The sequence below is a fragment of the Ambystoma mexicanum genome, chromosome 5q, assembly GCF_040938575.1.
Source record: "Ambystoma mexicanum isolate Mex_15411 chromosome 5q, UKY_AmexF1_1, whole genome shotgun sequence".
Lineage (NCBI taxonomy): Eukaryota > Metazoa > Chordata > Amphibia > Caudata > Ambystomatidae > Ambystoma > Ambystoma mexicanum.
In genome coordinates, this window is record NC_090933.1 from 913,882,744 (window position 1) to 913,954,832 (window position 72,089).

Genomic DNA, 72,089 nt, shown 5'->3' on the forward strand with positions numbered 1-72,089 from the left:
GGCCTGGTGGAGGCTGCCCCTGCACTGCTGGGGGGTGGGGGTGATGGGAGACATGAGTGGGGGCCTGGTGGAGGCTGCCCCTTGGGGCTGGGGGTGCAGGGAGACATGAGTGGGGGCCTGGTGGAGGCTGCCCCTGGTGGCTGGGGGTGGGGGTGGTGGGAGACATGAGTGGGGGCCTGGTGGAGGCTGCCCCTGGTGGCTGGGGGGTGGGGGTGCAGGGAGACATGAGTGGGGGCCTGGTGGAGGCTGCCCCTGCACTGCTGGGGGGTGGGGGTGATGGGAGACATGAGTGGGGGCCTGGTGGAGGCTGCCCCTGGTGGCTGGGGGGTGGGGGTGCAGGGAGACATGAGTGGGGGCCTGGTGGAGGCTGCCCCTGCACTGCTGGGGGGTGGGGGTGATAGGGGACATGAGTGGGGGCCTGGTGGAGGCTGCCCCTGGTGGCTGGGGGGTGGGGGTGCAGGGAGACATGAGTGGGGGCCTGGTGGAGGCTTCCCCTGCACTGCTGGGGGGTGGGGGCAATAGGGGACATGAGTTGGGGCCTGGTGGAGGCTGCCCCTGCACTGCTGAGGGGTGGGGGTGATAGGGGACATGAGTGGGGGCCTGGTGGAGGCTGCCCCTGGTGGCTGGGGGGTGGGGGTGCAGGGAGACATGAGTGGGGGCCTGGTGGAGGCTGCCCCTGCACTGCTGGGGGGTGGGGGTGATGGGAGACATGAGTGGGGGCCTGGTGGAGGCTGCCCCTTGGGGTTGGGGGTGCAGGGAGACATGAGTGGGGGCCTGGTGGAGGCTGCCCCTGCACTGCTGGGGGGTGGGGGTGATAGGGGACATGAGTGGGGGCCTGGTAGAGGCTGCCCCTGGTGGCTGGGGGTGCAGGGAGACATGAGTGGGGGCCTGGTGGAGGGTGCCCCTGCACTGCTAGGGGGTGGGGGTGATAGGGGACATGAGTGGGGGCCTGGTGGAGGCTGCCCCTGCACTGCTGGGGGGTGGGGGTGATAGGGGACATGAGTGGGGGCCTGGTGGAGGCTGCCCCTGCACTGCTGGGGGGCGGGGGTGATGGGAGACATGAGTGGGGGCCTGGTGGAGGCTGCCCCTGGTGGCTGGGGGTGGGGGTGCAGGGAGACATGAGTGGGGGCCTGGTGGAGGCTGCCCCTGCACTGCTGGGGGGTGGGGGTGATAGGGGACATGAGTGGGGGCCTGGTGGAGGCTGCCCCTGCACTGCAGGGGGGTGGGGGTGATAGGGGACATGAGTGGGGGCCTGGTGGAGGCTGCCCCTGGTGGCTGGGGGGTGGGGGTGCAGGGAGACATGAGTTGGACATGAGTGGGGGCCTGGTGGAGGCTGCCCCTGCACTGCTGGGGGGTGGGGGTGATGGGAGACATGAGTGGGGGCCTTGTGGAGGCTGCCCCTGGTGGCTGGGGGGTGGGGGTGCAGGGAGACATGGGTTGGACATGAGTGGGGGCCTGGTGGAGGCTGCCCCTTGTGGCTGGGGGGTGGGGGTGGTTGGAGACATGAGTGGGGGCCTGGTGGAGGCTGCCCCTGGTGGCTGGGGGTGGGGGTGCAGGGAGACATGAGTTGGACATGAGTGGGGGCCTGGTGGAGGCTGCCCCTGCACTGCTGGGGGTGGGGGTGATGGGAGACATGAGTGGGGGCCTGGTGGAGGCTGCCCCTGCACTGCTGGGGGGTGGGGGTGATAAGGGACATGAGTGGGGGCCTGGTGGAGGCTGCCCCTGCACTGCTGGGGGGTGGGGGTGATAGAGGACATGAGTGGGGGCCTGGTGGAGGCTGCCGCTGGTGGCTGGCGGGTGGGGGTGATGGGAGACATGAGTTGGACATGAGTGGGGCCCTGGTGGAGGCTGCCCCTTCACTGCTGGGGGGTGGGGGTGATGGGAGACATGAGTGGGGGCCTGGTGGAGGCTGCCCCTGCACTGCTGGGGGGTGGGGGTGATGGGAGACATGAGTGGGGGCCTGGTGGAGGCTGCCCCTGGTGGCTGGGGGGTGGGGCTGATGGGAGACATGGGTGGGGGCCTGGTGGAGGCTGCCTCTGGTCGCTGGGGTGCAGGGGGACATGCGTTGGTGGGCAGTACTGCAAGGTGACATGTGGGTTGGCTGGGGGGCATGGCCATGGTGGATGGGGTGCCTGCAGGGTAGGCCCCTGTGGTGTGGGCCACCTGCAGGGGCCGTGGAGGGTGTAGAGGGAACACCTGGGAGGACCCACACGTGCAATTCACATGTGGTGCTCCCCGCGCACCCCTGCAATTCACGTACCCTGATGGAATCGCGTGTGATACTTCCTGCGCACCCCTGAAATACACATACCCTGCAGCTTTTGCGTGTGATACTTCCTGCGCACCCCTGGAATACACGTACCCTGATGGAATCGTGTGTGATACTTCCCGCGCACCCCTGAAATACACGTACCCTGCTGATTTTGCGTGTGATACTTCCCGCGCACCCGTGAAATACACGTAGCCTGCTGCTTTTGCGTGTGATACTTCCCGCGCACCCCTGGAATACACGTACCCTGATGGAATCGCGTGTGATACTTCCCGCGCACCCCTGAAATACACGTACCCTGCTGATTTTGCGTGTGATACTTCCCGCGCACCCCTGAAATACACATAGCCTGCTGCTTTTGCGTGTGATACTTCCCGTGCACCCCTGAAATACACGTACTCTGCTGCTTTTGCGTGTGATACTTCCCGCGCACCCCTGAAATACACGTACCCTGCTGCTTTTGTGTGTGTTACTTCCCCACGCACCCCTGATGCACACGTACACAGGACAATCGTATCTGGAACTTCCCGCGAACCACTGAAATACACGTTCCCCGCTTGGCGTTTGCTGTTTGCCAGCCCTGTGAACTGGTCCAGGGTTAGCGCAGCCCTTTGCGATTATTTGGGGATTTTGAAGGCTTTTCCTTGCGCAAGGGCGTTCTTGGGGGCGTAACTGGCGCTGCTGCAGGGTCGCTGCGCCACGCTGCGCCACGGCTGGTTTTGGATGCGAAAATCCATGAATACGCTGTGCGCGGAAATCGATTTTAGCGCACGCGGCTGGCGCAGACATTCGCACGGGCACACTGTGCGCCAGCCGCGTGCGACACTTTTGTGCGAAATTCCATGAATTACCCTGAAAGTCTTTACCTGCGCTTGTGCAAGAACTAGAGGCTTTTGGTGCCGTCTCTGGCCTCAAAATAAATAAGAACAAGTCAGAGATCCTAAACATGACAGATGACCCATCTGTAATTGCAAAACTGGCCCAGACGCAAGGGATGCACATGGCACATAGAAGTATAACATATCTCGGAATTAGACTTACTTCTTCAGTAACACAGCTATACAAGGCACATTTCCCAAACCTACTTACCCAGTTGCAAAAACTCCTGGCAAGATGGTCCCCCCTCTCTACCTCGTGGTGGGGGCGGATTGCGGCAGTCAAAATGGCAATCCTTCCGAAGGTCCTCTACTATTTCCAGGCTCTTCCTATAGGGCCCCCCACGTCGTTCTTTAGATCTCTGAACAGGATGACTTCAGCCTATTTGTGGCAGCATAAGAAACCAAGGGTTGCAATGGCCACGATGACCGCTCAAACGGGTGAGGGCGGAATGGCTTTTCCACACTTCAAGAAGTATTACGAAGCTGCGCAACTGCGGGTGATCAAGGAGTGGGTGGCGGACACTCCCCAGCTCAAGTAGACGAAGCAGGATATAGCAGTAGCTGGTGCCCCGCTCTCAAACCTCCTCTGGTCCCATAAGAAACATAGACACGTGAACACTAAAATAAGTGAAATCATGAGTGCATCCCTTAACGCATGGGACTCCGCAGTCAAGAGGGGGAACCTGACAACGCACCCATCCCCTTTCACACCGCTATCTGGTAACCCTGGCTTTCCACCGGGGATGGACCCGAAGGCATAAACCTCCTGGAAGCAGGCAGGCTGCACAAAGATCTGCGATATGTATAAAGAACAGACACTTTGATTCTTTGGAGAATGTGTATGAGAATTTGGAATAGCAGGGCCGGAAAGTTACCAACATGCCCAACTAAACCATTGGCTCTCAACCCCGGTCAATAGGTAAGTAGGAACAAGGGCCCTCAAGAAATTCAAAATCTACCTGACAACAGATCCAGGTACTCGTAAATTGATATCAAATCTATATGCGCACCAGAACTCGCAAGGGGAGGAAGTCTGGTGGAGATATATGAAGAAGTGGGAGGCGACACTGGGGGAGACAATACCACGGCCCTACTGGGAGGAGGCTTGGTGAAATGTATCCAAACTGACAAGATCGACTCGCCTGAGGGAAATGTGGCAAAAAGTGTTACTGCAGTGGCACCTGACGCCAGAGAGGTTACGAACAATATTTCCTAGCACAGACAGGCAGTGCTGGCGGGGCTGCCACCAACAAGGAGACTGGAAGTACATATGGAGGTCATGTCCAGTCCTTGCAGGTTTTTGGACGGAAGTCAAGGCCCAAGTGGGCAAAATGTTCTTAGAGGTTGAAACTCTAGGGGAAGGAGTGTGGCTGGCAGGACTTTGGGACCCGAAACAAACAGCATACACTAAGCGCCAGCAGAAAGTGATCATGGTTTTGGTGATAGCTGCATGGCTAGCGATAGCTCAGTGCTGGAAACATCAGGCGCTGTTATATGACCCATAATAAGACTATGTGATGCAGTGGTGTCCTCACAGAATTTGTATCCTGAACTTGTTTTAAATCTCAGAACTGCACCGAGTACCAGTGACCATGTGCTTAATTACCGCCGTCCTGAGTTCTTAGGGAATAAGAGAGAGTGAGGGAGGGGGGAGGGGTTTAGGGTTTGTTTGATGTTGAACCTGGTTAATCAATAAAAATGACCTTTAAAAAAAAGATTGTAAAACGAGCGGCATGCCGAAAAGAAGTGTTATCTAAACCATTACACACACAACTCAGCAAGATATTTTAAGTGGCATTGAATTGACATTTCACAATTTATTATGAAGTAGAGAAATTGCAATTTATTTCTCATTTAAAATGATTCATTTTGATAACACCTCTCAAATCACCACCCCTTTCGGGATTTAGCAGGACAATATTTATAGACATCATATATCAATTATTTTGGGGAAATTTCAAACTAAATTCTGGTTATCATTTAGACTCTAAATGATAACCAGAAGTTAGTTTTAAATTTTAGATGCATGAAGCCAGGAGAAATCCTCATGAGTACCTCTGGGAGTCCCAGCCATCATCAGGTCCCTTTATGGAAAGGAGTCATCCCTTGGAGGAGAAGCCTTTCCTTCTGCAGCGCTTAAATTGACCTCCCTGTTTAATCCATCCAAAAGGAATTTAGTGGTGTTCTCTCCTATAGCTCTTTCCAGTGTCAGAATGCCCCTCCCCTGTACTCATACTATTTTAAAGTCTCCATAATTTCCACAGTTATATGTCATAATTATGTCCCACTATGTGATAGACCCAGTTCTTTCCTTGGTTTACTTCATAGTTAGACCCTCCGATTGAATACACTCTTCTGTCCCCCTTGGATAGTTATAATTTCTATATTTGTGGTCAGAAAAGGTGCGGGACAAAAATGACTATGGGGTAATTCATGGAATAATTGTGCGCCGAAATTTGTGGCGCAAGCGTGAAAAAGCTAGCGCACGTGTGCAATTCATGGACGGCCCTGCGCAAGGTTTTCACGGGATGTGCACCAAATCCGCGCTTACCTTACACGTCACTGCGACTTTCCAAACGCGTGCGTGACAGGAACGGGGAAAGCGCACAACTTCTCGCGCACACACCCAAAAAGGGGGCGGAACACAGGGAATGGGGAACAACGCGTGAAAATGTAGGCGTAACGTGGGAAGTACCGCTGGGAAACACACGCAACGCCCACACCCTAGTGAACAACACGTATTCATGGAATCGAATAGGGAAAACCTGTGCATGTCAAAACATGCGCACACGCACAAATACGTCCGCCACACGAAAGCAGGCTGAAGCGCCCCCGCGCAGCATGAAAGTCTGCGCAAACAACAAACAAGCATATACAGCTTCGATGAATGTCCCATTCCTCGCAGCAGTGATCGTGGGACACCGCAGGAGGAGGCGAATGGCCAGGACTTGCATTTTCTTTGCCCAGGACCAGCATTTTTGGGATGCCTGATGACAAGGTCTATGGCAGGTATAGGTCTCCACCTCATATCATCCTAGAGCTGGTCACTGAGTGGGAGGATGAACTCACATCACCCACCCTGTGCTCCCAAGCATTGAGCCCCTTGGAGAAGGTGCTCAATGTACTGCATTTTTTGGCCACTGGGTCATTTCAGCAGACAACTGCCATAGTGGGGGCGTCTCACAGCCCATGCAGTCACGTTTCCTACACCAGGTGTTGGCAATAATCACTGCGCGCCCCTCAGTCCGCAGGCACATATACATGCCCAGAACACACACAGAAAGGCAGGCCATGGTCCAGGACTTCTACAGCATGGCGCACTTCCCCAAAGTGCTCGGTACCATAGATTGCACCACCTATGTGGCCCTACGTCCTCCTAGGGCCACTGAAAACATCTACTGCAACCGCAAGCACAGGCATTCCATCAACGTGCAGGTTGTATGCAAGGCCAAGGGAATTATCACCTCTGTCTATGCAAACTATCCAGGGTCCACCCATGACATTTTCATATACAGAATGTCCGCCCTGAGCCGGGACCTGGAAGCTGGGAAGCATGGCGACACATGGCTCATAGGTGAGTACAAATGCCTGTGAACATGCATGCATGTCACACACAGACAAACACAAGCCCAACTAATGACAACCATTAATACCTTACCAGGGGAAAGTGCCTACCCTCTGAGCACCTACATGATGGCGCTAATACGGAACCCCACAACACCACCCCAGATAAGATACAACGCATCACATATTGCAACCAGGGGCGTAGTGGAGCGCACATTCGGAGTGCTCAAGTCACGCCTCCGCTCCCTTGACTGCTCAGACAGACAGCTACTATATGCACCCCCAGTAGTGTGCAGGATCATTGTGGCAGAATGTGTCCTGCACAACGTTGCAACATGGAGGGGTGTACTGGTGGACATGGTGGTGCCCCCACATCCCCAACCACACGCACGGCCGCTGCGCAATGGAGGGGAAAGGGCATGTGGCATGGCAGCCCATACCCAGCTTGTGGCCACATTTTTCACCTTAACTCCAACCCCTGCGGAGTGCACACAAGCCTGGCACATACCAGGTGACAATCGATGATGAGAAAGGGACAATTAACTGTCACAACCTTACCACCCTGAGAATGTGTCCACGGAAGTGCCACATTGTGTGCATCCCTAGCTACTTAAACACAACCAATCCCATGTGACCGAAAGGAACACATGCAAGGTGCATATCCCACCCACCCCCTGCAAAACAGGGCATGAAAGTACTGGTATGCCACCCAAACATTCCCAACCCCCATGACCCCTGTCTGCCACACCATGGTATGCAACGGCATAACAACAAACCATATGCACAACAAATGACACAATAGTCATGAAGTGCCACGTGAGAAATGTAAATAGGCACCAGACAATTACACCTGACATGGAATATGAAGAAATGATTGACCAAAACCTCATACCCTGAAAACTGTTGCACAAATGTATGCCACCAGTGGTGCAAGCAACACAAGTCAGAATACCTGTTGCCATGCACATTGGACAATAGCAAATTGGCATTACAAACACTGTGTGCTGCGTGTGTGTCCCCTGCAACACACTGCTCACCGGACAGCACAATGAGTGTGCATTGTGTTGGGGAAACCCATTGAGCATCATGAAAGATAAGTACAATCAACAAAATAATAGCCTGTGATGCATGTACACGATCAATGAATTGGAAGTGAACATGGATTGTAGGGACACAGCATGCCTGAGAAGGCAATCTGGGTGCACGTGTGTGCATGGTGTTGCCGTAGTTGGTGTGTGCGGGGCGTTGCCAAAGTGTTTGTGTCAGTAGGGACATGCATCGAATACATGCACGTGAAATGAAGTGAGCCTCAGTGTCCTGTACACAGCACAAGTGAACATTGCACTCAAGGACCCCCTGTGTTTATACCACACCAATGCCCTGACACCGCAAACTACAAACCCAACATAGGATCAGTCATTGACCAGCAGAACATATCATGTACAGAGTACCCCACATCGACAATGGCAGACAGTGAGCAATCACTGATTCATTGAAAATCCTTATAGGGCCTACACACAAAGTGCATCAAAGCGCCTCAAGGAGGGAGGGAACAAGGGAGAATAACAGTACCTTCCTACAAGTCCTTCAAACAGTCCAGAATGTGCCTGTAACAATAAAGGAGAGTCTAGGGAGGGAATGTGGGAAAACAAAACTAGCATCAACATTGTTATGCCTGACCGCAATAGTTGCAGTACCGGAGTCACATAAGGAGGGGGGTGAGGGAAGAGGTGAGAAGAGTAACAAAACAAGTGACAAACTATGGAAGGTTGATGAAGAATCAAGATAGTGCTGGGAAGGGGGAGAAAAAACTCAGAAGGGAAAGGGGGATCAGACGACTTGTAGTGGTGGAGGGACTGATGATAAAAGTAAGTGCCAAAATAAAACTCAAAAAGGTGAAGGTGGGGGGTGGATGGTCGGAGGCAGAGGGGGGAAGTGTCTGCAAAGAACAAGCGGCTATGTATCACCATGCCTACTGGCAATTGCGGTAGTGCCGGAAAAAGACAGAGGACAAGGAGGAGGGGAAAGGGTGGTGGAGAGGGAGAGGGAGGAGAGACGGGAGGAGGGGGCCAAGGTGTAAAGACAGGAAGGGGGAGAGGGGGAAAGAAAGCACACACAGGGGGCAGAGGGAAAGAAGACGGTGCAGAAGGGGAGGAGGTGTGATGGTGAAGGGGGAGAGAGAGGGAGACTGGCGGGGGCAGGTGGAGACTGGCGGGGCAAGGGAGACAGTTTGAGACTGGCAGGGGGCAGGTGGAGACAGGCGGGTGACAGAGGGAGACTGGCAGGGGGCAGGTGGAGACAGGCGGGGGCAGGAGAGTCAGTGGGATAATCAAGGGACCTTGAAGGGTGGTGGACAGGGGTGGACAGTGGTAGACGGGGCCTCCATTGTGGGCCTTTGGTAGTGCTGGCAGGCTCCAGCCTCCTGGTTGGCCGGATTGTCACAAGGGCCAAGTGCAACCAATGAGAGGAGGAGCAGGTCCAGGCCACAAACAGGACAGTCAAGTCAAAAGCAATGCGGCCATATTTCAAATGGCACAACAAAACACCAGGCAGGGCTGCAAGATGGCCAAAGCAGGGGAAGCAAGGAATTGGGGGTTGTTGAGCCAAGTGTCCCAATACAACATTGTCAGCACATGGACCCTTCCCACCATCAGTGTGTGTTACACAGCCAAAGGGTGCATGGTACCGCCTACAGCAGGAATTGCATGACCATAGACAGTCAATTCCTAAACAAATCATAAGCAACATGATGAAATGCACAGTCAACAGAATACTCACCAGAATGAAGTGCAGACATGCATTGGAGAAGCCATCCACAATACCCACTAGAGGTGTACACACGAGTAGGACTGCAGGCTGGCCAGAGATATGACGGAAGTACAATGCCCCTGTGTGAGATGCTTTCACACTGAGCCATCCTTGCAAGCCCATGGAAAGGGGAAGCAGGAGTAGCATCACCCCCCATCGCTGCCACCCCCTGCACTAAAGGCCACTACATTAAGCTTGATGAAGGGTTGGGTAGACTGAGATGTCCTCGTCAGCACCCTATCCCCTGCCCTACACCATTCCTTACCACACTACCCCCTTTTTCTACACCAATCACGACCGAACTACATCCAGCCTCCACTACACACAATAAGTTGCCCCCCGTGCCTATAGCCTCAACCGCCTCCCCTCCTGACATCTCTAAGCGCAACGAGAGACTAACCAGAGCCACGGCTCGCGGAGGTGGAATAGCCATAATCTTTAAAGCCAGTGTTAATATAAGACTAGCCACCCCTACATCGCTGGCATCATGCAAACTCCTCTCAGTTAAGTTCCAAACCTCACCTAAAACCACTATCACACTACACATCATTTACAGGCCTCCAGGACACCCTGGGTCCTTTGAGGAAGATATCATAGCCCTCGCAGCTTACACCACCAAACCCACGGCGCAAAATATTATTTTAGGAGTTTTCAACTTCGGTTACAAGGACACTAGCGACCCACACGCCATATCTGTAGCCTCTGCACTACTAGAACAAGGCTATACTCAAATCAGCACCAAACCTACAAACAAAAAAGGAAGGATACTTGCCTGGGTTGCGGTTCTCAACTGTACCATCACCATCACCTTTGAATTGCTTATCAACAACTTGGAAAAGAAAAAGCCCATTATTGCCCTCCCCGCCTCACAAGGAATAAACGTAACCTCACAGCAGATGCTCTAGTTCCTTTGGTAGCCCCCATGCTCAATGCCCTACCGGACTCCAATGATCCTAACACTCTAATTAACATCTACAATGAGACCATGACTAAAGCCATTGATGCTATTGCCCCGCTAAAACTACTAAATGGGAATCACGCTGGAAATCATCCCCTACACCTGAAAACAAAACTAACCTTGCCATTATCACTGCCACCTACAGAAAGAAGATAATCCAAGCTAAAAAAGAAACCTATAATGACAGAATAGCCAAGCCAGTTCCAGTACTAAAGAATTATTCAACATTCTAAGAGAACTAGAGAACCCCAACCCACCGCCAGATACATGCACTAAGGATAAAGCCTGGTGCACCAGCATTTAGAATGCCCTTTCCAATAAAATTAAAGGATTGCAGACCAAAATAGCTGACAAAAGATCCCAACTAACATTCATTACACCAGCACCTACCCCAACCCCCACATTAACTCAAGTTTCACGTTAAAAAAAGTCCCCATTCCTGAAGTCCACAAAATCATTGCATCTCTTAAACCATCTAACTGTAAGGGCGAGAGCTGCCCAGCCCAGATTATAAAAGATGCTGCCAGAGACCTTGCCCCATTCATTACTAAACCTGTAAACTCCTCCTTCTCTAACAACTCCGTCCCTAGTAACCTCAAACAGTCTTGGGTTCTACCACTATTAAAAAAAAAAGATCCTTGACCAGGCTATACCCACTAATTACAGACCAATTACGGCAGTCCCCTTTCTACTGAAAATCTTGGACAGAATAACCTACTTGCAAATACAAGACTATCTTGACGCTCACAAACTACTTGGTATCCGTCAATCTGGTTTCAGACCCCAGCATGGAACAGAAACCACACTCGTCGACCTCAAACGCCAGATCGATTAATTAAAAGACAAAGGAAAGATGGCCATCCTACTTCTACTCGACCTCTCTGCTGCCTTTGATCTGGTGGATCACTCCATACTTTGTAATCACCTATCCTCAGCGGCCCATTTCTCCAGTTCTGCAGTTGCCTGGATCCAATCTTTCCTTGCCAACAGAACTATGCGCATGTTCTCACCGCCAGCAGCTGCTGACCCCATCCCCATCACCTGCGGAGTCCCTCAAGGATCCTGCGTCTCGCCCACTTTGTACAACATTTTTACAAAGCCACTATTTGACAAACAGGACTGTCTGGGTGTCACCTACACAAATTATGCGGATGACACCCAGATAGTCCTACCCCTTTCAGGAACCTATGATATAGACGTTGCGCGGATTAACGAAGTCTACATCATCATTCAGGCATGGATGGCCACACATGGCCTTTGCCTGAATGATGATAAGACAGAATTACTCCTAGTCGGATCATCTAATAACCTTCTCAAACTAAGTCCTCACTACACAAATATCCTCATCGATGGAAACAGTATACCCATTGCCAAACATGTAAAAACTTTAGGTTTCTACCTTGATGCCCAGACTAACCTAATTAAGCAGATTAACATGACCTCATCGGCCACAGCCTACACAGGCAAGTTGATCAGAGCCTGTAGACCGTTACTATCCCCCACCAGCTGCCTTACTCTGGCGAAAGCGCTCATACAATCTAAATTGGATTATTGCAACAGCCTTTATCTAGGAGCAAACAAACCCATCTTAAATAAACTCCAGATCATGCAAAATAACGCGCTCAGAGCAGCGTTGAATATTTCCAAAAGAGAGCACATATCAGAAATTAGAAAGCACTACAGGTGGCTCTCTATACATGACAAAATTGACCTAAAAACTACCTGTCTCACTCAAAGCGCTTAACCACCAAGCTCCCCCTATCTCACACATACATTCACATGGAAGATCCCCAACAGAATCACTAGATCATCCAACATACCATGTCTGACGGTGCCCAGATACAATCTAAAAAGAGCCGGAGTCTCTAGCTTCCCAGTATTAGCCGCCCAGCTCTGGAACACACTCCCTCAGAATATTCAGACTATTCAAACCTTCAACAAATTCAGAAGCCATGTTATCACATGGATAAGCAACAAAACATAAAATGAAAGCTCTTGATACCACCGACCGTTAGGAGGTCTGCACAACTAGTATGTGTTATCCATCCTATACTACTGCTATGACCTATGTATAATATATTAATATATATATATATGTACTATTGTAATTTTTTCCCTTGAATACGCAAACTGTATTCAGATACATAACTGTATTTACTATGTCTTGTAACCATTACTATCCTCTAGCGCCCAATTACCTCCGGGTCAGGTGCGCGATATAAATAAAATAAACAAACAAAGCATATGTGTCAGGACCCCAAGCAAAACACATACACAAGACAAGCCTGAATGGGCCCTTCTGGAACACACAGTGGATGCCTTCAAATGCCACAAAGCACCACACTGTCACATGAATGCACAATAGACAAATAAAATAATAAAATAAAATGCAGGAAACAGAAAAAAAATAATCAAAAATGGCCACATATGACCGAGGGGTGTGGGGGGCACCCAGGAGGGGGGAGGTACAGGGTGCACCTCAACACCCACATGTGTAGATGTTGAGATTAAAAAAAACTCAATGGGCTCAGCGCCTGCACGGCCCGACCTATGTGGGAGATAGGTTGTCATCACTCTCTGGATGGAAATCAGAAGGTACACGCGGCACAGTTGCCTCACCACGCCTATCCGCGCCTTGCCCCTCAGCAGGAGCAAGCATGCAGGTCTGGTAAGCCAGGTCCTGCATGGCAATGACACGTAGATCTGCATGCATTACCTCACGTGTCATGCATGCTTCCTCCTGCAAGGACTCACGTATAAAATGGAGTTGAGCCTGCATGGCCTCACATGACATACGGAGTACCTCCTGGCTTGCATGGAGTTCAGCTTAGATGGTTCTTTCAAACCACTCCATCCTGTCTTCTGCCCGCCTACTGTCGTCCATCATGAGAGCACCCAGAGTAGATCGGGGGTTTGGTGTTCGACCCTCAGGGCCTCACGTTGTGCCTCTGCCTGACCAGAAATTGCTTGATGCAGAGCCACCGTTTCAGCCCAGTGCGCCCTGTCAGAGGCCGCCATGCCCACCCTGAGTGAGCGGCACGTGGACCGCGTAGCCTGCTGCTGGAGCTGCACTTGCCTTTCAGGGGGGGAGGATGGAACGGGCCACACTTTCCATACCTTGAGCCATCATCTCAACTGCTCCCCCCTGTTGCGGTGCTATGGCAATAACGGCATGCTCCCTCTCTGTTGACCCAGTAACGCACGGCCACTGTGTTGCCGGACATGACACCTGCCGGGCCAAAGGAGCCATAGTCCTTGCTGGGTTGGTGCCGCCCGTGGCTGTAGGACTGCATCCCTCCGTCGACCTGATGCCCCAGGAACAGGGCCAACCGGTGTGGAGTGTGACCCTGCATTCCAACCCCGCCTGGCCCCCTACTGCAGGTATCGCGGCCAGAAGATCATCCAACACAGGATAACTTACCGGCGACGACACGTCATGATGCAGATCCGGCTCAACATAGTGGTCAGAGGATACATCAGTCCGCTCTGGACACGATGACCTGGAGCACCAGTGGGTTCTCGTGGGCTGCCACCCCATGACCACCACTGGTGCCTGGATGGTCATGTGAGCTGACCACTGTGTCTGGGATGACATCTTCATCCTCTGCCTCCAGTGTTTCATCACCTGCAACATAAACAAAAGAAACAAGAACATGCATGTCAGTAGCACATACCACACACATACAGATCACAACATTGACAGCCAACACATTAAGCAGACATGTCACACGCAACTCAAAGCCCAACATGCATCCAGTGGCATTGCAATGCAAGGGTATCCCGAAAGCAGAAAAGGATGTGTGCAAAATGTGAAGCCAACACGTGTTGCATGTTGCCCATCACCTGCATCACATACAACCTCTAGCAGACACATATTCAAGGCAGAAATGAGAGATGGCAACAAAGAGATGGCACGTAGCATAAGCATGTGGGAACACACAAATAGCCACAGCTGGAAATCACATCAAACACACCATGACACATGTAACATGCATGTCATAGGCAGCACTCAACAGCCATTGACTATGCAGAGTACATGTGTCACAGGAGGCACCTACGCTACTGCGTTTTGATACAGTGAAAGAAGGGACATGGGTACATACATGGCAGGTCACTATCACACAGCAGCATTGTGTTGGCATGTTGAAGGGCTGAACTTGGCACAGGAGTGGGTGTGTGTGGTGCAGTGCATGTGTACCCACTCAACTTCCAACATCAACACGTACGTAGTGATGTCAATCTCCAAACGTGACGGCAGTGTAAGGGCAATTGCAGCTATCATGTACAAATGGCATGCACCATGTAGCATGGATACCGTGAAACACCCACCCTCTGGGCAATAGCAGGGAGGCACTGCATGGCAATGAAAGGTTCGCCACAGAACTGTGCATTGGCAGACAGTGTTGGCATGCGTCTATTGCATGTCTTCAGTCAAACGTCACTACAGCAGATGAGAAGTGGACATGATGCAGGACAGATGAGGAACCATCAGTAGTACACCCATGCATGCAGAAGACACAACATCAGTTGAAAAGAGGCAGTGGGCCTGTAACAGGGGGAGCCATGTGCACGACACAGATGTGGACACCATGAAGTTGTGCGTGATGACACACAGACCCACAGTGAGCATGAAATGGCTGTCCAAATAACATGACACTTGGATCATCCTGGAGATATACTACAATGAGCAGGCGATCAAGGACACCAAGGGGCATACATGGAATGCACATGGAGCATGAATGTGCACACATATGCACAGGGAGCCACTGCCATCAGCACAGTCAGAGTGAGACACACTGCACCAAGGACAAAGGATGTATATGACATGATATGACATCTCATCAAGATTGCCCCCATACACAAGTGGCTTAGAGTGCAACCAAGCAAAGGGAGGGGAACAAGGGAGAAAGGAAATTAAAACAACGATCATACTGGCAACAGTAACATTGAGAACACGCAAGTGCATGGAGAAGGGATAAAGGGTTGAAGTCCCTGGAAGGGGGAGAAGTCGAACGTGCCAAAGAATGAAAATGAAGTCCAATGATAGAATATGCATTGAAAAGGTGGTAGTGCAGCCAGCAAGTGGCAAGTGCAATATCATTTGGATAGGGCAAATCTGATAAGTGCAGAAGAAGAGTGGGGGACTGTATGGGTACACGTACAGGACCCATTGCAATGGGAGGCCTGGAGGCTGTACAGTAGGTAGGCAGTGTGAGAAGGTACCTGTGCCCGAAGGACAGAGGGTGTCCAGGTGCACAGTGCCAAGAGAGGAAACAGTTCAGCTGGGGAGAAGAGGGGCTAATGCAGGAGCAAATCGGAAGGTCTTGAGGTGCTTCCGGAAGCAGAGATGTTTCTCCTCAAGTTTCAACGTGGCAGGTGGGCTGTTCCAAAGGGAGGTCCCAGCCGTAGACACAGATCTTCCCCCAGCTTGTTTCTTCGATAAACGACTGACCCAGAGGGAGTGTGAGGTAGAGGAGCAAAGGACTCGAGAGGGGAGGCATTGGCAGAGGGATAGCTGAAGGTATTTTGGACCCAGGCCCCAGAAATCCGTGTGCACAATGCAGAGGTTCTAAAATTTCATCCTTGCATCCACTGGTAGCCAATGAAGGGATTTCAGAGCTGGAGAGATAGGATCCCAGGGCTTGAGGCCAAGGACAAGTCTTGCAGTCCTGTACTGGATTAGTGGTAGAGGGCGGAGTGTGGAGGCAGGTAGAATTTTGAAAGAGCCGCCTGTCACAGTAGTCCAACCTTGAGACAACCAGAGCTTGAGAGAAAGTGCTTGAGAGAAAGTGAGCTTGTAGGTGAACGAGAGGAAAGGCACAGTACCCCTGAGGAGGTTAAGCAAGAACTTAATATATCTCAAGAGACGTCAGAAATGTGCGCGGAGAAGGAATGTGTGGAGTCAAAGGTGACCCCGAGGTTGTTGGCCTTGGTGGGTGGGTGGAGGTCCAAGGGAGGCCGGCCAGAGAGTGAGAGGAAAGGATGGTGAAGGTGTACTGATGAGGAGGATGTCAGTATTGCTGGGATTCAGACAGAGATCGTTGGCAGTACACCAATTTCAAATGGCAATGAGCCTATCATAAATGAGGGAGGGAGAAGAGGTGGCCGAGGGCAGCCTGAAAATGAGTTGAGTGTCATCAGCATAGCACGGGAAGTTGTAGCAGACAATGAAAATGCCGTAGGCGAGAGCTGCCAGGTTCTGTTTGGAAAGACAGGCCGAGAGGTAAGACCCCTGGTGAACACCACAGGTAGATAGGGACATTCATGAAAGGAAGGACCCAAGTTGGAGCTGGGAGGGTCGCACACACCAAACACACATGTCATTGAGTAACAGGCATCTATGCTCACCGGACGATGCATCATAATCCATCCTCTCTCCCACTCCACGGATTTGGTCTTCCGGGATGAACTCTGCAGCGATCTCCTCATGCTGAGTGAGTTCTTCCTCCTCTGGTGCTGGCCCACCACTAGTCACCTGAGACATGGAATAATTGGAGGGACACTTTTGTTTTGCACAGCTTCGGAGGTCATTCCAACGCTTGTAGCAGTCCTGAGCCGTGCGCACCTGGAATCCCATGGCTGTCACACCATCCGCAACATGCTGCCAGCGGACCCAATGCTGGGGAGGCGTTGAATGGCACTGTGGGCCCACAAGCATATCGCGTCTGTGTGCCGACACATAGTCCACAAGGAAGTCCAGTTCCTGTATGCCAAAAGTCTTCTTCCTCGACGTGCTGGAGGCCGCAGCCGTGTCTGGGGTCTCAGCCTCTTGCGCAGGATCACGCTCTCTCCTTTTGGGCGGTGGTGCTGACCCGGAGTGCCCAATGTGGCCTTGATCTGTGGGGGCAGTGGCGCTGGTGGACTGGACCAATGGAGTGGGTGTTTGAATGAGGATGGAAGGTCTGGCTTGGGTCTGACTCACTGCTGGGGTGGTGTTGGCTGCATCTGCTCATGCAGTTACCACCACCGGGCTCCTTGGGGCAGCAGATGTTATAACTGCCCCAGATACGTGTGCCCCGGTCAAAGTTACACTGGACACAAGTGACCCGCACCTCCCGACAAGATGGCAGTCGTCCAGGGTGTCCTCATCAAGCAACGCAACATGCGCTGCCCGACCCCGAGCCCAAGTGGTGGTCCCCATAGCTGCACCTGCAGCTACCACCACCGGTGGGCCCATGACAGCAGATGCAAGTTGCTGTTGGGTCATATGGGCGCCAGGTTGGAGGCAACAGCTGCATCTCCCGGAGCCACAGGGGGTGGTGGCATGTCTGCACCAGCACGTGGCTGGGCATCCTGCCCCAGTGGGGCACCCCTGCCTCTTCCCCCTCTGTAGCCACCCTGGCCACCCTACACTCCCTGTCCCCCCTGGTCTCCGTGCCCACGTACCTGTCCACGCCCAGCCCTGGGAGGACACCCAGCTTTGCCGCCCTTAGCCTTTGGTGGCCTCCCAAACATGGCACAGATGGTAAATAGCCGATGGGAGGTCCACTCACCAAATGTCCTCGGCAATTGGGTTGAAGGGGGCAGGGTACTGGATGGAATAGGTACCCCTGTGCTCCTGCAAGCCTGTCTGTGAACCCTGAAAAAACGGGTCATGCAATGCTCAGGCCCCCACCAAAAAAAAAAAAAATCTTAAAAAAAAGACCAAAAAAGTAATTATTAAAAAAATAGTACAATTTCAAAAGAAAAACATGCACACGACCCCGGTAGCCCACGTGCGTGGACACAAAAAACACATACGTGTGGAACACGCGGGCTACTATGACCTCAAATGGTACGCGATGCACAGGAGGAAAAACAGTGGGAAAAAAAGCGTGCGCGACTCACTGCCTGCCTTACGTGGAAAAGAAAAAGAAAAACACACGCGCTTGTGCGCATAGGCAACACCCCGACAAAAGAACAGGTACATACTTGAAAGGCTGTGAAGTGATCGCGTGTGAATCCAGAAGAGTAAACAGACGTGTCAGTCTCCACGAACAGCACATACAGTGGACTGCTTCCCTGCTGGACCTTTAACCCATGCTGAAGGCAACTTCTGCACCATAACGTCACTGGTGCGCTTACGCCCTAAGGCCCTTTCCTCGAATTACACACATTCACCCGCGGACGTGCTGTTTTTGCACGTGCGGATTCACTATGCACCTGCGCACATCACGTCACTCACGCGCTAAGGCCCCTTCCTCGGATTACACATTGACCTGCTGTTTTTTCACGTGCCAATTCACTCTGCATCAAACTGGCCACGCAACAACACATGGAAGACCACACTCGTGCCCAGAAGGCCATTTTCCTGCCGTCCAGAACCCCGAGCCGCCTCCCACGAGCTATCTGCTGCTGCCTTCCTGCTGGCCACATGCCCTGCAATTTGGTGCCAGTACGTCAGCCATCTGCAGGGGTCCAGTTGCTGCGACCACCCCTGCTGGAACAGAAGACTCCCGATTGCAGTTCCATTGCTCCACAGCCCAGCACCAGGACCCAGTTGCCCACCCACACCTGCCTCGGGGGTTGCCATGTCAGGCCAAAATCCATCTGGGACCAGTGGCGACCCCCCCGGCAGAGAGGCAGAGGGCTGCCAGCTTCACTGCAGGAGAAGTTGGCATCCTGGTGGAGCAAGTCCTGGTGCATTATGATGCCCTCTTCGGACGACGATGCGCCGACAAGGATGGACGGAAGAGGATCTGGATGGACATCGTGGTTGCCATCAACGCGGAGGGGGTGGCAACCCGCAACACGTCCATAAGCCCTGGGAGGACTTTAGGTTCAGGACCCTCAGGAAGGCCTGGCGCCTCTTGGACGCAACGGATACAGTGGGGTGCCGGGTCTGCCTTACCACCGACCAGATGAGGGTCCTGGAACGCATTCGCCCAGCGCTTCACCTCCAGGTCCTCGAGAGGCAGACCCGTCTGGAGTCGAGCGGTAAGTTTCCATGCGTCATCATTGGATGCAGTGCATAATGAGGTGTGCCAGGAGTGTGCAGCTTGGACATATGTCTGAAATGGCCCATGTACAGATGTGTATGTGCAGGGACATGACCGTGCTGCATGTGAGTCCAGTCATGTGTTATGCACATCAATGGTGTATGTGTTCCAAAGCATGATGCACAACTGCATGTGGAGATGCACACATGTTGGCATTTCTGTGTATGTACTATGCCATGGTTGGGGTGTGATACATGGATGCTGGTTCCACCTTCATGTACGTGCACAGCGTACATGTGCGTGTGTGTGTTTGACATGTGTGCGACTATGTTATGCCATGGATGCATGTGACAGACATGTAGGAACCCCATTGGCAGATGTGACATATTTGCCGATGATTGCACTGTGACAGGTGGTGGAGATGTACAGATTCACGTTTGTCTGGTGGCGTGTGTGCATGTGTTTGGCACTCCCCATGTTGCTTGTGAAGTCATGCCAACCTTCGGATGTTCATGCTGTTGTGTGTGTATGGATGCTGCTACCTGCTGCACGATTCATGTGAATTTGTGCAAGTGTGTGGGTTCAAATGATATGAGTGTTGGGGAGTGTGATGCCATCTGTGAAGTTTGACACTGCCACTCATGTGCAACTGTCATGTGTGTATCAGACCATTGTACAGTGCCCTGATGCCTGTGTTCTGGCTCCCTCTGTCTGCAGCATCAACTGATGAAGAGGGGGGAGACGGTGCTGTGGAGCACAGCGGCAGGGATCCCACCACCAGCAGGAGACGCAAGTCCCAGCTCCCCTCTCAGGTACTGATATCTTCCGGGAATGAGGAGTCTGGTGCCGCGTCCATGGCCGCAGCTGCCGAGGGAAGGTCCAAGAGGCGGAGGTTGGAGGTGGACTCCTCGGCAGCAGTAGGGGCAGCTGAGCCCCCACAGGGGCCTACGGAGGAAGATGGCACAGAGTCATCCAGGTTGGTGGGGGGTTTGGTTGAGGAGGAGGCCGTGGAAGCCCCACGCACGGGGCCTGGAAGGGGGGTTTCCACTGGTGCTAGTGGTGCAGTCCAGGGGCAGGGACAAGAGGCATCACAGGCCACCGCAGAGGTGCCTGTGTGTAATCCTGTCCCCGATCCCGTGACTGTATCATCCAGCACCAACAGGGATGCCTCTGTCCAGACCCGTTTTCAAGGAGTGGATGCGCATACAACAACTGCCCTTCCTCTCCCTGCGGATGTGGCAATCTGTGACCGGATTGAGCCTGTCCTAGCTGGTGTGGCGTTGCGCCAACGTGGTATTCGGGATGGCATGCAGGGTTCTCGTGAGGACAATGCACGTCATTTCGAATACCTGTTTGGCCGTGTCGACCTACTAGGACAGGTCGCCGGCACTGGGTTCCTCCGTGTGCTGGATCTTCTTGTGGGCCCCTCCTCAACGGAACCCCCTATGCGCCAGTCATCCTCCGTGCCATCTTCCCACCCAAGTATCACCTGGGCCCCCTGTGGCCAGCGGCCAGGCTGGTAGAGGACGCATCCCTGCCACAGTCGGGAGCCGGAGGTCCAGCAGGGGTGGCCACCCCACCAACTGGACCACAGCAAATGGAGGACGTGCAGGCATCAACAAGCCGGGCACGTGCACGGCAGCAGCAGGCTCAGGGTGGGAGCGATCATGGCTCGGGGCCATCAACATCCCAGGGGCAGGCATCGGCGGGTGGGAGGACCCAGGATTGGGAGTGTCTTCCGTGTGGCAGCGGTTGGGCCAGCGAATAGATGCGGAGCGGCGGCAGCCGGAGAGGGCACGGCTCACAATGGTCAGGGCAGAGAACTCCATGCACTGGTCAGGGCAGAGAACTCCATGCACTGGTCGTTGAGGTGGGCTGAGTGCCTCGAGGCAACTCGCAGGGAGTTGGAGGAGGCCATGGCTGCATCCCTGCGAGACCTTGAGGCCAGGGAACGGGCCCGCCTCTGGAACATCAACATGGAGTTCGATGATGCCCTGGCCCGGGACATCAATGAGTGAGCCGTCGGACTAGCCCGCCGCCTTTGTATATAGTTATTTAGGTTTAGGTTTAATTTGGTTTTTATTATGATTTATAGTCCATGGATTTAGCTCCACTTTTTGTATATAGTTTTATTTTAGATAGGGTTTTTGGTAGGTTTCATTTTGTTTTGGGATAATGGACCCTTCAGAGTTTCGTTTTCAAAATTCTGGACATGTACATACTTCATTTTTTTGATATTCACATGGAGTAATGTTTTGTTATGCTTTTCATCTTAGTATTTATTTGTATGGACTTTGGGAATGGGCCACTTATTTTTTCATTTTTTGGATTTTTATTTTTCCTTGGATTTCACTTTCTTTTTCATATTGCAATCATTATTTCTTCATTTGCATGTGTGCTTTTCAGTTTGTCATTTGTTTTTATTTTTAATACATTTCATTATTCTTCCTTCTTGGTGTGGTCTACTATGATTTCTTTTGTGCATGTCTCCATGAGCATTGGCTCAGTCATGTGCTGCCACTGTGTGGATCTGTAGGACATTTGTTGATGGGCATGCTGGTTATTTTCGGACTCTCATGGCATGGATAATTTACTATGGAGTGGGTGCAGTGGATCGGTGGGTGTTTGGAAAATCTATTTCCATGGAATGTTAGATTATGTTTCTAACACTGTCCTCTAGAAGACTTCCAAAATTGGGAGGGGTTTTGCTCCAAGATGAATTGCAGGACAACTTGCAATCAACACAATTTCATGCTGAATTGAATATGGTGTTATCCAAATCAAAAGAAGTATCGATTCTTTAGTTTCTTCCTTTATAGATGTATTATTTTACATTCAATATTTTATCACATGATTTAAATGAAATACATTGCAGAATGCAATCCACTCATAAACCAGCTGCAATCTATTTGAAAGCAAATAACAAGTTAGTTTAGAAAATCATAGGTGAAGACATGGGGGTGGGGGTAGGATTTGGCTTGGCATTAGGGCCATGGGTCTGTATAGTTATGACGCAGTGTTTGGGGGGGACACGAGTCGGGGCCTGTTGGCAGGTTGCCGTCAATGGGGGTGGGGTGAGGGGACATGAGTCAGGGCCTGCTGGCAGGTGCCCGTCACTGTTGGGGTGACTTATGTTGGGGCTCACAATGCATAGTGCCATGTGGCACTATGGGGCTCACGTATGGATGTAAGTATCCATGAATACGCTGTGCGTCAAAATGGGTTTTGGCGCACACGGCTGGCGCAAGCTGGCACTCGCTCACTCTGTGCGCCAGCCGCGTGCGCCACTTCTGCACTTGATTCAATGAATTACCCCTATATATTTTTGACAGCAATTTCATTTATCTTCCTTCATGTATGACAGTAATATGCTGATGTAATGAAACCAAAATAATTGGACTCTACATTTGTAGATGCACATGTGAAAATGCAGCACAATTATGTGGCATTTTGCTGCATATTAATATTCATTTTAAAGATGTTATCAATTATTAAAAACTATAGACACGCCAAATTTTATGTCAAAATGAAGAGGAGTCCTTGATCTTTAAAACCCACTTGGCCACTCGGCATTCAAGACGTATGAGTAACAGTCACTCTCTGCATGAAAAGTCAATGGTAATTATTTGCTGCTTTAAATCAAGGGAATAATAAATGTCTCAACTTGCCCTGAAATTCACGCAATACACTTGTGATCAGCATATAACTTTTGGGAAACTGATCCATATCACGAGTTCAGTTCGGCCTTCACTGGAGATTAATGGAAGTAACTTGACAGGGCCCTTTGTGTTCTGCACAGAAATTTTGTATTTTATGGTGATGGGTGCCTTATTCTGTCACACTAATTGTCACTAAACTCTTTGATGCTAGCTCGAAAATATGAATAGTTTTTCAAGAAGATATTAATCTCTGCATTCCCTGCAAAATCTATTTCCATGGAATGTTAGATTATGTTTCTAACACTGTCCTCTAGAAGACTTCCAAAATTGGGAGGGGTTTTGCTCCAAGATGAATTGCAGGACAACTTGCAATCAACACAATTTCATGCTGAATTGAATATGGTGTTATCCAAATCAAAAGAAGTATCGATTCTTTAGTTTCTTCCTTTATAGATGTATTATTTTACATTCAATATTTTATCACATGATTTAAATGAAATACATTGCAGAATGCAATCCACTCATAAACCAGCTGCAATCTATTTGAAAGCAAATAACAAGTTAGTTTAGAAAATCATAGGTGAAGACATGGGCTAGTGTATTCTTTGAACTAGATCTGTCCACCTTTTGCCAAGTCCCTTGGGCTCAATATCGATAGACACCTCTCCTTCAAAAAGCACATAGCAAGGAAGACATAAACCACTTGTTACCAACTTTCTCTCCGGTGGAGAATCAAGCCCTTCATCCCAGAAATCAACTTCAGATCTGCTGTCCAAGCCTTGTCCTCTCCCACCTGATGGCAATGCCCTTTTGGAATGCCTTCCTGTGCAGCATGACTCCATATCATCTTCAAATCCTGCTGCATCATCTACATGGCTGTCACCCTGAAGTCCCCAAGCTACCTCACTCAGAAGCTCAGTATCTCTGGAGCCCTACGATCTACCAGAAGAACATGTGAAGACTTGAACTCTGCTGGTGCAGGAAAGAAATAACCAGAAAACAGGCCTTCTCTGTCTACACCCCAATCAATCTCCAAAAAAGAATGTAATCTTCTGCCCTGATGAAGGCCGATGCAAGAAGAGCACCATTCAACCGCTCAATATGCTGAAACAACGGTGTGTCAACAATCTGTTAATATGGCAGTGAAACATAAACACTGCATAATTAACCGAGTGAGGAAAGTAGACAGACTGTTATGTACATGTAATGTACTATATTTGCATACCTGTGGACCATTGACTAATGTATTGATTTGTTTGAACGTTTTAAATATCACCTGTCTTGATAGATGCACCTTTGACAAAGTGCCTACCATCTTCATTTTGGAATGCATTAGACTAGCTCTTATGGAAAATGTCTTTCTGTATAATGGCTCGTTCTATCGTCAAACACATGGAACGAGCATGGGAGCCACTTTCGCCCCTGACCTAGCAAACCTCTCCATTGATTAATTTGAGACATCGCCAGTGTACCACGAAACTAATCCATATAAGAATAACATCATAAAATGGTTTCCGATATATTGACTATGTTCTACTGCTGTGGAGAGGTGATGTTTTGAGCCTGGAAACTTTTTTACTTTGGCTCAATAATCAAAATGCCTATATTCAATTCACCATGAATTTCGATTTGTTTCAGGTTTCGTTTCTAGACCTTTTGATCAAAAAAACAACTTCAGGATCATTAACTATGCCTTTATTTCGCAAGCCCACTGACAAAAACACGTTGCTCAAATATACTAGTTTCCATCCATTGAGTCTTTGTGATAACCTTCCGGTGGGACAATTCCTCGTCCAAGAAGGAAAAGACCTAAAATTAAGGCTCAAAGCTCGAGGATATCCTAGCAAAACTATTCACTGTGCCTATAAACGAGCTCAACAAGCAAATAGGGATAGTTGCTTAAATCCTGAAAAGACTAGAAAGGAAGACAGGATTACATGCGTCAGTACATACAGCCCTATCAGTAATGGACTCAGGCGCATTATCAAAAAACACTGGCATATTATAAAAACTACAGACTTTATTCCGGCGACTCCCCGTTTCGCCTTTAAAAGGCAAAAAAAACTACAGGGACATGCTAGTACACAGTTATCCGGTACAACAAAAGACTGACCAACAGACCAGGCTGTGGGGCATTCCCCCAGTTGTAGGGCACTTAAAATGTGGACTATGTTCAGTCTGTTCCCAGACTAAAAACATTGCATCCATTGAACTGAATGGAAAAATCTGGCAACTGCTGACTTTTTCCAACTGTACAACAGACTGGGTTGTGTATGGAATTAAATGTCCATGCAACTTACTATATATTGGGAAAACTCAGACTGATAAAACAATGCATCTGCGAGCACAGAGCTTGTTTAAAAAATAAGGTAGAAAAGAAAGCCCTAGTTGCACATTACGAGCTTAAAAAACACAAATACACTGATTTATTTTTGTTTGTAATCCAAAGAATCCCGGCGACACCCAGAGGGGGAAATAGAGAGAACCTATTGGCGCGTTGTGAGCCGCGCTGGATTTACACCTTAAAAACAGTAAAACAGGGCCTCAATGTCTCTGTAGAGTGGAATACCCTTTTATAACTGATTCCACTGTTGTGTTTACTCAGCACTCTGGTTTTGGTAGGGCCTCTTGATAGTGTGTAGAATCATCATAGTATATAAATACAAGTGACCTCTCAAGACCATGTATACAGGACTATGTAGGGGGGCGTGGCCCGAGCTCATGGATTGAAGCAGCATCGAGGCTGAGCTCCCGTCCTGACGTTTTTCATTGATCCTGCTACTCCGGCTATAGACTTAAACCATCTACTATAACTATAGCATTAATTAGATCAAGCGTTTATGCTTCCCTGCACCGAAGACCCGACGAAAATCGGCGTCTCCATTACCCAGAACGAGGAGTTGAAAGGGACCCCGGGGACCCACGGAGATGGCGGCTTGAATGGAGTGGGAGCCCCTGGCATGGGAGGAGTCTGATCACGTCCCGACAGCTTGTGGCGCACCAGACAACAATTACCCGCAGGCCCACCCTGTGGATCGCTCCCACTAACCACGGACGCTTCGCGACCACAGAAGACACGAGGACCCCTGCAACAGCGGTACAAAGGTCCCATACCGCGCCAGGCCTCTAGCGGCCTGACTTGTCTGACAACCCGCTGGAGGAGGGAGCAGCCGCACGTCGAACCCACCAGCGGGCCCATCACCCCCTCCCCGATGACACACAGGGGCAGAAGCCGCCATCGCACCAGCGCGGACCGAGAGGTGGAGCTTTGCGTGCAGCGGCCCAACTGAAGCCGCAACCACTGGTGGGGTAAGAGCTCGCCTGCACACCAGCGGCCTGGGATCACTCCAACGAGCGGACGCCCAAGGATTGCGTTGCGACCCAGCCCTGCAGACCACGGACGCCATGTGACCGCATCGGGCACCGCGGCCCCCCGTCGTGGCAGCACAGAGATCCGACAACGGGCTGGATTTCACTGCCCGACCGGAGATGAAACTGGCCAAATGAGTGGTGCTCATCCCACGTACATAGTAATGTGAATAAAGCTACCGGCACACAGACATAGGGATCAAGGCAAGAACTCCCACATTATCCTTCCGCTGCGATCCCTGCCGAGTCCCCAAGGAGAGCAGCTAGGACCACGCAAGAACCCACGTGACACGGATATATTGCGGACCCGGCGGAGCGCCCTGACTGAGAGCTCACTCAATTGTGCACGAACGTTGTGGCTCCGACCGACGCACCCTTTGGGAGTACTCCACAACAACTGGTGAGTGCGTCAGAGTTAACTTCTTGCTTGGGGAAGCCCCCCCCCCGCTGCCGAGCAGCACAAGCCCACGAGAGATGACACAGCGCTGGGAGGTGGTTGTATGCCCTGCCCTACTGCAGTGTGAATAAAGACCCCGCAGAGGCTAACCACTAGAGCGGGTTGTGTCGGAACTCTGCACCCGGCTCGCGCACTCTTGCGCCTGTTTGTTCCTTGGCTGCCATAAGGTCCACCTGTGGGGGCGAGGGCCTCCTCCTTGAGCACGTAACTGAGGGCTCCCAAACTAACACCAAGGCCCACCTTCCATCATACCGTCCTGGGGAGTGAACCACTACATAACCCACGCATAAGGAAGCAATGTCCACCTCGCGGCAGAAGAGCAAGGGAGCAACAATCATGGACTCCTTTTCAGGAATAAAGCATAAACATCACCCCCAACATGAGAGCACTACACAGACGGACCCGCCCCCGCCTGGGGAGGACCACAATAACGCCCAGGTGCTGCAGGCCATCGCAACACTTCAGACATTCATGGAAACCAAGATTGACGAGCTTAAGGTTGACATGCAGCTCATGCGTCAAGATGCTCGTAACCTAACAGAAAGAGTAGGCAAGGTGGAAGTGAACTTGCAGGACACCACAGACATCGCTACAAATCTGAAAATCAAAGTTTGCACGCTGGAAAAACAGGTTGCCCAGCTGGAAGCTAGATCGGGGGAGGCGGAGGGGAGGGCCCGCATCAATAATATAAGGATCCTCAGTGTTCCGGAAGACATGGAGGGACCCAGCCCGACAGAATTCGTTGAGTCCCTGATACTCCAAGAGGTTGGGGCCGGAAAGCTTACGCAAGGATTTTCAGTTGAAAGGGCCCACCGCTCCCTATTAAAAAAGCCCCCACCAGGATCACACCCACGCCCGATGATCGCGAAGATCTTAAACTTTAGAGATAGGGAGACGATACTTAGGTTCTCCAGGGAAGGGGGAGAAATCAAGCAGAACGACTCCCGGATCGTCATGTATCCTGATTACACCCCCAATGTCCAACATGCCAGGAATTCCTTTATTCCAATCAAAGCCCGGTTACGCAAACTCAACCTTAAGTACATGCTCCTATATCCCTCCCGCCTCAAGATACTTTACAAAGGGAAAGCAATCTTTTTGGAGTCCCCAGCCGCAGCCAATATGTGGTTAGAACATAAGAATCTAGCCGAAGGCAATGACCACACCTCCGAACCAGAGGGTCCAGACGCAAATCACTGATCCCACAAATGAAGCTACGCTTAGCTACGAACCCAGTACACTGCATCTGTGAGATCCTTCTTCACCAAGCAGATAACATCATGTTCTAACAGACGGGAGCTCAGATGGCCGCATATGGGCACTGTCACCACCCACCCCGCTGCACCCAGTGCCGGCCTGTTGCCAGCACTACATCCGCATCCCACGACCTGGACAGGCCAACAGGAAGCGAAGCCCTCGAGCGTTGCCCTTTCGAAGCAACTGCTGAGGACAGTTCACAATTGTTCCATGTTGTTTATCCACATGTTCGAGTGGAGGTTGACACTGTTAATAAGTCTCCTTGTTCTAAAGCAACTCAGACATCAGAAGCACGGGAGGATTCAGAAAGCACGCTGATCCTAAATAACTATGAGGGGCGGAGCCCAACACACAAGTGCACCAATGAAGGGAGCCGGGTCAGCCTGGACCAGGCGTTCGAACTTTGCCTCCCAAGATCATGGCTACAAGCATTAAGGCTGTAACGTGGAATGTGAGAGGACTAGGCACATATCTTTGTCGCAACAGGATTAAATCCTATCTTTGCAGGAAAAAGGTGGGCCTGGCCCTCCTACAAGAGACCCACCTAACTAATGAGTCCATTGAAAACACTTCAAAATCACTGGGGACGTCAAGGATTCGGATCCTCATACTCTAAATATGCTAGGGGGGTGTTCACATGGAACAGATGGAAACATGCATAGTTAACTCGTACCTACCCAACAGTAACATTCCAGCATTTTTAGACCTAATGTATGCCAAGATCACACAATACAGGAACGGACTCTTTATTTGGGGAGGCGACTTCAATTGTGTTTGTAACCCTGAACTTGACAGGTCCTCTCCTCTCCCCGGAGGCCAGCCGGCATCCACCGCAGCACTGAACGCCATGCTGCACCGCCTAGACCTGGTGGACATTTGGCGCGAGCAGCACCCGTGTGACCAAAGCTATTCGTTCTTTTCCTCCCCACACAACCTCGACACTAGGATTGACTATTTCTTCGCTGGCAGAGAGAGCCTCCCCCCAGATCACCTCATCGAGATATTTGGGCCGGACCATCTCTGATCACTCCCCTCTATTATTAGAATTGAACACCTCAGGGCCCATATATCCTATACCCACATGGAGAATGCCCACTGAGGCGTTGTAGGACCCAGCATTCAGATGTGACCTCAGAGAATCTCTCGTGAACTACATATCAGAGAACAGATACAGCGTAGCACATCTCGGTACAGTCTGGGACGCCCTTAAGGTAGTAACACGTGGAGAAATCATAGCAAAGGCCGGAGGAATCAGGAAACACCTCAGAACTGAACTAGAGCAGCGAGAAACCGCTATTGAACTGCCGGAATCTAGAACTCGAGCTTCTCAGCAATTAGAGGAAGAACTCAAGCAGGCCAGAACCGAATGTAAGAAAGCTTGGGACAGGCTGGCCAAATTTGACTACACAGCCAGGACCAACAGGGCAAACTTGCAAGCGGACAAACCTGGCAGACTGTTGGCCTGGCTGTGTAAGAGAGAGCATCCCAGTCGCCCAACCACATCCTAGAAGGGAACAGATGGCATACTACTGCAGACCCAACAGGGCATCAACAACACCTTCACCCAATTCTATGCCAGCCTGTACTCTCATGACACTCAAGTACCCCCGAGCGAGATCTCGAATACCCTGGACGAAATAGGTCTACCCAAACTGTCGCAAACACACAGAGAAACTCTGGATGCAGACATCACCAAAGAAGACGTAACCGAGGCGATTAACTCTCTGGCCACGAGCAAGGCCCCTGGCAGTGATGGGCTACCCCCCCCCCGGGTTTTATAAGATTTATGAACCTGAGCTGACCCCACTGCTGCATGAAGTTTTCCAGGAAGCCTATGAACAAGGGATCCTCCCAGAGAGCATGTGTGGAAACATTGGTGATTCCGATGCTTAAACCTAACAAGCCGACCGATGAATGCAACTCTTACCGCCCACTCGCTATGCTCAACTATGACGTTAAGATCCTGACAACGATCCTAGCCAAGTGGCTATCCAGGGTGATAGGTGATTTGGTGCACCCTGACCAAAATGGCTTTCTACCGGGCCGCAACACTACTGCCAACCTCCGCAGGCTCCAGCACGTTTTGGCCCAAACCAACCTAAGCAATGACTCCTTCGCCCTACTTTCCTTGGACGCCATCAAGGCATTTTATTCCATCTACTGGGAATGGCTGCTGGCGTCGCTTCGCGAATTTGGCTTTGGAGAAAAATTCATCAGATGGATTGAGGTCCTCTATACCAAACCAAGGGCACGAGTGAAATCCGGCAGGCTTACATCTGCAGCATGGGACATACAAAGGGGCACTAGGCAGGGTTGCCCACTCTCCCCCATGCTCTATATTCTCAGTTTAGAACCCATTGGCATCTATTTTAGAAAGCAATTATTCGATGCCGGCATCTGGCTTGACGGCAATGACCACATTATATCCTTGTACGCGGATGATGTCCTCCTCTACATAAGAGACCCGTACCTGAATGTCCCGACCACGCTGGATGTCCTTGGCAACTTTGCCAGGGTATCGGGCATACAATTCAACAGCAGCAAATCCTGCCTCTTCCCCTTGGGGGGCCTCAGAAGACTACACCCGGACGATCTACCTCAGCTAAAAGTGGATTGGCACCTCACTACATTCCGCTATCTGGGAGTCAATATATACCATACGCCTGATCTCATGCATGAACACAACACAGCATCAGCGCTACCCCCTCTATGCAAGTCAATTGGGTTCTGGTCCTGGCTCCCCTTATCTATGATGGGAAGGGCGTCCATCATCAAAATGATCGTCCTCCCCAGATTTCTCTATGGATTCCAAAATGTGTTTTACTACATTAAAGCTCCCTTTTTCCGACTACTAGAGACACTGCTTAAAGACTTCCTATGGGGGAAGGGCAGACACAAATTGGCGCTTTCCACGCTGACCCTCCTGTACCGCCAGATCTTGAAAAGTACTACTTGGCCGCCCAGCTCAGTTTCATAATCAAATGGCTGGCTGATGACGCCACTCCTGAAACCGCTCTATTGCAACACTCTATTTCCCCACTCCGGCTGAAAGAACTCATTTGGTCCCCCCAACATCTCGTGAGCAAGGTCCCTTTCCTGGCCACCCTAGGAAAGCAGATATGGCACAGAGTAAAGTCGCTCCTCCTTCTGAAGCTAGCATACGCCCCTGACATTCCGCTCCTGTCCGACCTATACCAAAGCAGCTCGGACCTACCAAACATTCGACTCTGGGAACGACTGGGGGTGTACACCTGGGGGGACCTACACAGAGAAGGCTCCTTCTGAAACTTTACCTCCTTGCAACTCGAAGATGACATACCCACTGGCCAGTTTCTTTGGTACCTCAGGACCCGGAAAATAGCTCAGACCAAATGGGGCGCTTGGCCCGAGGAACCCGAGGCCAACCCCTTCATAACACTCTTATACAACCTGGGGGAAGGATGGAGACCAGTGTCACAAATATATAGCCTCCTCATGGATAGGCCCAATCCCTGCAGCCCCGAACTAAAACTCAAATGGGACGGCGACTTGGGACAGGAAATGATCGATGCAGAATGGGAGAGAGCACTGGCGTTCCCTAAAGAGGTCTCCAGGAACTCCAGATTTAGATTGATCCAACTCAATGTTCTGTATCGCTCTTACCTCACGCCACACAGACTAGCCAAAATCTATGAACAACCCGAGCACAACTGCCCATGGTGCAACAGAGACAACACAGACTTGCTGCACATGTTCTGGGAATGCACTAGGGTCCGACGACTATGGGCCAAAGTTCAGAGAACCTCTAGGAAGGCGGGCATCTCTAGATACGAGTGGTCCCCCAAAGAATGCCTCTTAGGAACCTACCCCAGGCTAGTTAAAATCAAGCATACACGAAGCTTATGGACCTGGCCTGCATCCTTACCAAAAGAACTATATCCATGGCATGGAAGCGACCAGAAGGCCCACGTTTTTGGACATGGCGCAACGAGTTGGAACGCTGGGTCGGTGCTGAGACCGTGGCCTGGGAAGAAGGCATTGCCAATTCTCCTGACGACGCAAACCGAGCATTTGAAGCTTGGAAAGACCTTACATGGGCCCTGCTCCATCCCCCCAATGACGATAAACCCCCTTGAACAATTCCCCACTACTGTACCGTTTGTTCATTAATCCATTCATCAGGTGATCCCTATATAAGCTTCCGTCCTATGTTACTTAGTCCCCCCGCCCATGTTACTTCTTCCTTTCTCTTCCCGTAAGCTTCTCGTCAAAATGCACTTATTAACCACCTGGAGACTAATGTCGGTTTTTGTTAATCATTTCCAGTTATAAGAACTCACTGTTTGATGAAAATGTGGCTTGAATGCTCGTATAACTAACTTACAATGGGCAACAGTCCCACACCACCCTTGTATGTATCTATTATAAATGCCAATAAAGATATTTAAAAATAAATACAGGACTATGTAGTACCACGTCATGATTCTTCCCAAACATCCTGCACAAATAAATTAATGCAGTGCTGCATTGCTGTAGCTACACGACTATGAGAGGCGCGAGTCACTATGTGATATGCCAACTATCCCGTGCCTTGTAATTTTGAATCTACAATTTTTTATGTGGACGGTCGGATAGTCTCTTCTTCACTCCTCCAGGGACTCTCTTTTTAAGTTGCATTGTGCCGCATTATATAGGAACTTAGTTTTATACAATCACCAGAATATGCAGACTAAAGTAGTTTTTGAAGTTTACATCTGAAAGAGAACACTGTGCCATGTTCATAATAACATATTATGGAATCACACTTTACAACAAATGTTATTTTGTAGACACGTGATCACATGATGCGTGAGGTATCACGTGATAAGCAAGTCCTTTTGTTAAAAATTATACCTGCAACACATACTTAATAAGATGACATGAGCCTACCGAATAGACTTAAAATATCGCGGAACGGCAGACAATAATTGAATTTCTTGGACCCAGGCCATGTCCCTAACCACACGCCTTTCCTACTTTCACGTGAATCATGAGCCGATTTTTCGCATTTCTTTCGTGTTTTTTGCACTACTTTCTAATCATGTGACCCGCAATAATGTTCTTAAAAAGTCCGGCTGAGTAGGAGGTTAGTTGTCACAAGGCAGTGACAAGTCGTCCAGGCTGGATCTTTTTCGCTAAAGGTAAGCCTCCTGATTGTGCCACACGGTCGATTAGACAAGTCCTTGCTGGACTAAATCACTATCACAGAACTTTTGGAAGTATAATGCGTTTTTTCCGGGCACACCCGCTTGACCTATTGAACTAAAATATATGTTTTTTTTTCATAGTGACTGAATCAACAGCAGAATTCTTGAATAAAAAGCTATCCATTACCGGTGCTAACCTATGATGCACAACTATAATTCAATTATTTCGATCCGCGGTGCCCACGCCTTTCAGAATCAAGCATAAGCTCATTTTCCCATTGAATAAACTGCAGCCAGCTTTCTGTTACAATCATTTAAAATAACCATCCGCATTTCTTTAGTCTGTAGAATCGCTTCCTGTGCACCTTGAGGAGATATGACAAACCTCTTGAGCATTTAACCATCTAACTACGCATGGCCCGGCCAAAAAAACATATAAGTAAGTCTGTGGCAATACTATGTGTACTCAGATTAGCTGCAGATAGCTTGTGCAATAAACTAATTAGATGTCTGGACCTTGCAGGTATCTCTATTTGAAGTGGGACTTAGCTACTTACGATTATATGCATGGCTTTGGAACAGGAAATTACTAAACTCTGCCCAAATGCGACTCGCCTTACGTAAATCATCATCTTGCCAAATGTAAGTTCGAGTTCTTCTGTAATTGGATACAGGTCCAGAAGTATTAGAAGCAATAGCAGCTTTAATAATCTTCAATATTTAACCTTTTAAGCATTTGTCAGTAGCATCAATTTTGCTATCTGAGTGTTTTATAATTGTAGAAACGCTATGATGAACTCTCTAGATCTTCCTATCTACACTTTGTGCAACAATAGGCCAATTTATTAGGATAGAAAATTAGTTAGAAACTGTAGCTAACACAGTTTGTCTTACGCTACCAGCAATATGCCAATTAAGAAAGAATAGGCTTGTCTTTTATTTAGTGTATGTCTTGTTTGATGTGCATAAGCATATAATTTGAAAGAGAATGTATATGTACACATGTTAGAGATGTCCAGTGAGCATTAGTAATTACATTTATTATGTGTAATTCCTTATGAATTTTTGATATGTACTTATATGTTTTGTAGATCTATCACTCATGAACACTCAACAGGGGTAAAAAAGAATCATTGTTCGATATTGAAGAAATCTGTGTCCTGAAGATGTCCTAAAACTAATGTGTTAAACAACATTAGGGATAGTGTCCAATATATAAAAGCGGGCCGAAACATGTCGACTAACTAAGATACCCGCAAAAACATTTTTTTTGGGTTCCTATTTCCTTGTAAATGTGAATTGAGTTTATTATGCCTTGCAACTACTTGCGATTTAGTCTTAGTGCTGTTGAATCTAATTCCCCTTGTCGGTTTTACATGTTGTGACCTGATCCATTGTGTATTATGTTTCACTTGTGGACCCTGTTTTAGTTTAATTTTACAAAACAAAGAAGTCTAATTTTGTGTTCTCTGTGTATGCTAAAGAAGTCTTTATATGTAATGTGACGAGAATTGAATAAATCATGTTCTTCATATAAGTACAGTGCCATAGGGCTCAATGGGAATGGGGAGGGCGCAAATAAGGGCTCTCGAATGGCAAGCCCGTTATTAGCGCCCTGGTCCCTTAGCGGGACCCGTAAGGTACGTGTGGTCTGACCACACGTCCCTTGTGTTTCCCGTTAGGGGACCTCAGAATCAGGCAGTAGGGGATTACCGGCACCGGTCTCCTTACCGGTGCCCGGTATTCCCTACTGCCCGATTAGTAATGACCCCCTTAGTATTTTTTGGGTTGTCTTGCACTTCGTGCACTTTCTGTGTACTTATTAACATTTTTGTTTTATTTGTATGACTTTTTGTATTATTGGGAATGCATAAAAAACTATTGTTGTTTTGTACATCTTTTGCCTGGCACATTTGAATATAAGGAATTTGCTTCCTTTTAGATACATTTATTATGAGCATGGTAGAAGATACTCTGACCTATGAAGAGTGTGTGTTGAATGTGTCATATTTCTCCTGATCTTGGTAGGCATTTCAAGACCCGTGGTGTAGTGCATTACAATTGGTATTCTGAGCAAGTGACCATTTGCTCGTACCCTCACCATGCCACCTTTATATAGCGAATTCAATTTAGCAACAACTAATTCAAAGGATTTCAACAAACCACCCCAAACAACATTCACACAATTATTTTGATTTCTTCAGGTATATTGGACATCACCAGTTTAATGACCTCACACACAGCAAACCCACTCCCACAATCCGAGACAAGAACCAAGCTGTTTTGTAATAGTAATTCTTTTATTTCGCATAATTTTATTTAAAGTAAAGAATTAAGTAATTAACAAGTGATCCTTGACTCAAATACACCAGACACAATGTTGGTAAATCCAAGCTATTAATGAACTATGAACAAAAATAATATAGTCTGCGTGTCTTTGTCTTTCCAATAAACAAAATAAACAAAGCAAGATATAACTTGCAACATTTACTCAAATATAAACACCTAACTTTCTATCAATACGTGAATGGTTGCTCTGAATAATATGAATGGTTTTACACACTTTAATAGGCATAGTTAATAATCATAATGGCATTTGAATCAGTTGGCGAGCTGGAAGGTTTGAAAAAAAGCCTTCATGTTACTTTTGGAATGTCTTAGGAAAAATCAACTTAAACACAATGGTCGTCATTACAAGTTTGCCTCCGGAAACAACGGTGCAGGTAAACTTACCGGCAATGCTGTTTCTGGACCGGCAAACTACGAGTCTGCGGGCGGGTGCCGTTCCACCCACTAGGGTCAGACATGGTGGGCGGAACGGTACCCGCCAGCAGACCGTCACGGAAGCAGGGGCACCGGAAAATCATTACGGGTCTGGCGGCAACCTGCCGGTAGTACCGGCACAGTTACCGCCGGACTAGTAATGAGCCCCAATAAGGCTTAATGGGCAAACCACAACCCTCTCTGATGCCCAATTACAATATCAATACTACACACACAAAGAGAGTGAAACTCCTAACTTATGTAACCTGCCATCTAGGTAAATGTCCCTCACAAAAGACTCGAACTCATCTCATAGAGTGGCTAAACCTATTATTCGCTGTTGGACCACCTATCTAGGTGAAAAGCATCTAAGTCTCTCCCTGACTATTACCTCAAGTGCTGTACCCCACTGCATCTTCACCATTTAAAAACCAAAACAATAGAATTTGGACTTGTAACTACACCCAATGTTATTATTCATCTACAGCCAAATTTATCCGAACTTAAAAATTATAATTCTAGCTTAAAAGGAAAAACTATGTAACAGTACAGTGGAATGACAACTATTGTCAGGACACCCTCTAATTGTAGAACTATTACCAAACCCTTCATTCCTAACTTTATATTAAAAAAAGCACGAAAGAGTAATTTTTTTGTCAGATGAGCACACCAATTCCCTGCTCATTCCCTTAAAACGTAAACCGGTTTCAGTGGCATTCATCTTGTTGGAACACCTTCTTCAGGACAGGAACACACAACTACATATCTGGGATAATTATCAGACCTTCATGGTGATTATCATTTCACCATGTAGCCAGAACAGTCTGCACTATTATTATGTGCTCTGATTCGTGCACTTGCCACCTCTAGGGACAGTCAAAAGGAACCCTAGTGAGTGCTCCCATTCTCGCGATTACTTCTGAGTTCTGAGATAAATAACCTTATGACACAAACATTTCATTTTGCCATTCACTCAATGAAAACCCTTCCATCTACGGTGGAAAGATGTGCCAATTCATCTTCAAATTATGTAAAAATTTTCTTCATAATTAACATTAATAGCTGTGCACCCACTCACCAATGCTTTCTTTAATTGGCTGGTGCGCAGCACCACAATAGTCAGATGTCTGACCAGTAATGTCTGTGGCTTCAGGATTTCCTTGCATTTCCTTAATGGGAGAGCAGCAGACTGCTCTCCCATTAAGGAAACTATAATATAAAACAGGAACATGTGGTATCGTCACCACCTCATGTCATGTGGAGAGGGACATGGTAAGGGGAGGGGTTGGAGATGGAAAAGAAACGTCAGTTCTGGTTATGCTGCAGGTTAATAAGACGTGTTTGAACTTCTCTCCAGCCTCTGCCTCTGTGTGATATCCAGGGTGGCGGGAGGCCTGTATGCAGATTGAGGTATCCATGTTGCAAACTTGACACTGGCGACGAGGCGTATTGAACGACTACGCTCGTGCACCCCACGCTCGTGACCCACGAAGAAGTACGCTACCACTAGCTGCGGTGCATTGTTCCAGGCAGCGCTTCTGGCGGGAAGGAGTTTCCCCAGCAATGAAGAGAGCCGAGGCGAGGAGGAGCGCGCAGGCTCCCCGCCGGTAAAGTGTGCGCGGTACACTGTCTCTCCAAGCACCGGGCAGTGTGAGCAGTGGCTCCTGCTGACGGCATCTGGCGGGTCGGAGCACACAAGCTCCACGCTACAACATCACATTCAGGTGGTCGGAGGAACACGAAAGAACCTCCTGCCAACGGCAATGCAGCCTTGAAGCGGATAGGAGCACAAGGGCTCTCTGCTGCCTACCATCCCTCCGGGCAGACGTGCGAGACCTCACGGAGGAAAAAATTAGAGGAATTCCTTCCCGCCACTGTGGGCTTTGATTCATGGCCTGACGCGCCCAGCCCCCATCGGCGCATTAGGGCTGAAAAGTGGCCTGGCCTCGGTGGGTCGGAAAACTCACACAAATCGCCGCGCGTGGCACAGCAGCCACAACAGACTGGCCATAAGAACCCCCAACAGAACAGAAACCACGCCAGAGGAGCATGTGAGCCCCACGGTCCTCCAGCCCGCCAGATAGCCATGTGCCATCACACCACATGGAAGAGGTGGCTGAGAGATTTTGAGGTGTGTCTAAAAGCCATTGGCCCAGTTGATGACGCGAAGAAGCACAGTCTGCTTACCTTTTACATAGGCACAAATGTAAGGGACATTGTAGACAAACTCCCCACGAGCGTCACCTACGCAAATTTGAAGGCAACCCTCACGGACTACTTCACCCCACGCACAAATGTAGATTACGAGAGGCACATCTTCCACACCACCAAACAAACCAAAGGGGAGACAATGGACGCATTTGTGATGCGTTTTGAGACTTAAAATGAAGCACTGTGACTTTAACAATTATTCCAACAAAGAGGCACTGTGCTTGCAACACTTAGTCAGGTGTGGGAGCACAGATTTTAGAAAACGACTGCTATAGAAACCACGCAAGCTAGAAGAAATCCTACATTTGGCTCGCTCAGATGCCGCATTAGCATCACAGGTAGAAGAACTGGAAGACATCAGAATCACACATGGCAAGCAGGAGTGTGTCAACAAGCTGGAAGGAGCCTCCAAAGGCAACCCTGACCCATTCTGCTACAGAGGTGGCCACGAATACCCGCATGAGGGACAATGCCCAGCCATGGGTCAACAGTGTCCCGCCTGTTGGGGGCAGAACCATTACAGAGCGCTATGCCTCACATAACGCAGCAAGATACGAGGTGAAGGAAGAAGTGGAAGATCAACACAAGAAAGGGAACAAAGGCCGCAATGTCCACCCCGAATGACAAGCCAGACGTATGACACCGCCCATCGCAGATACAGAGACAACAAGACAGACCAAAGAAGGGAACGTACATCGGGTGACTGGAGAGACAGTAAACTCACTACATCCAGACCAAGGAGAAGACCCAGAAGATACCTCAGATATCTAGTTGAACACTCAGTCAGAAAGCGCCTCAGGCGCATCCTTAGAGGAAAATGCCCAAAGAAGCGAGAAACCAAGGGAAGAACCACGGAAGAAGGGATACCTATATGTGCTAGGCAACCCGACTACCAAAGAGCACAGCCCAACTCTAGTCATACAAATCAATAAGACAGCAGCATAATTCCTGGTGGACACGGGAGGCACCGTGAATGTAATAAGTTAAGTGGTATGCAACAACATACCACCCGCCCCACGTCTACAACCCACAAAAGCACTGATATTCCCTTACGGCTCAAAGACACCCCTGGCCTGCAAGGGTTTCTTCACTGCATACTGCAGCTAGAAAGGACAAGCCAGAGACATCCCTATGCACATCCTGGAAGCTGCCACTGAGTGCGGATGCATTTTAAGCTACAAGGCCGCAATTGTAATGGGCCTCATCCATGTTCTCTATAGACTCATGGTGCACAAATACCTGAATCCCACTGCAAACATTGAACAAGTATTTCCAGCACTCTTCAAAGGTCGGAAAATTAAAAGGCCGCCAAATCGAACTGCACATAGACAATCAAACTGCACATAGACACCAAGGTTACTCCTGCGGCGCAACACTATTGGAGAACCCCCATAAACATACAAAGACAAGTAGAAGAGGAACTAACCAAGTTGCTCAAAGCTGACATCATTGAACCGGCAGAGGGCCCCACACCATGGGTGTCCCCCATAGTGCCTGTGCCCAAAAGAGACTTGTCAGACATTTGCATATGCGAGGACATGCGGCAGCCAAATGAGGCCATCATGAGAGAACGTCACCAAGCCCCACGCATCACTGACATGGTGCACCTCCTCAACGGGGCCATTATCCTCCAAGCTGGACCTTAACAAGGGGTACCATCAATTGGAGCACCACAAAGTGTCCCGATATATCACCACTTTCGCCACTAATCTGGCTTTATACAGATATAAGCATCTTAACTTCTGAGTCTCGTCAGTGGCTCGTAATGTCATCAAACACATCCCCAACTGTCCGAACTACAGTGATGACATTCTGGTGTTCGGTCAGACCCAAGAACAACACGACAACACGCTTGCACGAGTGTGCATGGCCCTAGAAGAGGCCAACCTTACCCTAAACAAGGACAAATGTGAATTTAGGAAACAGACAGTTTCTTTGCCCACATTTTTTCCTCCAAGGGAAGGGCGCTTTCATGGCACGAAACTACCAAGCTCCATAAACGATCTCAGGTCCTTCTTGGGACTAGCTAGTTACTGCACAAGATACATAAAAGACTTCGCGTCTGTCAGTGAACCCCTCAGGGCACTCACCAAACACAACGCAGAGTTCAAGTGGTCTAAAAAGTGCCAACAGGCGCTCCAAATAATAAAGGACCGCATCTCTGATGTCAAGAACATGGCTTATTTCGACCCCAGGAAGGATACAGAACTAATAGTGGATGCAAGCCCAGTAGGCCTTGAAGCCATCTTGACCCAACTTGATGAGAGAGACCACCAATCCAAGCACATCATAGCCTATGCAAGCAGGAGCTTGTCCAAAACTGAACAGGCCTACTCGCAGGCTGAGAAGGAAGGGCTTGCTGTAGTTTGGGGTCTGTGAACATTTTCACTTATTTCTGTAGGGAAACCGTTTACAATCGTCACAGATCACCAGGCTTTACTGTTCATCTACGGCAACCCTCAAGCCAAAATGCCACCACGAATTGCAAGATGGGCTGTGCGGTTACAAGACTATCACTTCAACATAAGTCTCAGGCCGGGGAAGGACCACAACCCAGCGGACTTCCTCTCATGACATCCAGGCAAGAAATGCTCGCCCAACCCATCCATAGCGGATCAGTACATTAGGTACGTGATACAAGGAAACACCCCAAGAGGTCTTGACACACACCAAATAGCCCTAGAAACAAACGCTGATGTGGGACTACAGATCATCGTGAGATGCCTGGAGACCTGACACTGGAAGCAAGCACGGCAGTTGAACGAAAGCACGGGGGAGGATACCAAAAAAGATATCACCTATCTCCTAGCCGTCAAAGAAGAAATCGCAAAGTCCGAAGAAGGACTACTGCTGAAGGGTGCCAAACTAGTGATCCCTCGCAGCCTAAGACATAAGGTATTAGAACTAGCACACGAAGGGCACCAGGCATACTGTCCACAAAAAGGATGCTTCTCTTGCGATCCACATAATTGCCGATTGCTCCACTGTCAATGTATGCCTTGATGGCATGCAAACGATTTGGCTTCTCGGGGCTTATTAGGACCATGGGCACGATGAAATGCGAGGTCAAAGAACTGGTTTTAACGCTCGGCAAGCGGACCTCTACACTTGTCGGGTGAGGTCGTTTCCCGATTCTGGCTTTTCGATGCTTTTGTCGGAAGCTCCCACGGTCTTCTTAGCAGGTTTCACCGGGCATTCACGAAGAAAATGTCCTGAATTCCCACAATAGAGGCACAATTGCAGCTGTCTTCTTCTTTCTCGTTCCTTTTGTGTTAATGGCCCTTTCACGACTCCTATTTGCATGGGTTCTACGGTATCGACTCCTTTGGCGGAACTCTGTGGTCTTGAAAAAACCCGAGCTTAGAATCTGGAGCGATCAGCCTTCCTATTCTGTAACCTGTGATCCAGTTGAACCACCAGGTCAATATATTCAGAACAATCTTGCGGAGGATTTACTACTTGGGCCAGGACATCTTTGAGTTCTCCACGCAACCCCCTATAAAACAGCGTAATCCTTTTATCCTCGGGCCATCTGGCTTCAACTACCAGTCTGTTAAATGATGCAATATATGCCAGAAGATCCTGATTACCTTGTCGTAAAGAGAGGAGTTCGTTATCTAAGGCCTGTCCCTGAGAGTGTCTGGCAAATAGTCTTTCCATACTGGACTGGAAGGCCTGAAAATTACGAAGAATCGGGTCATCCTGGGTTACCAGGGGAATTGACCAGTCTGCAGCACTGCCACTTAGATATGAAAGTACGAAGGCCACTTTGGCCTGATCAGTGGGAAATGCAGCTGGCCTACACAGGAAGTGCAGACGACATTGATTGATGAACACTGCAAACCTTTTGGGATCGCCTGAGAAGCGTTCGGGTGGAGCCAAAGGCACATTTCCAGGTAGATTAATTTGTACAGGATTAGTGGAGGTCGCTGGGATATTACCCCCCCTGGGGTAGGCAGCGGTGTTTGCCCCGCCTGCGTTTGTAACAACTGTCTAGCAAGATCATCTATGCGCTCTTTGGACACAATTAGCTCCCTCCTTAGGGCGTTCGTTTCCTGGCGCGCTGCTAGTACTTCTGCTCTTAATTCCCCTAGCAACTGGGCTAGTTGGTCAGTATCTGAGGTTTCCATTGCGCCTGGGTGGAGGATTTGTGGTGGGCTTCCCGTTCTGTAACGCTCACCTGATTTCCACGGAGGCGCTGGGCTGGACTGAGCTGTCGCTGTGTCTTCTAGTGTGACTCGTAGATCTCGGCCTTCTCCTAGGGCTGGTCCCCTTCTCACGATGTACCGGACGTGTAGAGTGAGGTGTCTGCAGACGGAAGAACAAGGATTTAGGAACTGGATTGACTGAACTTCTCCTTCCTCAGTCCTCTTATTCGAACCAAGGGCGTGGCTTGCTCACCTTAGATATATTTAGGCCGGGCTCTCCATCCTGCGTCTTTGCAGGGGCGCAAGTACCAGTTACTTCACTGGTTCACTGACAATCCTCTTGATTGCAGAGGTTGATGTTGGAAGATACCGCCGTTTACCGCACGAGCGGTTTCTTGATAGTTATTGGAGCACCCTTAATTTAGTCCCATGCTCAGTCTCAGGGTGTCAAGATTGAAATTGTAGAGGAATGATGCGGCGAGCAGGTGAGTAGGAAAGATGAGCGGTTGCTGTCACCCTTTCTAATGTCTCTCTTTGTCCTGCAGGTTTAGGTGCAATGGACGCTGATGAATAAGTGCCCAGGATTGTGCAAGCGCGTATGTACGAAGAAGATGAAGCGCGGTGCACGTAAGTAAAATGACTGCTGTTTGTTTCAAAAGCACGCCTTAATGTCTCTTTTGTCCTTGCAGATCGTAGATGCAGAGAGCGTTGCTAGATGGATGCCGGCGAACATGCGAGCGCGTAAGTAGAAAGTTTATGGTTGGTGTAGAATGCGCATTAAAATGTCTCCCTTTGTTTTGCAGATGCCGGCATGCAGCGCTTCTTGAAGTTCAGAACGTGCGGAGCGCAGGTAAGCAATTCAAGAATGCAATGCTTAATCAAGTCCTTTTCTTTGCAGATGTCGATGGGGAGCCGAAGAAAGCGGCGGAAGTCTTTGGAAGATGCCGCCGTATTTGGTAGGTAAGAGCGCTGCTCTCGAAATGAATTCTGCTAACCTGTTGTTTTGTCTTGGCAGGTGCAGCTGAGGATCGGATCTCTAGCAGGTAAGGAATTCATTTTCACAGGAACTGGAGCTGAAGAATCTCAGGAAGACTGGAGCTGACACGGTGAGCGTCCTGCTGCAGAAGCAGAATAAAGCGAAGCACGTTTCATCAATCGGGTGTGGTTTAAATAGCCTTCTGTAGTGCTTAGGCGTCTTCTTCCACAGCCTCGCCCAGGTAAGAAAAGAGTTCCTGTGTTCTGATTCCAGGGAGTGGCTCCTGCCCCACCCAGACAGGAAAAGTAGTTCCAGGCAGAGAAGGATCAGAGGACCATCGAGCTGGTAAGTAAGCAGCATGGTCTGCTGCAGGTAGGTCCACCCAAGCACTCTTAAGCATTATGAGCCCGGCGCTTCCAGCGCCGGGACCGGTCATCTTTATGAGCCTGGTGCCACTGGCGCCAGGACAAGGTCCAAAAGGTCCCGATAGGGACTGGCTGGTACCCAGGATCAAGGTTATGGGCCTGCTCCCAAGGATGTGAGGCAAGTCCTGACCCCTTGGAAGCAGGGATCATGACACATGTTGCTTCAGACCATTCAGGGAGTGGAACATCCAGTTGCCTACCTGTCTAAAACACTTTCTCCCAGTCAACTTCAACATAACTATTCAGTTCTTGAAAAAGAGTTGCTTGCCATGATATTTGCCTGTGAGGAATGGCGACACCTCCTCATGGGTGCCCGACATCAATTCCTAATCCGTACAGATCACAAGAACATAAAGGCCTTACAGGAGATGGAATGTTCAAACTCCAGACAGGCAAGGTGGGCCTACTTTTTTTCACAGACTTCCGGATCACATATATCCCTGGGTCACTCAATTGGCTGGCTGTCGCCTTGTCCCGCAAGGCCTCTCACAAAGAAAAAGCATCGATCAAAGCTGAGCCCTTGTTCCACAGAAATCAGATCCTGGCTATTGTAGGTTCCTTTCTTCAAGAAGTAAAAACTGCGGTTGTGCAGGAATTACCACAGCTCTCCTTTCACCCTAACTCTCCCTACCAAGTAAAAGACGGCTGGGTTTTCTATAAGAAGAAGTGGTATATTCCAGAAGGTCCGCTACGCAGAAGGATCCTAGATTGGTGTCATGATTCACGTACGGCGGGTCACAGAGGTGGAGATAATACCCTAGAACTCATCTCGAGGTCTTTTCTCTGGCCAAATATGAGAGAGGAAGTGTTTGAGTATGTGAGGACTTGTCCGATTTGTGCCAGAGCCAAGTATGTGTCGAGCAAACCCCTAGGATTGCTCACTCAGGTGGAGATGCCGATTCGCCCGTGGGGGCTCCTCTCCACGGACTTCATAGTGGACCTTCCTGAATCGGAATCATGTACTTGTATCATGGTGACAATGGATGGTTTTTCCAAGTTGGCTCATTTCTCCCCTCTTGCAGGACTCCCTACAGCAACTAAGATGGCAGAGATCTTTGCCCGAGACATTTTCAAACTTCATGGTCTACCCGACAAGATAATCTCAGATCGAGGAAGTCAGTACGTCTCCAAATTCTGGACAGCCTTGTGTGCCACATTGGGGGTTGAAAGAGCCCTTTCTTCAGGTTTCCACCCACAACGACTCAGCGCTACTCTAAAACAATACTTAAGGTGTTTCATCGCTCAACATCAAGACAACTGGGTCTCTCTACTCCCTACCGCAGAGTTCTCTTATAATAACTCCAAGCACTCTGCCACCGGTCTTTCTCCATTTTACTGTACCTACGTGGTTCACCCGCGATTTCTATTACCAGAGGTACCCAGTTTTTCCAAATCCCCAGTCGCAGAGGAAGTCTTGAGAAGTATTCAAGAGGCTCAGACCACTGCATTGCAAAGCTTGGAAGACAGCAGAAAACAGAATAAGAGTGGAGCCGACAGACACCGCAAAGAATGCCCTGCCTGGAAGCCAGGTGACAAGGTGTGGTTATCTACAAGGTTCCTACCCGGGTGGCCTTCTAAGCTATCCCCTCATTTTCTGGGTCCTTTCCCCATTCTCTCGAAAGTCAATCCTGTGGCCTATCGCCTCCAGCTCACCCCCTCTCTTAAACGCATTCACCCTGTTTTCCATTCCTCTCTTCTCAAACCTTACTATCCTGACTCATATCACATGACTCTCTCCCGCCATACTCCTGCTCCTGCATCTAACCTGGAAGAGTACGAAGTCTCTGCTATCAGGGATTCTAGGTTTAACCGAGGCCGGTTGGAATACCTCCTGTCGTGGAAGGGTTACCCGGAGTCGGAGGACTCTTGGAAACCGGCTTCCCAAGTACATGCCCCTCGGTTGCTTGCCAAATTCCACCGCCTGCACCCGGGGAAGCCTGGGTGGGTGCGGCCCAGGGAGGGGCATACTGTCATCCGCCGCCACGGCAGTAGCCAAGATTGGCGGATACTTCCGCGTTGGAGTTGGTGACGCAGAGGTAGGGTGTTTTAGTCCCTTCACTGTGTTATTGCTTGCGGCTCCATTGGCGTAGCGCAGCGCCGCTGGGAGTATTTAATCCTCCTCCCCCAGGCTGGACGTTGCGTTGCAACCCCTCTTGGATGTTTCTTGTTCCGGGTTTCCTCGCTACCAACTTCTGCCTTCCCTCTTCGGTTCGGTCGGAGGTTCCTTGTGCTCCTGTGTTTGTATTTCATACAAAGCCCACCTTCTGCTTATTCTTTCATGACCGCTGCCCTGAGCGGTTCGCTTCAGTTTCCACTCTCTTGGTGGCTTCGTTCCTTCGGACACCGCTACTTTATCTTTCTCTCTCTTATCTTCCTCCTCCTTTTTTCTTTCTGTTTCCTCCGGGTCTGTGCACCCAACTTACCTTCTACCTTCTCCTGTTCGGCTGTCTTGGATTCAGCAACCACCTTTGAATTGCCTCGTCTCCACTTGCAAGGTGGTATCGACTTCCTACAGTACTGCGACTCCTTCGCATGCGCTCTTTTGAACTTTCTACTTGGCTACCTGCATCTTCAACATAGCCCTCCAGCCAGCAGTCGCCTTGTCATCAGGATTGGAAAAGAGTCTACACTCCGTCAAGGGTTTTTTCCCGATTTGGGTTTTTCCCTTATTCCGGCTTAATTCCGGAAGGGAAGTCACGGGACAGCTGTTTTTTCAGCGGTCACTGTGGCTTCCCTCCGTGACAAGCAAGTTCATCTAAAAAAGGGGAGAGACTACCTTGCACGGCGACGCCTACAAGAGACCGACAACTCCAGCAGCTCAGGTGAGGAGAGTTTGTTAGTAGGGGAGGAAGGGATCAGAGTGCAAACTTCATCACAACTGAACTCCCCGATAGCCTGTTTGTCTCCAAAGCTTGTCTGACCATTCACCAATTAGAGCCGTGAATACGCTTTTCATGTCTCCTATGGCCAACATGACACCTGCAGTGTGCTTCTCTAATGCCTAAATCCACTTCCCCGCCCCTACAGTGAGTGAAGGAAGCATCTTCATCAAATTATCCTGGTCCATGTGTGACCACAGGACATAATACGTCCTTCCCTGACCCTTCTGGAGCAATGGAAATTGAGTTACACCTGCTTTTACTGGGGCTTCCCCATCTCACTCCTACTACTTACTGCAGCCATGCGAGTACTGCAGCGTGTCCCAAGACCCCATGGTGTACTCTCGGTTGCTGGTACTGGAGTGGGAGCTGGAGCTGCTGCACCATGCTCTCCCTGCTGAACATTCAGTTCCCATTCACCTTCTGCTCCTGTTATCACTTCCCCCGATACTTCCATAGGCAAGGAAGCATACTCAGCACTACCATAGGGTGCTGGTTGCCATTCTCCCTTGTCGAATCCTGTAGTCATAACAATACTTCTGTCATCCAGGTCCACGTTGATCTCCTTGATAACTGACTTATCCAACCAAACAGGAACTTGTCCATGCCTCCACTTCCTTTCTTCTGCGTCCTTTGCCTGTCTATTCACTTCTCCTTGCTCTTTACTTCCTTGCTCTCGTAACCACACTCCCTCTTCTTCCGCTAGCCTCAGCGCTTCTTCCAATCTGTTCTGCTCTGGTGCCTCTACTGCCATTCTCAACCTATCCTCTATCCTAGTGGTAGAAGGCATAGTCTCACCTTTTTCACTCATTCTCAATCCATCATCTACTCTTCTGGTTGCTGGTTTCCCTCTCGCTCACTCTTCCACCGTTGATCTCTCTGCTAGCCTAGCAGTCAGGGAAGTTATTCTCTTTCCACTCTCCATTTTCAACCTTTCTGCAGCCCTAACCACTGAAGGAATTATCCTTCCACTTTCCCCAATATCTCATCTGTTAGGAATCGTAGCTGATGGAGGCGTTACCTGTGTCCGTCTTGCAACCACTGGAGTGGCCACTGGAAAATAAATGGGGGATCGAACTCAGGGTCTGTATACTGTTCTGTGTGCCATAAAGGATAGCCCCCATATGGGGGCAGTGCGGAAGGAAATTGGAAACAAATGCCAGTAAGACAGGCAAACGCTAGGCGGCGAAACACCCACCTGAAAGTAGGCGATAAACGGCAGTAAATGCATGCAGGTGTGGTGAATGAGGCCTCAGGTGCACCTAAGGCATCCAGATGCACCCAATGAAGTTTGGAGTAGGTGAAAAAGTCCACACCTTCAACACACACACTCCCAAACTCCACTCTGCTGCCACTGGCTGCAGTCAGCATTGACCTGCAGCTGCTGCAAGCAAACATTGCGCTGCAGCGGCTGGAGGGTCCACAGAGGGCCCAAGAGGCAATGGACAGGAGAGTGAGGATGAGGAACTGGAGGATGAGGAGGCGCCATGCAAGGTGTGCAACCATAACCTGTGTACGGGCCACGCCATGGACCCTCAATGACATGCAAATACTAACCCTGTTTCGCCTGGACAGGGAGAGCATAGCATATGTCCTGAGCATGATCCAGGGAGACATTGAAAGCAGGACTGGCATCCGCACAGCCATACCGCCGCTGGTGAAGCTAGTGTCTGTCCTGCATTTCCTCGCAACGGGCACCTTCCAGCATACGGTCACGACCCACATCCAGAAACCCCACTGGCAAGCCCTTGGGCCAGGAGGGGTCTTGGCTCGGGTCTCCAACAAATTGAGGGATTCTTTGCCTAGGCCCTCTTGGGGCCAGACTTGTGTTTAGGGAACTACTTTATTTCAAGTGCCAGCCAACATGGAGGCATCCACATAGCTTAGCTCCTTGGAACCACACCAGACTTGGATAACACGCTTCGCATTACTTTGCAATCTTGCAACGTGACGCTCATTGTGTTCAGCTGTACCCGCGAACCTCAAAAGAACAGCATCTGTAAGGAGACAAAAGAACATTGTTACCAGCAGCAGCTTACCTGTAATCTTCATCGTTAGCTGCCCACAGCTCCTGCGAACAGCTTACTAGAATCAGCGCTTCTCCTGTACCGACGGATCTGCAAAAAAGGAAGGAACAAGATATTAGAAGCTTTACAACATAACGAATTGTGCCGAAAAGCTTACCTCGCAAGTCGCCCCTCAACCAGCATCGCCTCGGGATTTCACATACTGGGTGAGCACTGCGATCTATGGGAAAGAAAAGACAACAGGTTAGCAAAGGCAAGGCATCATAGCGCTGCACATAGCGCCTACTTACCGCATCATAGCTCTCTTTATACGCCATGATTTACCGGCGTGACCCAATTCAGCCAATGCATCACACTGGACTTCCGCGCACCTAAGGAAGAGAAAGAGACATTTATTAAACCAAGAAAGGCATGCAAGAATAATAAGCTTATACAACAGCAATAAGACCTACCTGAAGGACTCAAAGCTGGCCGGCATCAGTGAAGTAACTAGATCGCATTCGCCCACAAAGGACAACGCGCTCCTGCCAAGAAGGCAGGACGGAGAGCACACCTGAACTAACAACAAAGTGTGGGCATACGGGGTGGTGGGGGGCTGCTTACCCCATTTGCCCAGTCTTGAACATTGCACACCTGTATTCCAGGCAGAACGTCCCAGCTGGTTACACCTGGGAACCGCAGAGAAGAATACCAGAGTCCCTACGGCTGGGTGGCGTCCCCGTGGATACCAGGTGAGCGTAACTCATACTGTGAGTCAGCTGCATGGATTAGCGCAGGCAACATTTTTCAAAGTATGGGTGGAGGTGCTGGGCACACTCCTGCTGCATGTGGGTCAGCACATTGCACTCCCAACCACCCTGCACAGGTGAATGCCACTAAGGCAAGATTCTAAGCCATGGCAGTCATGCCCAGTGTGGTAGCAGCACTGGACTGTACGCATGTCGAGCTGGTTGCACCCCATGCCCTGGAGGAAGTATACAGGAACCAGAAGCAGTACCACTCACTGAATGTCCAGGTTACCTGTGATGCCGACCTCACGATCACCCATTGCTGTACCCAGTTGTTACGCTCACCTGGCTCCCACAGAGGCGTCGATCGGAACTGGACAGCTGCGGTCTCCAACAGTGTGACGCGTAGGGCCGAGATGACGGACTTGACTGGCCCACCTAGCTTCGTTTGCTTGGCCCGTAGGAATATTCTTCTGCAAATGGAGAAAGGGAATTAACCACCTGTGGAGTTGAGCGTAAACCCCCCCACCCCCGCTGTTCTCCCCACAGATCACCTTTGATGTGCCCCCTTTTATAGTCTCACCAGATGGTTTGAAAAGATGAGCTCTCCATCCTGCATTGAGTGCAGGGGCGCGTTGATAACCAGTTGCTTCACTGGCTCGAAGGAATTGGTGAGTTCCAGAACAATATTGACTCCTGGCAAGACGCCGTAAGTATAAAGTTCGTAAGAGTTCAAATGCCTGACTTTCACTCTTGTCCGATTCCTTGCAGGTTGCAGCTTGACCCTAATGAAGAGTTCCTCGTGGCAACCGGTAGTATTCTGCTAAGGATTTGTATTTTCCAACACAGTTCGATAAAATAATGTCAATATGTAACCTGTTGCTTTCTCCCTTATTCAGGCGCTGAGAGAAAGTATGAAGTCTCGGGGAATAATACCTCCGGCGGTAAAATCAGGTAAGTCTATTGTGGTGAGGAGGGTTCCCCTTGTTAGTCCCTTTGTTTTACCTTGCTGTCCTTTTGTTTCCTCTTAGGGGCTGGAGTTCGGCGAAGATGCAGTGGAAGCTGCACCGACCCGTGAAGAGGAATAGTACCCCCGGTAGTAAAATCAGGTAAGTCTATGGGGGGTAACTAATATTTCTCTGTGTATTCCCTTGGCTCACCTTGCTGTTCTTGTCTTCTCCTTAGGTGCCGGAGTGCGGCGGGAACATGCAGGAGGAATGCGTGGAATGTGAAGATGCTGCGAAGGCCGGTGAGTTCAGCGCAGCGCTGCAGCAGGCGAGGCGACACGCATAAAATAACTTCTTTCTTCCAGCTCTAAGGCGCGATGGATCGGGAATTCAGGTAAGGATCAAAGGTATTGCTCTTGTTCTAACCTTTTCTCCTTCTTTCTCCCTTTTTCTAGGAGTTCCAAACTCGAGGCGGGCGTGGCAGAAGGCTGGATGCAGACTTGCAGGCACGGTGAGCGTTACGCTGCTGGATGCAGAATAACACGAAGCGTGTTGCTGCTCTTCGGGCGTGGTTTAAATAGCCTCCAAAGTAGTCCCAGGTAAGTATTCCTCCCCAGCCCCGCCCGAGTAAAAAAAATAGTCCCTAAGTAAAGTAGTCCCTTCCAAGCCTCTTTTGGCTTGGAGCTCTTGCAGCATGGTCTGCATCAGGTAAGTTTGCAGCATGGTCTGCATCAGGTAAGTTTTAATCTATGAGCCTGGCGCCTATGGCGCCAGGACTGACTCTCCATATGAGCCTGGTGCCGTAGGCGCCAGGACTGGACCCAAATACCCCCTAGCAGGGGTTGTTGGGCTTGCTTAGGATAACTTGATGCCTGCTTCTGGGGTTGCTGGAGTTGGTCTGGGTCCCCGGGAGTAGGCATCATGACTGCCCTCCCCCCCCAAGGCCCCTCCTAAAGTCGTTCTTCCCTGTGGTTTCGGTTTGTCTGGGAAATTTCGGTGGAATTTTTCACCAATCGGGGTGCATGAACATGGTCACTAGGTTCCCATGACCTTTCCTGTGGTCCCTAATCTTTCCAGTCGATTAAATAAAAGAGTTTTGACTTTATCAGCTTAGAGTCCAGGATGTTCTTAACTTCAAATTCGGGTTCTCCGTCTACAAGGATAGGGTCTGGTGGCTTGGTTAGTCTTGTCCCTGGTTGCACTGGCTTCAAAAGTGACACATGAAAGACGGGGTGAATTTGCATATTAGCAGGTAAGTCCAACTTGACAGCCACCGGGTTGATAATGGCCTTAATAGAGTAGGGTCCCAAATATCTGGGGTTAAAGGTCAGTGTTCCCTTTAGAGGTATATGTTTTGTGGCTATCCATACTTGGTCCCCTATCTAGTATTGTGGAGTATCACTTCTATGCCGATCAGCATCTTTCTTGTATTTTTCTTTCGCCTGTTTTAAATGTGTAGTTGCTTCCTTAAAGGCTTGTGTAATCGTAGCGTGCAGATGGTCCACTGCGGGCATTTCTAAGTGTTGGGGTGAGTCAAGGTCTGAGGTTCGAGGATGGTGCCCATATAAGGTATAAAAGGGGCTTTGTCCAGTTCCAGAGTGTACTGAATTATTGTATGCATATTCGGCGATCCAAAGAATGTCTTTCCAATTACACTCTGTCTGATGTAACATACAACGCAGGTATTGTTCGAGAGTCTGGTTGGTCCTCTACATTTGACCATCGGTCTGGGGGTGGTGACTGGTCGATAACCTCACATCGATTTGCGCCAATTGACAGCATTTTTTCCAAAAATGTGAAATGAATTGACTGCCATGGTCAGAGACCAATATGGACGGAAATCTGTGTATGCGAACAATGTTTTCGAGGAACTCCTTGGCCAGGATTGAAGCTGAAGGTAATCCCTTTAAAGGAATAAAGTGGGCCATCTTGGAAAAAAGATCTACAATAACTAGAATGGTGTTAAATCCATTGCATGGGGGTAGATCAGTAATAAAGTCTAACGATAAGGTGTGCCATGGTGTAGGCGGAATGTCTAAAGGTTGTAAGAGTCCAGCTGGTTTTTTCTTTTGACTTTTGTTTTGGGCGCAAATGCCACAAGACATCACAAATGATTTAATATCCTTTCGCCAGGTAGGCCACCAGAAAAGTCTTTTAATTTTAGCTTCAGGTTTTGCAATACCTGGGTGCCCCTCCATTAGGGTATCATGATAAGGGGAAATGACTAGCTCTTGTAGTTCCTTGTGTGGCAGAAATAGCTGCCCTTGGTAATAAGGCGATCATTGGTGACGGAGTAGTCCGGGCCTTTTTTTACCCAGTCCTGCAGGGCTGTAGGATCAAAGAGTTGCTGGATCTTTACCTGAATGTCCTCTAGTGTCTGTAGAGTAGTCATGCCAAAAATTCTTTGTTTGGAAATTATAGGTACTGGTTCTGGGTTCACTTCTGCTTCTCCCATCCCTATTTGGGATAAGGCGTCTGCTTTACCATTCTTACAACGTGGTCGATAGGTTATTACGAAATCGAACTCGGCAAAGAACAATGCCCATCGGAGTTGATGTGACGATTGGGCCTTGGCTGTCTTTAAATACTGTAAGTTCCGGTGATCGGTGATCACAGTAATGGCATGCCTGACACCGAGAAGATAGTGCCGCCAAGCCTTGAAGGCAGATTTAATGGCTAATAACTCCTTGTCGGTAACCGCATAGTTTAACTCGGGTGCCGAGAACTTTCTGGACCAAAATGCTACTGGATGAAGCTGGCCAGTTTCAGGGTCCTTTTGAGACAGGACAGCTCCCATGGCTAGACTGGATGCATCAGTTTCCACTATGTATGGAAGTTCAGGGCGCGGGTGCTTTAATACAGGTGCAGACGTGAATTTCGCTTTCAGCTCTTGGAAGGCATTTTCAGCTTCTTCAGTCCACATAAAGCGTTTATTTTTTCGCAAGAGTGCTGTGATGGGATGTACAACATGTGAAAAATCCGGGATGAATCTACGGTAGAAATTGGCAAAGCCGAGCATGCTTTGTACTCCTTTAACTGAACTTGGTGATGGCCACTTAAGGATTGCGTCCACCTTTCGTGAGTCCATTCGGACTCCCTTTGGGGTCAGGATAAACCCAAGGAATTCAACTTCTGCGGCATGAAAAACGCATTTTTCCAGTTTTGCATATAGTTTGTGCTGGCGCAATTTCTCAAGGACTGCTCGAACGTGCTTCACATGGTCAGATTCTGAAGAGGACTATACTAGAATATCATCGATATATACGACAACACAAACGTCAATGAGTTCACGAAGGACATCGTTCATGAAGTATTGGAAGGCTGCTGGTGCATTGCAAAACCCGAAAGGCATCAACTGGTATTCGAACAACCCATACTTAGTGCGGAAAGCAGTCTTCCATTCGTCGCCTTCTTTTACACGTACCAGATGGTATGCCCCCCGGAGATCTAATTTAGTGTATATACAAGCGTCCTTCACTTGGTCTAGTAGTTCAGGGATCAGAGGCAATGGGTATCGGTTCTTAACAGTTATCTGGTTCAATGCGCGGTAGTCTATGCACGTTCTGAGGTCACCTTCCTTTTTGAGCACGAAGAACAAAGCTGAAGATGCAGGGGACTTGGATGGGCGAATAAAGCCATTGGCAAGGTACTGGTCTAAGTATTGTCGTAGGTGAAGGTTCTCAGGTTCCGTAAGGGCATATATCCTGCTACAAGGGGGTTGTGCACCGGGTATGAGATCGATTTGACAATCGTACGATCTGTGAGGAGGTAAGGTGTTTGCCTGTTCTTTTTGTAAGACATCCTGGAATTCTTGGTATTCTGGAGGTCATTGCATGACTGTTGTGCTTACTGTGGCCAGGCTTGCGTTCTGACTTTTCTTTGGGTAACAGGTTTGTGCACAATCCGGGAAGGTTATTCTCTTCTCTCGCCAATCAATACAAGGATTATGTGTTTCCAACCAAGGTATCCCCAGTATTATTTGGAACTGTGGGGCTTTGATTAGATCAAACACAATAGTCTCTCGATGCCCATCCTGACCCAATAGTGTCATCTCTGCGGTGGAATGAGTTACAGGCCCAGAGACAAATTCAGTTCCATCGACTGTGGTGATGACATCTGAGGTGATTTTTCGGCAGAGAGGTAGATTCATCCTGGAAGCCAATTCATAGTCCACATCGTTTCCTATGGCCCCACTATCAATGTATGCCCTTACTGCGTGCATACCCAATGGCTGCCCTGGATCTACGAGGAATTGGTATGATGAAATGTGAGGTCTGAGTATCCTTCTTCAAGCTCGGCAAGCGGACCTCTACACTTGTCGGGTGTGGTCGTTTCCCGAGTCTGACTCCATATGGATTTTATCAGCAGCTCCTACCACCTTCTTGGGTGGTTTTACAGGGCAATCCCGTATAAAATGCCCATAGGTTCCACAATATAGACACAATTGCATTTGCTGTCTCCTTTCTCTTTCCTTCTGGGTTAAGGATCCTTTAACCCCTCCGATTTGCATGGGTTATCAAGCATCTGCTCCTTTGGGGTTAGCGTGGGTTTTGACCAACACCAGATTCTCAAACTTGGCTCGATCAGCCTTTCTGTTCTGAAGTCTGTGATCTAACTGGACCACTAAATCTATATATTCAGCGCAGTCTTGCGGTGGGTTCACGACTTGAGCCAAGACATCCTTGAGTTCTCCTCAAAGCCCTCGATGAAATAAAGTGATTCGTTTTACCTCAGGCCATCCAGTTTCCACTATCAACCTATTAAAGGTTGCGATGTAGGATAGAAGGTCCTGGTTACCCTGTCGTAGGGACAAAAGTTCATTATCCAGGGCCTGTCCTTGGGAGTGCCGGGCAAATAGTCTTTCCATGCTCGTTTGAAAGCCCTGAAAATCCCGAAGAATTGGGTCATCCTGAGTAACTAGTGGAATTGACCAATCAGCTGCACTGCCACTGAGATATGACAATACAAAGGCTACCTTGGCTTGATAGTTTGGGAAGGCTCCAGGTCTGCATAAAAAGTGCAAGCGGCATTGGTTCATAAACACGGCGAACCTTTTGGGATCTCCGGCAAAGCGTTCGGGTGGAGCTAATGGAATATTTCCTGGTAGGTTTATTTGCACAGGGTTACTCGATAACACAGGAGCTGGATTCCCCCCGGAACCAGGTAGGGGTACTTGTCCAGCCTGGCTTTGCAATAGTTGCCTAGCAAGGTCATCAGTTCGCTCCTTTGACAAAATCAGTTCCCTGTTAAAAACATTGGTTTCTTGACGGGCGGAATACACTTCAGCCCTCAGTTCCCCTAGTAATTGGGCCAATTGGTCAGTCTCTGAGGTATCCATAACGCCTGGGTGGGAATTTGTGGGTAGGCTTCGCGTTCTGTTACGCTCACCTGGCTCCCACAGAGGCGTCGATCGGAACTGGACAGCTGCGGTCTCCACCAATGTGATGCGTAGGGCCGAGATGGCGGACTGGACTGGCCCACCTAACTTCGTTTGCTTGGCCCGTAGGAATATTCTTCTGCAAATGGAGAAAGGGAATTAACCACCCGTGGAGTTGAGCGTAAATCCCCCCACCCCCGCTGTTCTCCCCACAGATCACCTTTGATGTCCCCTCTTATAGTCTCACCTGATGGTTTGAAAAGATGAGCTCTCCATCCTGCATTGAGCGCAGGGACGCGTTGATAACCAGTTGCTTCACTGGCTCATAGGAATTGGTGAGTTCCAGAACAATATTGACTCCGAGGTTCCTGGCAAGACGCCGTAAGTATAAAGTTCGTAACAGTTCAAATGCCTGACTTTCACTCTTGTCCGATTCCTTGCAGGTTGCAGCTTGACCCTAATGAAGAGTTCCTCGTGGCAACCGCTAGTATTCTGCTAAGGATTTGTATTTTCCAACTCAGTTCGATAAAATAATGTCAACATGTAACCTGTTGCTTTCGCCCTTATTCAGGCGCGGAGAGAAAGTATGAAGTCTTGGGGAATAATACCTCCGGCAGTAAAATCAGGTAAGTTTATTGTGGTGAGGAGGGTTCCCCTTGTTAGTCCCTTTGTTTCACCTTGCTGTCCTTTTGTTTCCCCTTAGGGGCCAGGGTTCAGCGAAGATGCAGTGGAAGCTGCGCCGACCCGTGAAGAGGAATAGTACCCCCGGTGGTAAAATCAGGAAAGTCTATAGGGGGGTAACTAATATTCCTCTGTGTATTCCCTTGGCTCACCTTGCTGTTCTTGTATTCTCCTTAGGTGCCGGAGTGCAGCAGGAACATGCAGGAGGATGCGGTGGAATGTGAAGATGCTGCGAAGGCCGGTGAGTTCAGCGCGGCGCTGCAGCAGGCGAGGCGACGCGCATAAAATAACTTCTTTCTTTCTAAGGCGCGATGGATCGGGAATTAAGGTAAGGATCAAAGGTATTGCTCTTGTTCTAACCTTTTCTCCTTCTTTCTCCCTTTTTCTAGGAGCTCCAAACTCGAGGCGGGCGTGGCAGAAGGCTGGATGCAGACTTGCAGGCACGGTGAGCGTTACGCTGCTGGATGCAGAATAATGCAAAGCGTGTGCAGGGGTAGTTGGGCTTGCTTAGGATAACTTGATGCCTGCTTCCGGGGTTGCTGGACTTGGTCTGGGTCCCCGGGGGTAGGCATCATGACACCAGTTCCCAGGATCAACACATGATGCCATGGTATTGCTTAACAGCACACTGCCAGCATACATGGAGAGGCACAGAGGACAACCTACCTGGGCATTGGGTGAGTAGGATTCACAGTAAACAGAGACAGGATTGTGGGTGGTGGTAGACACAATGGCAATGCGTGGTGCTGGGAATTCCCCCCACCCACGTTCCCCGAACATCAGTGGCTGTTGCTCTCTGTCATGTGACCCAAAAACAAAAGAGCAGTATTGAATGCCCAAACTGTGCTACCCAATCAGCATATAGACACACAGGACCACAATACAACAGTGAGAGACACACAAAGAGCAGGATCCATCATCATGGCCAGGCATGGGTGCATAGATGAGACAAGTACATGTGCATGGGTACGACAAAGTCGTACGACGAGCCCAACATGAACATGCCACACCACACCCCTGTACCAATGGCAATTGATACATACAGCAGGGGCACCCATCACATGATGAAAAAAGTGAATCAGGGGTAATACCATGGTACTGTGCGTCAGCATGGGATGCACAGCCATAGACACACACAGTGTGTGCACAACAACTCATGCAAGATAGAGGACCACAGAGCACCACAGCATGGCACAGCAAGCCCAACAAATGGGGCACACACTCTGTCACTCAATCCATTTTACAGAAGTGCACCAAATGGCAAGCAACAGGGTGATACTTCAGCAGGCAAAGACATGGCATGTTAGCCAGATTAGTCCTGTGCGCCCACAACCATGGCCCATACTCATGTGGCGTGTGCACATCATTCATGATGTGCCCCCCTGGCCCTCCCCCGTAGGCAGGTCCTCTCACTGGAATGGTCCCCTGCCCCTGACAGACAGCACCATTACATGATGTGTGAATGACCCAATAGCCATCCTCACCTCCTCACCACTCACCCTCCCCTGACAATCGCCCCTCTGCTGCTGACACATGTGCCATGTAGCCACATGTAGAGTGCGCGTGCCATGCAGCGGGTGTTCCTCTGGATCGTATTGCGGATTTCACGCATCTATATGAGTTGCTCACCAGCGACTGTGTGTATTTCCACCTGCTGGTGCTCGATCTGGTCCAGCCGTGCCTTTATTGCATGCCGGTTACCATCTGGTAGTGATTGCGGGCTGTGTTAGCTTGGGGGTGTGACTGGACTGAATCCATGTGTGGTGTCCCCTCATATTGTTCATAGGAGTCCATGGCCACTTCCTGTTCATCGTTTGAGTCTTACTCCTCGGAAATACCTATCATGCTATTAGACTCAGCCTTGCCTTATCTAGCTAGCTCTAGTAAGGATGTGTCACCTGCTCTCAGAATCTAGGGTTTGACTCTTAGTAATAGTGCGAGTTTCTCCCTCCGACTCCTCACCTGATGTTTCTGAGATGTCTTCAGAAGACTCGATCTTCTTCTGTCCTCTCTGAGGTACAGGCTTCTTCTTTCCCTTCTTTTGGAACAGGTAAGGGTGAGCTCCCCCAGAGGCCACTTTGCCTTATGTGCAAATTGCCCGGCAGTAGGGACTTCGGGGAGCCAACCCCAATCCAGGAAAAAGCCGACCGACAGAAAAACCCTGGTATCTTTTCCGAGTGATGGTAGGTACTGTGGGTTGACAGAATGGTCTGTGAGTCTGTGGTTTCAGAAATCCATAGATAACTGTATAGAGTGCTTGGGTAGATAATCCCGAGAGGTAGCCCCTTCCACGGTATTCAGGCTCAGTTATGGAACAAGGACTGCGAAGCCCAGAATGCAGCAGCAGATAAGTAATGCAGCACAGGATAAGATCCCAGAGAGGAGAAGGCGAATGTCTTGAGGCCAGAACTGAGCTTAGAAAAGAGGGAGAATGGAATGTACACAGACTGCGGGAGAACCATGGGACGTAGCCACCGGCAAAGGAAAACAGCGGTCGAGTGACAGGGAGGAAGGTAGGAGGCAAGGGGGCGGGAACAGGAGCGCCAAGCGGAGAGAAATAAAACAAGCAGAGAGGAGCCATCAGTGAACGGTAACAAGACTGACAAGTGCGCTGACAAAGCGGATACCAGCATCTCACTTGCGAATGAGCAGGGTTCCAATGCACTGCCGCGTTCCCCTGATTCCTGGATATGCATGGCAGCGGCCATGTTTGGTGAACAGCTAGACTGCTAGCACACGTTCTGGTTTTTACGTGCCGGAGCGTAATGGTATCCTCCAGCGATCCCATATCTTCCAGAGGCGGCAATTCATGACAGACCCCTTCTCAAAGGAGACCCTGCTGGTTTTCCCAGATGTAACCGGTGGAACTGACGGATAAGCCGGGGGACCCGGATGTTACGGACTGGTTCCTAGGATCTTTCTGAGATGGGGTAGCATTTCCAGTGAACCATATACTGCAATCCGCCCTTTCGGTAACATGAGTCCAGTAACCGTGAAACCTCATATTCCTCTGACATGTCTTCAGGCATGCTTCTGGTTCTCCTTATTTTTCTGGAATGGAGGTCCGGTATATATGCCTTAAGGAGAGATGCATGGAACACAGGGTGGATCCTCCGTAGGTGGTGTGGGAGCTTCAAGCGAAAGGCTACAGGATTGATCCTGGCTTCAGTGACAAAGGGACCAATGAATCATGGTGAGAACTTCCCAGGATGAACCCACCTTGGTAAGAACTTTGTGGACAGCCATACCTTAGACCCTATATCCCATAAGGGATTTTGGCTTCTTCTTTATATGCCCACTTCTTGTAATTCTGTTGGCTGGCCTGGAGGTTCTGCTGTGCCTCTTTGTGCACGTTTTGAGTATTTCTAGGAGCTGATCCACCATGGGAATACTTGAAGCGTGTAAACCAGACAAAAGAAGATGCCGGGGATTAAACCCATATGTGTTAGAAAAATCGGCTCATTCCTATGGCTGAGTGCCTCGTGTTGTTATAGGCAAACTCGGCCAGAGGTAAGAGCCCAGACCAGTCGCTTTGTTCCTGATTACAGAAACATCTTAGGTACTGCCATCGTAGGTACTGCTGCAACATGGCATTAAGTTGTTCGGTCTGCCCGTTACTCTCTGGCTGGAACCCTGAAGAGAGAGCCCACTGGATGTTCAACTGCTTGCACAAATAAATTGTGTCCCTCTGTCTGACATAATGGTGAGGGGAAGTCTGTGCAACCTAACCACGTCTTTCAGGAAGACATTGGCAGTGAATGAGGCAGAGGGCAAACCCTTCAAGGGAGAAAAGTGGGCTAGATTGCTAAATGAGTCCACTGTAACCATTATGGCGGAATGTTCTTGTGTAGGAGGAAGATCGACTATAAAGTCGGTTGATATGTGTTGCCATGGCCCACCCGGTGGTGGTTCCTGTTGTAAGAGACATAGTGGTCTTGTGGTGGGGTATTTACTTTGGGCACAAGTGGAACATGTGGAGACATAGTAGATAAGGGGTTGAGCGGGCACAGCTTGTTTCAATTCATTCTTATTGTTAGCTCCAGAGAGGGGGTGGTTGTTTGTGCGTGATTGTTGAGTGGGGTGCAGCCCACTATTGTGTGCCACTGTGTAGGGCACAAACTATAATTGAAGAGAAAAAAGAGACCTAGGCTAATTAGCCATCGGTGTGGGCCGCACACCCTTGTTACCCACTAGGGGTTTGAACTATTTTGTGATGTTCATTCAATTATTTTGTCAAATAAACACTTAGTGCTTTCACAGAATGGTTTGTCAAGTTTAGATAATGGTATATTTGTGTCTGGTATTACCAGAGTGCTCTTCAAGCAAACAAATGACTGATTGGCCAATGCATTTCGAATTTAACATTCTTCGTCAGGGCCCAGCCTGATCACAGTATTAGCCTACATGCCATATTTAAACCAAAGTATACAAAGTAATCCATAAAAAGTCATAATATTAACAACATTACAGGGTACCCACAAGGGAGAACACACAACGAATAAGGAAAACGTGTAAAGAAACATTTTAAGCAAGCATAGATTAATGTGTTGGTGTTTAGACCATTACACTTTCCACAGTGAACAAATGTGGTATTAGTTTTGTGCTACAATCCAGTATACCTTATGAAATCTCAACAATTCTATCCTTCCATTATTGTGTTACACGTAATGACGTGCATGCAGGTTAAATACTGTGATTCCCACTCTTATTATCCATATAACATTCCTAGTGTCATGCACAATCGTCATATTGTGCAGTCAACTAGATGTTTATTAATTATGATGCGTGCTGCGTGTCATTGCTGTGAGTTAAAAATGCACACAAATGATGTAAGTCAATCGTGACCTGATAGATAAGTATGTTCAGAAACGCTGTTCTGGTGATGCGCTCGCCAAGTGATCACAGAAAGCCTTGCAGTAGGGGTAGGAGCCGAATATGGCATGTGTCATATGCCAGTGACACGTGCCACTGCATGTCACCACTACAAGTGACACGTGCCACTGGCAGGTGTCACATGCCATGCCCCAAAAAGGTTTCACGTGTCACGGTAAATCTGTCTCTTCGTTTTTCAAATCAAAATCCTCCTTTTTAGAAATAAAAATGCGAAGCGCCAATTATAATCCTTCTTTAAAAATAAAATTGAGAGGCTCCATGGGGGATTCGAACTCAAGACCTCATGCTTTTGGGCCTAGCTCCATTAAGCACTATGCCCCTACGTCTCACACCATGTAGCTGTCAAATTCTATCTCTCATGTGAACTGTCGCATGGTTCAGTGATGCTCCCTTTTTTATTTTAAGTTACATCTTAAAATAAACTGCATGTGCGATTCTGAAAGTTTGTAGGATAGAAACAATTTACTGAAAGTATTTGCATTTTGTGCTTTTCTTGCATTATACTAAATTTAAAAAACAGTTAAATCCAAAACCTATTACTGTGTAATGCTTTAAATGTCAGACATGTATTGTGTACATGTTTTCCAAAACAGTATGGACGCAATATTAAAGTGTGTGTGTTTGTACATTAATTCATTTGTTTCACACTTGACTGTACGAACTGTGATAAATACAGTACAACCATAGCCTACTGATAATATTTATAACTTATATATCAGAGTATATGCACGATCATGAAAACATCATTTACAAATGTTGCTAAATCTTCTGATTTAGGGCCCAATTCATAGAATCCAGCACAGAAGCAGAGCAAGTGCCGCGCGCCGAGAAGGACCGTGTGCCACGCGTGCACCAGCTGTGGTGCAAACCAGCAATTGCGCGGCACGCGTATTCATGGAATTTACGAGGCATCAGTAGCCGTGGCGCAATGAACACCAAGCAGCACCAGTAACGCCCCCAACACACCTCCTTGTGCAGGCAAAAGCCAGTGAAATGCCCAATACGGCACAAGGCCTGCCCCATCCATGACCCAGCACACAGCCCTCCCCCCCATCGCACCAGCCAAAACGCGTGAAAAGGCCTGTGCGTAACCCGTCCATGCCCCAGCCAAATCGCGTACCCCGCTCGCACCAGCCAAATCACGTGGGAAGGCCAGCGCGTACCCCATCCGCACCCCATTGAACTCACATACCCCGCTCGCACCAGCCAAATCGCATGGGAAGGGCTGTGCGTACTCCGTCCGCACCCCAGCAAAATCATGTACTCCACTCGCATTAGCAAAATCGCGTGGGAAGGCCCGCGCCTACCCGTCCGCGCCCCAGCGAAATCGCGTACCCCGCTCGCACCAGCCAAATCACGTGGGAAGGCCCGTGTGCACCCCGTGATACACGCACAACTCCCCTGGAAGGAGACGCCTCCTCATGGGACAGCCAGGTCCCAACAGTGGACCATAACCCGCAGGCAGCCCACATCACATGGCCCCCCCATCACCCGTGACCACACCCCGCAGGCAGCCCACACCACATGGGATCTCCACCATCACCCGTGAACATACCCTGCAGGCAGCCCACACCACATGGCCACCCCATCACCCATGACCACACCCCGCAGGCAGCCCACACCATATGGGAACTCCACCATCGCCCGTGACCATACCCTGCAGACAGCCCGCACCGCATGGGATCCCCACCATCACCTTTGATCATACCACGCAGGCAGCCCACACCACATGGGACCCCCACCATCACCTGTGAACATACCCCACAGGCAGCCCACACCACATGGTCCCCCATCACCCATGACCATACCCTGCAGGCAGCCCACACCACATGGGACCCCCACCATCACCTGTGAACATACCCCACAGGCAGCCCACATCACATGGGGCCCCCACCATCACCTGTGAACATACCCCGCAGGCAGCCCACACCACATGGGGCACCCACCATTACCTGTGAACATACCCCGCAGGCAGCCCACACCACATGGGGCCCCCACCATCACCTGTGAACATACCCCGCAGGCAGCCCACACCACATGGGACCCCCACCATCACCTGTGAACATACCCCACAGGCACACATGAACAACATTGGTGAACAGCAGAGACACACAAATGAGTAATGGAGGAATGAAACATGCACTAAACCGTTGAGACCAGATACCACTTCGATTTCAATGTCAAAAAATTATATTAAAAAACATGTATCTAAGTCACACACAGTAAAAACAACAAATTAAACATGCATGAACCAAATCAAAAACCAAAAGAAAATGAAACGAAAATCAATGTGATGTAAAAAATGAAAGAGTCAAAAATGCGGTCCTTGTCCATTAACGTATGTGCAAATGAAATCACATATCATGTGAAAACCATTCCTTCGTGGTTTAAAATACTGTTCAAATTAAAATCCAAATATTTGCAAAGATCCAGGGTACATGGTCCCGGAACATGTAGAAAAATCCTAAAATTACAATACAAAAATAACTATATAGAAGATACGCAGCAAACTCCAGGAACTCCAATTAATAAGAAAAAACAAATGAAAAGCGTTCGGGTGGAGCTAATGGAATATTTCCTGGTAGGTTTATTTGCACAGGGTTACTCGATAACACAGGAGCTGGATTCCCCCCGGAACCAGGTAGGGGTACTTGTCCAGTCTGGCTTTGCAATAGTTGCCTAGCAAGGTCATCAGTTCGCTCCTTTGACAAAATCAGTTCTCTGTTAAAAACATTGGTTTCTTGACGGGCGGAATACACTTCAGCCCTCAGTTCCCCTAGTAATTGGGCCAATTGGTCAGTCTCTGAGGTATCCATAACGCCTGGGTGGGAATTTGTGGGTAGGCTTCGCGTTCTGTTACGCTCACCTGGCTCCCACAGTGGCGTCGATCGGAACTGGACAGCTGCGGTCTCCACCAATGTGACGCGTAGGGCCGAGATGGCGGACTGGACTGGCCCACCTAACTTCGTTTGCTTGGCCCGTAGGAATATTCTTCTGCAAATGGAGAAAGGGAATTAACCACCCGTGGAGTTGAGCGTAAATCCCCCCACCCCCGCTGTTCTCCCCACAGATCACCTTTGATGTCCCCTCTTATAGTCTCACCTGATGGTTTGAAAAGATGAGCTCTCCATCCTGCATTGAGCGCAGGGACGCGTTGATAACCAGTTGCTTCACTGGCTCATAGGAATTGGTGAGTTCCAGAACAATATTGACTCCGAGGTTCCTGGCAAGACGCCGTAAGTATAAAGTTCGTAACAGTTCAAATGCCTGACTTTCACTCTTGTCCGATTCCTTGCAGGTTGCAGCTTGACCCTAATGAAGAGTTCCTCATGGCAACCGCTAGTATTCTGCTAAGGATTTGTATTTTCCAACTCAGTTCGATAAAATAATGTCAACATGTAACCTGTTGCTTTCGCCCTTATTCAGGCGCTGAGAGAAAGTATGAAGTCTTGGGGAATAATACCTCCGGCAGTAAAATCAGGTAAGTTTATTGTGGTGAGGAGGGTTCCCCTTGTTAGTCCCTTTGTTTCACCTTGCTGTCCTTTTGTTTCCCCTTAGGGGCCAGGGTTCAGCGAAGATGCAGTGGAAGCTGCGCCGACCCGTGAAGAGGAATAGTACCCCCGGCGGTAAAATCAGGAAAGTCTATAGGGGGGTAACTAATATTCCTCTGTGTATTCCCTTGGCTCACCTTGCTGTTCTTGTATTCTCCTTAGGTGCCGGAGTGCGGCAGGAACATGCAGGAGGATGCGGTGGAATGTGAAGATGCTGCGAAGGCCGGTGAGTTCAGCGCGGCGCTGCAGCAGGCGAGGCGACGCGCATAAAATAACTTCTTTCTTTCTAAGGCGCGATGGATCGGGAATTAAGGTAAGGATCAAAGGTATTGCTCTTGTTCTAACCTTTTCTCCTTCTTTCTCCCTTTTTCTAGGAGCTCCAAACTCGAGGCGGGCGTGGCAGAAGGCTGGATGCAGACTTGCAGGCACGGTGAGCGTTACGCTGCTGGATGCAGAATAACGCAAAGCGTGTGCAGGGGTAGTTGGGCTTGCTTAGGATAACTTGATGCCTGCTTCCGGGGTTGCTGGACTTGGTCTGGGTCCCCGGGGGTAGGCATCATGACACCAGTTCCCAGGATCAACACATGATGCCATGGTATTGCTTAACAGCACACTGCCAGCATACATGGAGAGGCACAGAGGACAACCTACCTGGGCATTGGGTGAGTAGGATTCACAGTAAACAGAGACAGGATTGTGGGTGGTGGTAGACACAATGGCAATGCGTGGTGCTGGGAATTCCCCCCACCCACGTCCCCCGAACATCAGTGGCTGTTGCTCTCTGTCATGTGACCCAAAAACAAAAGAGCAGTATTGAATGCCCAAACTGTGCTACCCAATCAGCATATAGACACACAGGACCACAATACAACAGTGAGAGACACACAAAGAGCAGGATCCATCATCATGGCCAGGCATGGGTGCATAGATGAGACAAGTACATGTGCATGGGTACGACAAAGTCGTACGACGAGCCCAACATGAACATGCCACACCACACCCCTGTACCAATGGCAATTTATACATAGAGCAGGGGCACCCATCACATGATGAAAAAAGTGAATCAGGGGTAATACCATGGTACTGTGCATCAGCATGGGATGCACAGCCATAGACACACACAGTGTGTGCACAACAACTCATGCAAGATAGAGGACCACAGAGCACCACAGCATGGCACAGCAAGCCCAACAAATGGGGCACACACTCTGTCACTCAATCCATTTTACAGAAGTGCACCAAATGGCAAGCAACAGGGTGATACTTCAGCAGGCAAAGACATGGCATGTTAGCCAGATTAGTCCTGTGCGCCCACAACCATGGCCCATACTCATGTGGCGTGTGCACATCATTCATGATGTGCCCCCCTGGCCCTCCCCCGTAGGCAGGTCCTCTCACTGGAATGGTCCCCTGCCCCTGACAGACAGCACCATTACATGATGTGTGAATGACCCAATAGCCATCCTCACCTCCTCACCACTCACCCTCCCCTGACAATCGCCCCTCTGCTGCTGACACATGTGCCATGTAGCCACATGTAGAGTGCGCGTGCCATGCAGCGGGTGTTCCTCTGGATCGTATTGCGGATTTCACGCATCTATATGAGTTGCTCACCAGCGACTGTGTGTATTTCCACCTGCTGGTGCTCGATCTGGTCCAGCCGTGCCTTTATTGCACGCCGGTTACCATCTGGTAGTGATTGCGGGCTGTGTTAGCTTGGGGGTGTGACTGGACTGAATCCATGTGTGGTGTCCCCTCATATTGTTCATAGGAGTCCATGGCCACTTCCTGTTCATCGTTTGAGTCTTACTCCTCGGAAATACCTATCATGCTATTAGACTCAGCCTTGCCTTATCTAGCTAGCTCTAGTAAGGATGTGTCACCTGCTCTCAGAATCTAGGGTTTGACTCTTAGTAATAGTGCGAGTTTCTCCCTCCGACTCCTCACCTGATGTTTCTGAGATGTCTTCAGAAGACTCGATCTTCTTCTGTCCTCTCTGAGGTACAGGCTTCTTCTTTCCCTTCTTTTGGAAGAGGTAAGGGTGAGCTCCCCCAGAGGCCACTTTGCCTTATGTGCAAATTGCCCGGCAGTAGGGACTTCGGGGAGCCAATCCCAATCCAGGAAAAAGCCGACCGACAGAAAAACCCTGGTATCTTTTCCGAGTGATGGTAGGTACTGTGGGTTGACAGAATGGTCTGTGAGTCTGTGGTTTCAGAAATCCAGAGATAACTGTATGGAGTGCTTGGGTAGATAATCCCGAGAGGTAGCCCCTTCCACGGTATTCAGGCTCAGTTATGGAACAAGGACTGCGAAGCCCAGAATGCAGCAGCAGATAAGTAATGCAGCACAGGATAAGATCCCAGAGAGGAGAAGGCGAATGTCTTGAGGCCAGAACTGAGCTTAGAAAAGAGGGAGAATGGAATGTACACAGACTGCGGGAGAACCACGGGACGTAGCCACCGGCAAAGGAAAACAGCGGTCGAGTGACAGGGAGGAAGGTAGGAGGCAAGGGGGCGGGAACAGGAGCGCCAAGCGGAGAGAAATAAAACAAGCAGAGAGGAGCCATCAGTGAACGGTAACAAGACTGACAAGTGCGCTGACAAAGCGGATACCAGCATCTCACTTGCGAATGAGCAGGGTTCCAATGCACTGCCGCGTTCCCCTGATTCCTGGATATGCATGGCAGCGGCCATGTTTGGTGAACAGCTAGACTGCTAGCACACGTTCTGGTTTTTACGTGCCGGAGCGTAATGGTATCCTCCAGCGATCCCATATCTTCCAGAGGCGGCAATTCATGACAGACCCCTTCTCAAAGGAGACCCTGCTGGTTTTCCCAGATGTAACCGGTGGAACTGACGGATAAGCCGGGGGACCCGGATGTTACGGACTGGTTCCTAGGATCTTTCTGAGATGGGGTAGCATTTCCAGTGAACCATATACTGCAATCCGCCCTTTCGGTAACGTGAGTCCAGTAACCGTGAAACCTCATATTCCTCTGACATGTCTTCAGGCATGCTTCTGGTTCTCCTTATTTTTCTGGAATGGAGGTCCGGTATATATGCCTTAAGGAGAGATGCATGGAACACAGGGTGGATCCTCCGTAGGTGGTGTGGGAGCTTCAAGCGAAAGGCTACAGGATTGATCCTGGCTTCAGTGACAAAGGGACCAATGAATCATGGTGAGAACTTCCCAGGATGAACCCACCTTGGTAAGAACTTTGTGGACAGCCATACCTTAGACCCTATATCCCATAAGGGATTTTGGCTTCTTCTTTATATGCCCACTTCTTGTAATTCTGTTGGCTGGCCTGGAGGTTCTGCTGTGCCTCTTTGTGCACGTTTTGAGTATTTATAGGAGCTGATCCACCATGGGCATACTTGAAGCGTGTAAACCAGACAAAAGAAGATGCCAGGGATTAAACCCATATGTGTTAGAAAAATCGGCTCATTCCTATGGCTGAGTGCCTCGTGTTGTTATAGGCAAACTCGGCCAGAGGTAAGAGCCCAGACCAGTCGCTTTGTTCCTGATTACAGAAACATCTTAGGTACTGCCATCGTAGGTACTGCTGCAACATGGCATTAAGTTGTTCGGTCTGCCCTTTACTCTCTGGCTGGAACCCTGAAGAGAGAGCCCACTGGATGTTCAACTGCTTGCACAAATAAATTGTGTCCCTCTGTCTGACATAATGGTGAGGGGAAGTCTGTGCAACCTAACCACGTCTTTCAGGAAGACATTGGCAGTGAATGAGGCAGAGGGCAAACCCTTCAAGGGAGAAAAGTGGGCTAGATTGCTAAATGAGTCCACTGTAACCATTATGGCGGAATGTTCTTGTGTAGGAGGAAGATCGACTATAAAGTCGGTTGATATGTGTTGCCATGGCCCACCCGGTGGTGGTTCCTGTTGTAAGAGACATAGTGGTCTTGTGGTGGGGTATTTACTTTGGGCACAAGTGGAACATGTGGAGACATAGTAGATAAGGGGTTGAGCGGGCACAGCTTGTTTCAATTCATTCTTATTGTTAGCTCCAGAGAGGGGGTGGTTGTTTGTGCGTGATTGTTGAGTGGGGTGCAGCCCACTATTGTGTGCCACTGTGTAGGGCACAAACTATAATTGAAGAGAAAAAAGAGACCTAGGCTAATTAGCCATCGGTGTGGGCCGCACACCCTTGTTACCCACTAGGGGTTTGAACTATTTTGTGATGTTCATTCAATTATTTTGTCAAATAAACACTTAGTGCTTTCACAGAATGGTTTGTCAAGTTTAGATAATGGTATATTTGTGTCTGGTATTACCAGAGTGCTCTTCAAGCAAACAAATGACTGATTGGCCAATGCATTTAGAATTTAACATTCTTCGTCAGGGCCCAGCCTGATCACAGTATTAGCCTACATGCCATATTTAAACCAAAGTATACAAAGTAATCCATAAAAAGTCATAATATTAACAACATTACAGGGTACCCACAAGGGAGAACACACAACGAATAAGGAAAACATGTAAAGAAACATTTTAAGCAAGCATAGATTAATGTGTTGGTGTTTAGACCATTACACTTTCCACAGTGAACAAATGTGGTATTAGTTTTGTGCTACAATCCAGTATACCTTATGAAATCTCAACAATTCTATCCTTCCATTATTGTGTTACACGTAATGACGTGCATGCAGGTTAAATACTGTGATTCCCACTCTTATTATCCATATAACATTCCTAGTGTCATGCACAATCGTCATATTGTGCAGTCAACTAGATGTTTATTAATTATGATGCGTGCTGCGTGTCATTGCTGTGAGTTAAAAATGCACACAAATGATGTAAGTCAATCGTGACCTGATAGATAAGTATGTTCAGAAACGCTGTTCTGGTGATGCGCTCGCCAAGTGATCACAGAAAGCCTTGCAGTAGGGGTAGGAGCCGAATATGGCATGTGTCATATGCCAGTGACACGTGCCACTGCATGTCACCACTACAAGTGACACGTGCCACTGGCAGGTGTCACATGCCATGCCCCAAAAAGGTTTCACGTGTCACGGTAAATCTGTCTCTTCGTTTTTCAAATCAAAATCCTCCTTTTTAGAAATAAAAATGCGAAGCGCCAATTATAATCCTTCTTTAAAAATAAAATTGAGAGGCTCCATGGGGGATTCGAACTCAAGACCTCATGCTTTTGGGCCTAGCTCCATTAAGCACTATGCCCCTACGTCTCACACCATGTAGCTGTCAAATTCTATCTCTCATGTGAACTGTCGCATGGTTCAGTGATGCTCCCTTTTTTATTTTAAGTTACATCTTAAAATAAACTGCATGTGCGATTCTGAAAGTTTGTAGGATAGAAACAATTTACTGAAAGTATTTGCATTTTGTGCTTTTCTTGCATTATACTAAATTTAAAAAACAGTTAAATCCAAAACCTATTACTGTGTAATGCTTTAAATGTCAGACATGTATTGTGTACATGTTTTCCAAAACAGTATGGACGCAATATTAAAGTGTGTGTGTTTGTACATTAATTCATTTGTTTCACACTTGACTGTACGAACTGTGATAAATACAGTACAACCATAGCCTACTGATAATATTTATAACTTATATATCAGAGTATATGCACGATCATGAAAACATCATTTACAAATGTTGCTAAATCTTCTGATTTAGGGCCCAATTCATAGAATCCAGCACAGAAGCAGAGCAAGTGCCGCGCGCCGAGAAGGACCGTGTGCCACGCGTGCACCAGCTGTGGTGCAAACCAGCAATTGCGCGGCACGCGTATTCATGGAATTTACGAGGCATCAGTAGCCGTGGCGCAATGAACACCAAGCAGCACCAGTAACGCCCCCAACACACCTCCTTGTGCAGGCAAAAGCCAGTGAAATGCCCAATACGGCACAAGGCCTGCCCCATCCATGACCCAGCACACAGCCCTCCCCCCCATCGCACCAGCCAAAACGCGTGAAAAGGCCTGTGCGTAACCCGTCCATGCCCCAGCCAAATCGCGTAACCCGCTCGCACCAGCCAAATCACGTGGGAAGGCCAGCGCGTACCCCATCCGCACCCCATTGAACTCACATACCCCGCTCGCACCAGCCAAATCGCATGGGAAGGGCTGTGCGTACTCCGTCCGCACCCCAGCAAAATCATGTACTCCACTCGCATTAGCAAAATCGCGTAGGAAGGCCCGCGCCTACCCGTCCGCGCCCCAGCGAAATCGCGTACCCCGCTCGCACCAGCCAAATCACGTGGGAAGGCCCGTGTGCACCCCGTGATACACGCACAACTCCCCTGGAAGGAGACGCCTCCTCATGGGACAGCCAGGTCCCAACAGTGGACCATAACCCGCAGGCAGCCCACATCACATGGCCCCCCCATCACCCGTGACCACACCCCGCAGGCAGCCCACACCACATGGGATCTCCACCATCACCCGTGAACATACCCTGCAGGCAGCCCACACCACATGGCCACCCCATCACCCATGACCACACCCCGCAGGCAGCCCACACCATATGGGAACTCCACCATCGCCCGTGACCATACCCTGCAGACAGCCCGCACCGCATGGGATCCCCACCATCACCTTTGATCATACCACGCAGGCAGCCCACACCACATGGGACCCCCACCATCACCTGTGAACATACCCCACAGGCAGCCCACACCACATGGTCCCCCATCACCCGTGACCATACCCTGCAGGCAGCCCACACCACATGGGACCCCCACCATCACCTGTGAACATACCCCACAGGCAGCCCACATCACATGGGGCCCCCACCATCACCTGTGAACATACCCCGCAGGCAGCCCACACCACATGGGGCACCCACCATTACCTGTGAACATACCCCGCAGGCAGCCCACACCACATGGGGCCCCCACCATCACCTGTGAACATACCCCGCAGGCAGCCCACACCACATGGGACCCCCACCATCACCTGTGAACATACCCCACAGGCACACATGAACAACATTGGTGAACAGCAGAGACACACAAATGAGTAATGGAGGAATGAAACATGCACTAAACCGTTGAGACCAGATACCACTTCGATTTCAATGTCAAAAAATTATATTAAAAAACATGTATCTAAGTCACACACAGTAAAAACAACAAATTAAACATGCATGAACCAAATCAAAAACCAAAAGAAAATGAAACGAAAATCAATGTGATGTAAAAAA